Here is a 72,089-nt window from a genome sequence, read left to right on the forward strand (position 1 = left end):
TTCAGCTGCAGGTTCAGCTGTACCTCTACTTCAACGCCCAACAGTTTAATGGCGAGGCCTCTAAGGTCTTGTACGCCGCATCCTTCCTAAGGGGCAGGGCAGCCCGGGGATTCAGACCATACCTCAAAGACTGGCTCAACAACCAGGACGAAGGAGACAACCCGAAGACAGAAACCCGGAAGATATTTGCCGACTACGATGAGTTCGAGATCAAACTGAATGATCTCTACGGGATACCTAACGAGGAGGTTCATGCCGACCGACATATCCGACAACTCCGACAAAACACCTCAGTCGCCGTATACGCCTCTGAGTTCCAAGGATATGCCGCCGACCTCGAGTGGAACGACGCAGCGTTTCGTTCCCAGTTCTACCTAGGCTTGAAGGACAACGTCAAAGCCGAATTATCTCGAAACTCCAGTCTCACCAGCTTGGCCGCGATGGTCAAGGCTGCAAAGGAAATCGACGAGAGACTCCAGGAATTGAAGTACGACCGATTCGTACAGCCTGGATTCCAGAGACCCGCGAGAGGCGGAAGAGGGGGCTTCAAGGCCAGAAGTCACGACCCTGATTATGGAGATCCAATGGAACTCGACGCCACGGAAAGGCGCGGACGAAGCAAGCAGTTAACAAGAGATCTAACTTGCTATGCATGTGGAAAGAAAGGCCACTATGCTAGAGACTGTCCAAAGAAGAATGTTGTCAGCCGCGAGTTCAATGCGATGGATCGGGCGACAGCGACAAAGACGTACCAGGAATGCGAGGATTTCTTCTCGAAATCTGCCTAGCAGAAACGACCTGACGACAAAGGCATCAAACAGCGGCTTCTTGATTTGATGACCTAGGACACAGAAGTCAACAACAGCAACGGATAAAAGACTACTGGAACAATAACTTACGACGATGAGGCCAGAGGAGGCACGACCCAAGGAAAAGAAGGATCGCACAGCTGGTTCCAATCCTGGACCGACATCTGCCAAGGATCGAATTCCTTGTACGACGACGCGGTCTCCACCCCAGCAGACTCCTCCACTTCTTCCTCCTCCGCCGCCTCGAGATCTTCGAGCTCCTTCGCTACGGCGTCGTCGGCCTTGCCGGACGCGAGGCGAAGCTGTTTGCGAAGACGGATCTTCTTCGCCTTTTGGCGAATAATGCGCTGAGCGAGCTCGGCCTGCTGATGGAGAAGCTCCACCTCCTTCTCCTCCGCACGCTCGAGGTCTCGCTGGAGGCCATCACGAACGTCGCGAAACTTCGTCCACTCGGGTGCGGATAAGGTCACGTCGCGATCAGAGTAACCCTTCCTCACACACTCCGAGCATTTTCCCGACCGGGGCGAAACGACACATTTTGGGCGCTGCTCGGTGGCAGCGACTCGAGCGGACCGACAGTGATGGCAGGGGGCCATCTCGATACCGGATCGTTGTATGTCGACAGCAAGGGCTTGTCGACGGAGGGAACTTTTGGAAGAAATGGAAGGAGGAGACATTGCGATGCCCAGGCAAACGATGAAGAACAGCGGGCTTATGTGAGAAGTTCCGGGACGGAACTAAGCTAGAAGGGGGATGGTGTTACGGATCGGTTTGGGGAAGCTCCAGCCAACCAATCGATGCCTAGACACTAGTGGGAGAATCCGAAACTGATCAGCTCAGAGACCTTGGCAACTGAGCGCTCAGTCTGATCAGTATGCTCAGTGATCAGTCTGATCAGTTTGATCAGTTACGCCAAGACACGGCACTATATAGACGACGCTCTTTTGCAAGTAGATAGGAGCCTCGTGCTCAACTCATTTCAAGTATACACCATATACTGTTTGGGACCACTACCTTCTCAACGAGTCAGAGACATCATTGCAAAGATCCAAGCCCGGTTGGGATAACGTACAGCGGTTCCTAACAGCAAGGTACGTAAGGCCGGTTAGAAAATAAGCTAGTTACCGGCACCGGTATTAGTAGTAAGAAAGCCTAGAGGAGGGCTACGAGTATATATTAACTACCGTAGGCTAAACGCTATTACTATTAAGAATTGCTATCCTATTCTATTAATATAGAAAACGCTTAACCGTATATATAGAAAGAAGTACTTTACGAAACTAGATATTATAGTAGCCTTTAATAAGTTACGTATTACGGAAGGGTACGAGTGGCTAATAGCTTTCGTAATACGCTACAGTATATACGAATGCCTTGTATTACCGTTCGGCCTCTATAACGGACCCGTAACCTTGTAGTTATATATTAACAAGGTTCTATAGGAACATCTAGATGACTTTATATTCGTATATCTAGATAACGTCCTTATCTTTAGCGATACTCTAGAGGAACACGTCGAATACGTACGAAAGGTATTAATTAAGCTACGAGATACCGGGCTTACTATTAATATCGATAAGTCCGAGTTCTACTAGGAACGTATAAAATATCTAGGCCTTATTATTATACCCTAGGGCATCGAGATAGACCCGGAGAAATTGGAATGTATATAGACCTAGGAAGCACTAACTAATCTTAAGGATATCTAAGCCTTTCTAGGATTCGCGAACTTCTACTATAGGTTTATCGAGGCCTTCTCTCGTATTATATCCCTATTAACTAACCTAACGAAGTTAGAGAGGCCTAGTAATTATAAGAACTGTAGAATCAACTAGACTAATAATTACTAGAGGGCATTCGAGGCGTTGAAAGTAGCCTTAGTAAGGCGGGTATACTAGTATACTATATACCGGGTAGATAGACCGTCGTCGAGACTAACTCCTTAGACTTGATTAATATAGGTGTGCTCTTATAATACGACGAGTAGGGAGTATTACATCCTATAGCTTTCTATTCGAAGAAGCTAAGCCCCTAGGAGTATAATTATAAGATCTACGATAAGGAACTCCTCGCGATTATTAGAGCATTTAAAGAGTAGCGCCCGGAGCTTACTTACAAAGTAGACGAGGACGGCGATCTAGTCAAAGTGTTTATAGACTATAAGAACCTCGAATATTTTATGACTACGAAGTAGCTAAATCGCCGATAAGCGCGATAGGTAGAATTTCTATTATAATTTAACTTCTAGATTTTATACCGCCTAGGTGTATAAGGAACGAAGCTAGATAGCCTAACGAGACGTAGCTAGGACCTTCCGTAGGGGGTAGACGATCCAAGAAATCAGTACTAGTATTAGACATTGCTTCCGCTAGAGCGATTCCTTAAGATCGACTCTATACGAGCTACTATCAAAGATACGCCCGAAGAAGAAGAGACGACTCCCCTAAATCCTAAAGCAATCGAGTTTATTCTAGAACTAGAACAGGTACTACAAACATAGCTAGTACTAGCTTAGGAAGTATAGACTACGAATAAAGCCGAAGTCGAAGCTAAACTTAAGTACCGTATAACGACTACTTACGCCCTAGACTAAGAACTTAAGGCGGTAATCAAGATACTACGGAAAGATAGTACTATCCCTCTACTCTTATAGAAGGCGAAGATACACCCTACGTACTATAAGGTAGATAGTAATATATTGTATATACGAAACTAGTACGATAGTTAGAGCCTATAGGTACCTAATAACTAGGCCCTACGCACTCGGCTTATTAGAATAAATTATAACGCTCTAGTAGTAGGATATCTAGGACGAGCTCGAACCTATAAACTCGTAGTACGAGAATTCTACTGGCCTAGCTTAGTAAGATTAGTACGTAGATATACCGCGAATTGCCGTATATACCGTACGACGAAATCTCTATACTCCTAGCCACCTAGATTATTATACCTACTTTTAGTACCGGACCGACCTTAGAGGTATATCGCGGTAGACTTCGTAGTCGGACTTCCTAATAGCACCCTCGATAGCATAACCTATAATAACATTATAACCGTAATAGATAGGCTAACGAAGGAAGTCGAGCTAATTCTAATCGGAGCGATAACTATATAGAATACGGTAAGACTTTTCCTTAAGTATATGTTCTCCCGACGGGGATTTCCTAACACTATTACTTTAGACCGCGGTAAATAATAGGTTACTACCTCCTAGAAGAAACTTTATAAGATGCTTCGTATAAGTCGTAAGCTAAGTTCTTTATACTACCTAGAAACTAATAGACAGTCGGAACGTACTAACTAAGGGATAGAATAGTATCTCCGTATATTTACTAACGAGGTATAAGATGACTAGGCAGAATAGCTTAGTCTAGCTTAGTTCGCAATTGATAATCACCTTTCTAAAACTACTAGTATATTGCTATTCTATGCTACTTTAGGCTATAACCCTAAGTTTATAGAGCGCGTAGACCTAAGCGCTAGAAAAGAGGGAGGACTGACTACTCTCTAGCGACTAGATACGCGATCGCCTAAAGCCTTCGTACGCCGGATTTACGACCTTTATAAGCACCTTTAAGAAAATATACGGATATTATAAGCACTCTAAGCTAAAGTAGCAATCCGCTACCGAAGTATCCCGCTAGACTATAAAGTAGGCGACTAGGTATACCTAAGTACTAAGAACATCCGTACGACTCGACTATCTAAGAAGCTCGATAGAAGATACGCTAGCCCGTACTAGATTATAGAAGTTATGCTAGCTAAGCTCTTATATAAACTGAGATTATCGGACGCTATAGTAGGACTCGATAACTACTTTTATACCTCGTTACTTTAGCGAGCCGATCATCCCGACTTCCTACTACTCGAAGGCTAGTATCTAGTACTACTACCGCCGATAACTATCGAACCCGATACTACCGAAGCCGATATAGTCGCTAATATAGTCGTAATACCTATATATATATATATATATAAGGTAGAGAAGATCTTAGATATATATATCCGTAAGCGAGTAGGCAAAGTAAAGAAGGGGTAGAAGCGTAAAGTAGACACCTAGTACAAGGTAAACTAGCTTCGATATCAGAATAAGGAGGATAGTAAGACCTAGTAACCGGCTAAGAATATATTTAAATACGCGGCCGCCGCTATTATAGACTTTTACTATAACCGGCCGGAGTTGTCTACCCCTATAGGCTTCGTAGCTCTATCTAATTACGTCCCCCTAAGTATTTCTCGAAGGGAGCCGGTCGCGGATAGGCTAGTCATAGATAGACTAGATATAGATATGTTACTAGACAATAATAAGGTATTAGAGGATAATTAGACTTTCGTACGGTTATAGAGTAGTACGGGTAAGTGGCCGTATAAGATAGATAACGCTTAGAGGACTAAGATCCGTTTTAAGAGGGGGGGTACTATTACGGGTAGCCCGCGACCCCCGTTTTAAGAGGGGGGGTACTATTACGGGTAGCCCGCGACCCCTTACTATAGCTACGTCGGCTCGGGTGAACCGCGGACCTTCCGTATCGGGTTAGCGCGGCTTAGCTTTACTTTATAACTTCGCCGCGCCTCGCGCCCCTCTTTCGTAGCTTCGTAGAATAACAACTCTCTTATTCGGACCCTACGGTACGCGCGCCCTTATAAACCTCTACCTAATAACTAATACCTTATAGAATACAGCCCTTAAGATACTAGATCTAGGTAGTAACTAACGGCCGCTAGTAGGCACTAGATCTAGTTTAAGGAAGAAGAACCGGCTCTATAGGGGAGTAGGATTATAAACTATAACGAGGTTAAGGTTAAGGCCTACCTAATCTAGAGTAACAAATCTTAAGGCAAAGCTCTAGTAGGGATTATAAAGAACCTAAATCCTCGAACTAGGTCTAGTATATAGGTATTAAGAGTACGAGCCGAGGCCGCTAAAGCTATACGACGAGAACTCGAAGAGGAGATCTAGTAGGAAGAACTCGATTAGTAGGAGGTAGAGATATTTAGAGACGCCGGTTCTAGGGCTAGTAGAAGCTAGTTAACGGTAGCGTTAGGGGAGACTCTTAGAAGAAGGACGCCTAAGCCTCGAGCTAAGTTAAGGTCCACGCCCTCGGAATAGCCGGTAGGGCCTATTAATACCCTATTTGTATAGCGTTAACGGCTATAGAATACGAAGACGATAAGGATTAATAACTACGTCCGATAGTACGGTACTAGAGATAGGCCCGTTACTAAGGAGGAGGGAGTGACCTATTAGATTGATCAAATCCTTTAGACTACGTTTCTAAACGTTAATACCTAGGACTAGTTTCGGTATAGTCGCTAGTTTAAGACTATCTTGTTTAGGAGAGTAGTAAATACCCCTGATCTATAGTCTAAGCTTACTACCGTCCGTAAGTTAGCTAGCTAAGAAGGGACTAAAGTCCGTACGAGTCATATTGCTATCTATAAAGACGAGGAAGAAGAGGCTAATAAAGAAGTCTTTCGGGATAATTATTAAGCTCGCTTTATAGGTGTGTTCTTAACGATATTATATAGTAAGGATACTATCCCTACCGCCGAATTGTATAAGAACATTTAAAAAAATCGGTCTCTCTAGTATACTAGACGATTCTGTAATAGTACCTAGCCCTTAGGTAGTTACCGAGCTTAGGACTAGTAAAGGTCAGACTCGAGCCCTACTTAACGAGGGATTTAAGGAAAACATTATTAGCCCGAGGATAGTATATAAGTTTGGCTTACCTATCGTACCTAGCGCCTACTTATTCTTTCGAGGAGCGGGTAGAAGAGCGAAGTTTAAGGGGGTAATTTCAAAGCTTAATACTTAGGTATTTAGTATTCACTACTAGATCGACATGTTTGTCTCCGCTAATCTAGATTCGCCTACGATCCTTAGCCGCCCTTAGTATAGGAAGGTACGACTAATAGGCCGTAACTATAACGATAGATTATAGGAGGGAACAATCGCTAGTAGGAAAGGTAAAAGTGTAATATTCACGGCTATTATAGGTACTAATAAGTGCAAAACTCTTTAAGAACTTCTATAGTCCTCGAAAAAAGCGAACGCGGGTTGATTTACGGTAGTTAACCCGCTATAAGCATTAGAAGTCCGGTTTTAAAACAAGTCCGCTTTTCGAGTCTAGTCGGGGGGACCTTAGCAAATATATTAGGGGCGGAGTGTTCTAATAATACGGCGTATCGACATCGATAAGAAGGTATAAAGAAGCTAAACCTAAAGCCTATAGATACGACTATCTTCGACTACTTTAAGAACTACCGCGGCCCCGTATTATAATAAAGAGAAAATGTCCTCGACCTTAGCCCGTATTCGAAGAAATTGCTAGGACTACTCGGGAACCGCTAATACTTGAGCGCTAAGGTGACTACTAACGCTCTAGGAGAGTAGGTCATTACAAATATGTACTCCGTATAGGGCGAGTAGTATACGGAGATCCTGAAATAGGGCTAGATTAATAGGTAGGCCTAGAAACGAGACGTAGGGTTATATAGACCCGGTATTAGGATACCGTATATATTTACTATATATAAGCGAAAAGCTAACAAGAAAAGACCTATTAATACGAGCGTTTATAAGAGGCCTTAGTCGAAAGTAGAAAGTGATATAGATTAGAAGCGGAAGGCCCTTTACTAGGAATCTCTAATACTAGTAGGGTAAGGCCCGTTTAATAGGAGGTATCTTATTAAAAAGTTCTCTAGTATCGAGCGCGGCTCGAGGATTATACCTAAAAGGCTCGCTAGTATTAAGGTTAGTACCGCTCTCTCGGCTAAGGAAAGAGAGATGTTTAATAAAATACTCTTTAACTAAGAAGGTGTCCTAGCGTAGGATTTTAGCTATATACGGTAGATTAGATATAATGTTATGCCTCCTTAGAAGATTATAACGATTACGTATAAACTATAGTAGGCGCGGAACATTCGGTTATACCTAAGCTTACGAGCGATTATAGAATAGATAATCCGCGCTCGAATTAAGAACAGAATTCTTAAGTATAGTCAAGGTGCTTAGACGAATACTTAGTTCTTAGTAGCGAAGAAGGTCGAGCTAAATAGCGAAGCTATACTATATAGGTTAATTAACTCTGCTATACTCTTAAACGAGGTAATAATAAGGGATACGAACATTCCCCTAGATACGGACGGGTTCTCGGAAGACTTTACTAGGTATAGAGTAGCCTCTTTAGTAGACTTGTTTTCGGGGTACGACTAGATCACGCTTAACGAAAGTAGCCGAGATTTAACGGCCTTTATAACGCCTCTTAGGCTTATACGGTATATAACGTTACTATAGGGTACGACGAACTTAGTTACTTAGTTCGTACGGGTAGTAACTAAGGTGTTAATAGACTATATTTCTTACTAAGCAAAACTTTTTCTTAACAACATCGGCGTAAAAGGTCCTACTAAGGATTATAGTAACGCTAAGGTAGAGCCTAGCCTTTGACAATAGGTCGTAGAATATATTATATCCCTTAATCTTGTTCTTAAGGACCTAGAGAGGGCCGGAGCGGTAGTCGTAAGGGAGAAGTCGTAGTGGCATTATAAGACCCTAAAGATCGTAGGCTCTATTACTAGCCCGAGCGGCCGCTATCTAGATCCTAAGGTAGTAGCTAAGATCTTGAACTAGCTAACTCTAAAGTACGTAAAGGACGTTCGAGTTGATATTAGGATCTATGTTTACTTCTAAATTTAGATCCCCTAGTTCGTAATTGTCGCTCGGCCAATATATAAGCCTTTAAGGAAGGACGTCGAGTTTGTCTAGACTAAGAATAAGTAGTTCTCGAAAGAGAATCTAGTAAGATTCTTAGTAATAATACCGGCGTTAGTGACTATCTCCTACGCCCTAGGAGCTAGTAGGATCTTCGTTTCTATTAACGTAAGTAGCATTAGGTAGGGTTATATAATATCGTAGGAATTACTAGATAATACTCGATAAAGACACCCGGTAAGGTATAAGAGCGGCACCTAGAACGTAAACGAGACTAAGTACGATATAGGAAAGCGGGAGTACCTCGGAGTACTAAAGGGCCTTAAGAAGGTGTAGCGCTACCTAGTAGGAGTAGACTTTATCCTCGAAGTTGATACTAAAACGCTAGTATAGTAGTTAAATCGGCTAGTATCTAATATTCTAAACTCTATAATAGTAAGGTAGGTTACTTAGATCCGGCTATTTACCTTTAAAGTAAGGCATATCGATAGGAAGAAGTACTCCGGACCGAATATACTGTCTCGTAAACTACCTATAGCTAAGGAGCTTACGGAACCTAACAATAATATTTATAAGATAATTAACGACAAATTCTTCCGTTACGCCGAGCTAGTTAACACTTTCCCCGTTATTCTAGAGCGTGAACGACTCCTCGAACCCTAGTATAGTAATAATTCCGAGCTTATAGCTTATATTCTAGAATATCGAACACGACCGGAAGGGATTACCCGGGCTAAGTATCGAAACCTCGTTAAGAAGAGTCCTCGGTACTACTTAAGAGATAAGCTCTTATTTTATTAGCGGCGAAGAGGTATACCGATATAGCTAGTAGTAGACGATAATAATACTTAGAAAGAGATCGTAATAAACTATTATAAAAAGTATAGTCACCGGAGTACCGAGCTAGTATATAATCTTATTACTAGCCGATATTACTAGGAGGGCTACTTCTCCGACGTATCGAATTAGGTAAGGACTTATACTCCTTATAACTTTCGCGAAGGTAACTAGAGAGTAGGAGAAATGTACTTATCGACTTAGTAGGTTATAGAAGAGAGGTAGTACTACGATCCCGTCTACGTATATAGAAACGGGTACTTACTTATTGCCCGAGAAGCTCTAAGTAGGTAGATTAAGGCGAAGGTCGTACGGAAGCCTCTAAATTCGTAGGCGATTACTAAGTTCTTATACGAGATAGTATTTAGCCGGCATAGATACTACTATAAGATTGTACTTAATAACGCTAGTATTAACGAAGGGGAAGTAGAGAGGATACTTATTAGTATAGGCATTAAGTATTTCTAGATCTTACCCTACTAGCCGTAGTTAAAGATAACTATAAAAGTAGGATAACGACGTATTCTAGCTATATTAGCTAAGCTTACTAAGAACACCTATAAGTCCTAGGAACGATAGATTACTACGGTACTTTAGGCTAATAGAACTACGGTATCTAGAATCACGGGTATAACTCTAGCGGAGGTCCTATATAGCTATCGTACTGTTCTCCCGATCGAGGTAGGATACCTAATATAGGCGAACTATAAATAGGGATCTACTAGATTAACGGAGGAGCTATTAGCTATTCGGGCGCGTTAATTATAGGTACGGGACATAAGTCTTTAGGAGTTATAGTTACGGAGAGTGTTAGGGCGAGAGCCTGGCCTATAAGATATAAGGGTGAAAGCGAGAATATAGGTACGAAGTACAGATATAAAAGGGTATAGTATGATTACTACACAAAACAAAAGACGAAGAAAGTAAGAGAGGCCTAGGGAAGGCCAGATATTTATACGCGACCCTCGCGAGTACGTGTCCCCGTATTAATAGGGCTAACCCGTACGAAGCCGCGCTTAGTAGCTTTGCTCAAAACCTTATTCCAACCTGCCCTACGTTCCGAGTCTTCCACGTGCTTCTTCTAGGGTCTAGCGTAGTCGCGGGTGCTCGCGGGAGTGCCGTGAGTCATATAGTCACGAGCCGAAGTGAATCTATTAAGGTTTAGTAGAGGGGTGAATTTGGAGGGCTAGGTCCCGTAGTGAATGTTACGGGGCATATAATTCTTAGCGCTTATACACTAAGCTAGACTGTTACTTCTTAACGACTTCTGAGCACTCTAAGGCTCTTCTGTCCCTACCTTCTGAACACTCTATAGGGAGACTATAACAGTAGCCCCCCCGAACAAAGCTAAGTTCCTACGAAGCCGTAGTAGTTCTATATATCGAGGATATTCAGCTTTAGTACTAGGCCTAGGCCTAATGTTATAGTCGATACACTATTAGTAAGCCCCGTCGAAAAGCTTAGATTCGAAAAGCCTACCGATGTTAACTTCTAGGCCGTCTACGCGGGCGTAGTATTCTTCGATTGCTTGACGATTAAAGATGATATATTGGATAGGTTCCTATAAGGTATCCTACTTAGGGCAACCTTACTATTCGACTTTATACTTGATCGGCGGTAGTCCTTTAACGTCGTTAGGCTCTACGCGGATTCCCCGGATCTTGCGGACGGCATAGTCGTTAGAAGGTAGGTTAATAGGCTCGTCGACTTCTACTTCATCGGGAGGACCTAGTATGTCTTAGTTTTAGTTCGGGAATAGGTCCTTAGCCGACGGCCGAAGGCGTACGGGATAGAAGACGTCGTGGATCTTTATGTTCGTAGGAAGAGCTAGACGGTAGGCGTGTGAACTAATACGCTCGGTGATCTCAAAAGGACCTAGGTTCTTCTAGTTCAGCTTCTTAGAGGGGCGGTCTATCTTGATATTCTTAGAGTTAAGGTAGACTATATCGCCTACTTAGTAGTCGGGAGCTAGCTAGCGACGACGATTAGCTTGATCCTCGTAGATTGCTTATACGTACACTATCTCGTCGTGAACTTCTTTATAGATCTGTAAGAGTATAGTAGCGAACTCGTCTACTACTTACTCGTTTACGTCTTCGGTAGGCGGGAGAGGTTCTTCTAGTTCTATACCTATACGAGGGTAGTAACCTCTCGTAGTATAGAAGGGAGAGTAGCTAGTAGTCTCCGAGTCCTAGTTACGAGTAGCGAACTCTACCGTAGGGATATACTAAGGCCAATCCTTCTAGTAGTAGTCGACGAAGTAATGAAGGACCTACTCGAGGATAGCGTTCGTAATTTCGGTCTAGCCGTCGGTCTGTAGCTAAAAACTAGTCGAGAGGTTATACTTAATGCCTAGGATAGTATATAGACGCTTCTAGAAGTACGAGATGAACTAGGTGCCTCTGTTAGAGGTAATGCTATCCGGGAGGCCTTAAAAGCGCTAGACGAATTCGTAGAACAAGCGAGCAGTCTCCTTTACGGTCATACTCTAGCACGGGATTATGTACCGGTCCTTAGAGTAACGGTCTACGATCACTAGAAGGGCCTTTACTTTTACGCCGCTAAAGGTCTTACCGTAAGGAAGATCGGTGATAAAGTCTATAGTGATGTGCTTCTACGGACGATTAGGAGCCGGGAGAGGGTATAAGAGACCGTAGGGACGGTAGCGGTTAGCTTTAGCTCTTCGGTAAGTAGCGTAGTTTAGTACGTAGCGGCGGACGTCCTTCTAGGAATACGGCTACTAGTAATACCTAGCGAGGAGCTTATAGGTCTTAGCTACGCCTAGGTGACCCCTAGAGGCGGAGTCGTAGATGATTTGAAGAATCTTAGCTCGGATATTAGAGCCTTCGGGCTACGGTACGTAAAGCTTCTTACGGAAGTAGACGACACCTTCCCGGAGCTCGTACTCGGATAGCGAGAAGCCCGGGAATGTCCTCGCGCCAGATTCAAGGGCCTAAACTAACTCTTAGGCGTCTATGTCGGTATCGTACGCTGTTCGTACTCGTGCTATAATGCCTTCGGGCTGCTCCTTATTATTAAACCCCTTAAAGTCTAATTCGGATAAGCCGTCGGTCGTTACTAAGCCCTCTTTATCGTCGTTCAAGTCCTTAGCGTCCGAGGCGTATTCTTTAGGCTCGGATTCATCGTCACTCTCGTTAAGGTAGGTAGGAGCGAGCACGAGAGTAGTAAAGGAAGCGGCGAGCGTAGGCTAGCTATTCGATAGGTACTCTCGAAGCTCGGAAGAGAGGTTGTGCTCTTTAATAACTTGTTGCCCTACGATTTACCGGCCCCCTCTTCGATTAACTAGAGAGTCACTAGGGCGGCGGGTAAGGGCGTCGGCTATCGAGTTGGCCTTACCGAGCGTATACGAGATCACGAAGTTGAACCGGGAGAGGAACTCGCTCTAGCGGGCCTAGCGACGATTGAGCAGCTTACTCTTTATAAAGTAGACGAGGTTCTTATAGTCGGAGCTTACTTAGACGGGCATAGTAGAGCCTTCGAGCTCGGGGCGCTACTCTTCGAAAGCTTTAACGATAGCGAGAAGCTCCTTATCGTAGATCTCGTAGTTATACTCCGTAGCGGTCATCTTCTTAGAGAGGAAGGCGATAGGTAACTAGGGGGATTCAGGCGAGCGGCGTTATAGTAGGACACCGCCTACTACGCCGTCGGATGCGTCGGTCTCTATACGGGTCTCTAGTTCGAAATCGAAGTGCCGTAGAAGCGGGTTCTTAATAAACTTCGCTTTAAGCAAGTCAAAAGCCTCCTAGTATTCGTCGGTCTAGGCGAACTTCTCACCCTTACGCGTAAGCTTCGTCAAAGGGCGTACTACGCCCGAAAATACGTAGATAAAGCGGCGGTAGAAGTTGGCAAAGCCTAGGAAACCCTAGACCTCTTTGACGTTCGTAGGAGCATCCTATTCGACGATAGCGTCGATCTTCTCTTAGTCTATCTTAATGCCGTCTACGGTAATGATCAAACTAAGGAACTTGACTTCGGTCTTCTCAAACTCGTACTTATCGATGTCGAGCTATAAGCCGGCGTCTACGAGCTTCTAAAGGACCTTATAGACGTGCTCGCGGTGCTCCTCCTTAGTCTCGCTATAGACTAGGATGTCGTCGATGTAGGCAGTATAGAACTGATCGAGGAACTCCTAAAGAATATCGTTAATAAAGTTCTAGAAGGTACTAGGCCCGTTACAAACGCCGAAGGGTATAACGAGCGACTCGAACAGCCCGTAGCGAGTACGGAAGGCTATAAGATACTCGTGTCCTTCTACTATTTGTAACTTGTTAAACGTAGCGATGACATCGAGCTTAGTGAAGTACTTGGCCTTAGAGAGGCGCTCGAGCGTCTCCTAAATCAACGGTATTAGGTAGCGGTTCTTCTTTATAATAGCGTTTAAGCCTCGGTAGTCTACGTAGAAGCGTAGACTACCGCCGGGCTTCTTAACGAACATAACGGGACTGCTAGCGCTAGAACGGCTCGCTCGAATAAACCCCTTCTTTAGGTTCTCTTCGAGGTATCTCTTAAGGACGATAAGCTCTTCTCGGGACATAGAATATAACGGTCCGAACGGTATCTCTATACCTTCTTCTAGCTTAATCTTATAGTCGTAAGGGCGATAAGGAGGCAGCTCGTCTACGGCTTTAGTATCGAATACGTAGAGGATGTAGTGTGCCTAAGGAGGGACCTTCGTAGTAGGGTCGGTAGGTATACGCTTCTTGTCGAGCTTCTCGAGGGCGATATCGATATCGCGGAGAGAGGCGGCGAAGACTTAAGCTTTAGGCTACTTAGTAGTAGTAGTAAAGGTAGCGGCGTTTACCTAGAAGATCTTAGTATACTCAGGACTGCGCTAAGGCGGCGGAGAAGGCGGAGGTACCGGAGGAACTTCTAGAGGGAAGCTAATAGTAAGGGAAGTCTAGTCGATAATAGGTCGGTATCGTCTAAACTAGGGGAGGCTAAGGATAAACTTCTAATACGGTAGGGACGTAAGGAAGCTAGTGATCGATATACGCTTGCCTCCGAGGGTGATTAACGTGTATATAACATAAGTAATCTTACTAGTAGTAGTCTCCGTGCCGTTAAAGAGTTCAAGGGTACGAGGGTACTTTAGTTCCTAGGGTTCGAGGTTGAGAGAGGTCGCGAGTTTATAGTCTATAAAAGACTTACCTAGCGCGCCAGTGTCTATAAGAGTGAGATTAGAAGAAGAGAGTTTCTTTAAGCCGATATTTACATTCGTAACAAACGGTTTATAAGCGTAGTCCTTGCCCGTCTCGTCGTATAGGTCTAGCTATACTATATTGATCCTCAACTTCTTTCCTCTCTTCACTTTCGGTAAACGTTATTCTTAGTCTTCATCGCGTCGATAAGGAAGACCTAGGCTTTTTCCTACTTAGCGGGAGTAGTAGGAGTAGGCTCGATAGCGCCGATAGCGCCGCGAACCGGGTTGCGGGCGTTACGGGTAGCGAGCTACGGACAGTTAGCTACGATATGGCCTAGACCGCCGTAGTAGGTATAGAGTCCGGCCTAGCGACGGCGAAGCTTCTCTTCGGGAGTGAGCTTACCGTTAACGAGGCCCTAGACTCGAGGGACGGCGGTACTAGCGCTAAGATCTATAGCGTCACCTATAGAGACGGGAGGGAGAGCCGTAGGAGCGGCGGCGCCTAGTAGAGTAGCGAAGTAGCTTCCGGGACCACGAGGCTAACGACCTTAAGAACGGGAAGCGAGGAGAGAGGCGGTGTGTTTTATGTTAGAGTCGAGGCGCTAGTAGGTCTCGACGAGCTTACGGAAGCTTATAGCACCGACGTCCTTGTCCTCGAGGGCTCGAAGAAGCTTAGCTAATAAACTACGGCGGAGAGTGCTCTTCTTAGTCTCTTCGTTATAGCCGGTAAACCCGATATCGCGGTTAAAGGCCGCGAGGTACTCGGCGAAGCTCTTGTTCTTCTAGAGGAGGTTATAGATAGCGTTCTAGGCGGTAGCTCTACGGTCTAGATCACTAAAGGCAGCACGGAGGTCCTATATTAAGGTGAGGACGTCCGGGTAGCCGATAGTCTACGTAGCGTTGTCGATATAGTATTATACCTAAGCCGCGGCGTCTCCCCGAAGGAGGGAGAAGACGTACGTAACTTTGTCCTTCTCTTACGGAAAGTGGTCGGCATTAGCTAATAGCTTGATAGTAAGCTATGTCTTAAATGCCTTAAACTTACTCTTATTACCGTCGAACTCGTCTAGGTCGTTAACCTTCTTAGAGAAGTACTAGCGGCGGTTATTATCGGCGTACGGGGCGAGGTTCTAGAAGGTGTTTATAATACCTTAAAGGTATGTTACTTAGTTGTTTGCTTGCTCGACCTACTAGGCGGTCTCGCGGAAAGAGGAGACGGTACGGTTAATAAGAGCGTAGGCGGTGTCGGGGTTAGCGTTTGCCTAGGTACCGAAGGTAGCGGCGTTCGAGAAGGGGATATTAGTCCACTTACTAAAGTGGAATAGAGTGCCTTAGTTGTCGAGGTTAACACTTCTATCGGTAGCGTGGTCACCTATAAGGATAACTCGAGTAGTTGACGGTTTGTTAGTCTTTTATAATGTTAGGGCGAGAGCCTAGCCTATAAGATATAAGGGTAAAAGCGAGAATATAGGTACGAAGTACAGATACAAAAGGGTATAGTATGATTGCTATATAAAACAAAAGACGAAGAAAGCAAGAGAGGCCTAGGGAAGGCCAGATATTTATACGCGACCCTCGCGAGTGCGTGTCCCCGTATTAATAGGGCTAACCCGTACGAAGCCGCGCTTAGTAGCTTTGCTCAAAACCTTATTCTAACCTGCCCTACGTTCCGAGTCTTCTACGTGCTTCTTCTAGGGTCTAGCGTAGTCGCGGGTACTCGCGGGAGTACCGTGAGTTATATAGTCACGAGCCGAAGTGAATCTATTAAGGTTTAGTAGAGGGGTAAATTTGGAGGGCTGGGTCCCGTAGTGAATATTGCGGGGCATGTGATTCTTAGCGCTTATATACTAAGCTAGACTGTCACTTCTTAACGACTTCTAAGTACTCTAAGGCTCTTCTGTCCCTACCTTCTATATACTCTATAGGGAGACTATAACAGGTATTAAGGGCAATTACGTTACTTGCTATCAAGTCGAGTACTTCGTCGGCTCTAGTGTACGGCTATATAAGGCTTTCCTAGGAAGTGTAGTATATATTGAAGTCTCCTACTACGATATAGTACCCTTATCTCTTAAGCGTACTGTCTAGGTATCTATAGACCCTAAGGTCGCGGCTAGACCTCGAGGCTAGCGGTTATATATATAGGTTGTATATCTAGGTACTACCTACGTAGAGGGAGGTAATATCGCCCCCGCCTTCTTCGTCTACGTAGTATACTACCTCCTAGTCGGATTCTAGTATGTCCTTACTAATATAGAAGTACGTACGGGGTCTACCGTCGCCTCGTAGGCATATTATATAGCCTAGTAACTTGTAGGTCGTTAGTCTCTTATAGTACGGGTGAATCTATAGCTCCTAGATTACTAGGACGTAGTAGACGTACGGGTCCGCCTCGTATAGGAAATGGTTCTAGACTATATCCTTGCTATAGTTGACGTTATACTAGATAATACTAAGCGTGTCGAGGCTAGTTATCGTTATCGACAATTATTTCCTCTATAATATCCTATATCCTACTACCTTATACGTCCTAGTCTACGCCTATCGGCTATATACTAAAGGGGAGCCGGGTCTAGTTAAATTCCCTCGCCGTAGCTAGTAGAGTACGTAGCCTCCCGTACGCCCTAGGTTACGTATCCTTTATATTATTCTCGGCCCTAGGGCGCTTATACCCGACCGCCGCTAGGTAGTTCCGGTATAGGCTAGCCTTACGGTCGCCGTAGAATCTTAGGGCGACGGTTCTATTTGTCACTGCCTTGTTTTTCGCTAGTTTCCGCTATAGGCATTCCGCGCTATACGATAGGTAGTGCCCCGGATAGTTCGCGTACCGTCTCGTAGCCAATATATAGTCCCTAGATATATAGTCTCCTATATAGTTCGAGTAGGCCTACTTGTCTATATACGTATAGGTTTGGTGTCTATACTATTAGTATTTGAAGTATTAGAGGACACGGAAGGATAAGGAGTACTTTTCTACTATCCTAAGGCTATATTACTAGATAAGGCCTTGTTCTATCGCTAGATCCGCCGCTTTCGCGTCTTATAGCTATACTATTAGCGCCGAGGCCTTCTCGCCCTCTAGCCATTTCCTATAGAGCCAAGTCGCCTTCTAGATTAGAGAGTTTAGGGTGACCGGGTTGTCCTCTTAGAGAGTACGTAGGTGACCTTAGTTAGTTAGGTCGAACTCCTTAGGCATGTCGTAGACTAGGATCGTATATTGCTTCGTTAAGACCTTCGCTAATGCCGTAACCTTAGATGCCTACTATAGCTATGCCTCTAGGTACCTCCTAGTAGTAGTAGAGCTAGTATAGATCTATAGAGTGCCGTTAGACTATTAGTTCACTACGACTACCCCTAGTTAGTTAATTCGTTAGGCGAGCTCCTTGTTCGATAGCTTCGTAACTTCGGCCTAGTCTTCCTTTACTATAATACGGATCGTAACTATATCGTACGTCGGTCGGGGGCCTAGTATCGATACCGCGACCGATACCTAGCTATAGGGGTGTTAATTCCGGGTAGCCTTACTAATCGCCTAGGACGTCGTCCTTATTTCTTATTACCCTCGGTAATACGATAGTATTAGCGCCGTACGTAGCTAAGTGATCATTACCTATAGAGACCGGTATAGGAGCTAATTATTAGTTTCTATACTTTTTGCGTCCTCTATAAGTTGCTACTAGTTGTCTTAGGGGAGCTTCGCCTATAGAGCCGTAGGCGTCGTTAGTACCGTAGCCTAGGCTACTATTGCCTAGGAGTTGCCTAATGTAGCTAGGTACCTCCGCGGCGTTTAGAGCTAAAGAAATAGGGTGAAGAGAACTTTAAGCTATCTAAATTAAATAAGGTAGAACTCCCTTAATTCTAGGGGTAGTGGCCCACTTTATAGATCGTTAGAATAGCCTTAATAAGAGCTTTCGAATGTGTCGTGTTTAGCTAGGTCCTTCCGTAGGTATATATCTTCCGCGTAGGTATATATACCGTAGTATATATATCTAGTCTCCTTTCTTAGGCATTCCCTTCCCTAGTATAGGCCTACGTAGTAAGGACACCTTAGGGTCTTCTCCCCGTATTATAGGGCTATATCACCGTACTGTTAGTATTAGAAGTACTATAGTACCCTATAGCTACTCTAATAGATCTCTATATCTATTCTCTCGTAGTTCTAGAATAGCCTATTATCTAGTATCTAGTTAGCTTGTTCCGCTATCTCTACCTAGATAATAAGCAATAAATACGTCTTCTCTTAGACTACTATCTTATATAACTATACTGCCTTCGTTAGTTGTACTCCTAGGGATATATTCTAGTTCTATACTTATAGTTAGGGAAGGTCTTCGACCTTAAATATCCTAGGGACCCCGTAGGCGATAACGGTATACTATTAGTAGGAGACTCGTACCGACTTCGCGACTTTAGTAGTCTACTCCTTATAGGTCTCTAGTTTTCGTCTATTAGACTCTTATACGGTAAAGAGTCTTACTACGCCTATTACCTCTACCTTCGCTCTAACTACCTCCTTTTGGCCGATTCTATCGATAATCTCCTTACTTATTAGGGCTACGATTTCTTGTTTCTCCGCCGGATTAGTAATATATAGGCGTACCGTATTACTTACCTTTATAGGGGGTTAATTCTTATTTACTACTACTATTACCTATATAGTTAGTCTCTAGGCTACCTTCTATATTACTGATTAGATTATCTTCGGGATTTAGTATAATAGCGCTTTTAGCGCTCCTAGTAGCTATACTATAGTGTTCTTATATACCGGGCTAGGTATTCGTTATCCCCTAGTAAGTTTTCCGCCTCCGTATATAGGGTCGTCTACGCTATATTATTTATCGTTAGCCTCTACTTTCTATATAAAAGGCCTTAATTTATGTCCTAGGTTTTTCCTTAGTTTGTTCCTTAGTTTAGCTCTTAGTATAGAATGTTCGTAAGGCTATAGCTCTCGTTACTTACTATCCTTCGCTACTATTCGGAGTAAGGTCGCGCTTCCTAATTACGTAGTTGTCCTCCGTAACTCTATAACTCTAGGGTCTACCGTTAGGGGAACGGAACCTTAGTTTAAGGGTTCTTTATACTACGATTACGCCGCCGCTAGCGTAGGCGGGTCGCTACTACTTCAGTAGATTACTCGTCTTAATAAGAGCTGTCAAATAGATAGTCCTCGTCGATCTTCCGCTTCTATACGAGTAAATTAAGTATCTAAATAGTTATTATATACCTAGTAATCCCTTAAGTTAAGACTTGATCTACTAACAAAACTTAATAGAATAGTAAGGCTAATAAATCCCTTATTGCTTAGTAATAACTTCTTTGTATTAGTAATAGCCTTATTACGTTCCTAGTCCTTACGATTATTACGATTTAATACGCTAAGTAGCCGCTCGCTATCGTCGCTTAAGTAGTAGTTAATAAAGCTTTTCTAGTACTTCTTCTACTACTCTAAGCGCTAATCCTTTACTAGACGCTTATTAGAGTTAATTATATTATATAAGAATAGGCCCTTAGAGTAGGTATCTTTAGGTTCGCCGGTAATATTTTAGTATCCGCTCGGCCTATTATTATTCTTATTTTTAATCTTATCGCCGCGGCTACTACTACGGTTATTATAACCCTCCTTTTGACTAGTACCCCCTACTATAGTAGGTACCGTTTTCTCCTCTACTAAGGGTTCTCTAGACAAGGTTACGAAGACTAATCGACCGTTAGTTATTACTAGTATAGTATCGCGTATCTACTCGACGTAACGCTTAGTAAGCTTTTATAGTAATATCTTATTACGCTTCTACTCGTTATATAGAGAAGTACCGTAGGCTAGAGCCTACTTCTACTAAATAGTAAGTAAGAAGTATCTACTAAGGTCGTCGTACTCGGCGTAATTATACTTAAGTATCTTAGTCTATAAAACTAACTAGTCTAAGTACTAATTATCGATTCTACGTACGCTAGCCTTCTATAGCCTTAATAGCTTAAGTATAAGCTACCGCTTACGTAGTATATCGTCTAGGCTATACTAATCCTTAAGAGCCTAGTATTTTGCTCTAGGGGTAGTCCGGCTATATATAAGCTCTTATCCTAACTCGATCGTTATATAGATAAGGTAGGTACTAAGCTTAGACCGTATAACTATAAAGATATTATATATCCGTTACTTACGGTCTACGTCTATTTATCGTAGCTTAATAAGGTCTCTCGCTATAGCGTCTCCTACTATATACGCTTATTAGATTTTCTTAAACGTTAAGTAAGTAGGCTCTATTAGCTCGTTACTTAATTAGTAAGAATTTATATACTTCTAGATATTTAAAGACTCTACGTAGAGCTCTAGCTAACGGTTAAACTTGTCCTATTAGTTATAGCTCTTTAGAACTACGGTACCCTAAGGTAGAGTACCGGTAGTTACCGCGGTCTCGGTAGTATCTATAACTACGGATAGGTTAGAGGCTAGTAAAAGTTCTACGCGGGTTTACTAGGCCTAGAGGTACTACTATACCGATTATAATAGTATTTTCAACAATATAAAATCTACTTTAGGGCTTCCTTATTATAGTAAATATTAGTAAGCGCTAGCCGGGCTTATAACTATTACGTTATTTATATAGGAAAATATTATACGGGCTTATATAGGGTTTTTCAAAAGTAGAGCAACGTGCTTTACTACCGAGCGGGCTATACTACCGAGCGGGCTACTTTTACTAAGAACTATACTACTTCTACTTTAATTACGACGGTATCTTAACATAACGACATCCTATAGAATCGTTACTAGGAGGACAATTCCTCTTTAGATTCTTCGCTATCTAGCGAGTCCACTTAATAGGTACGTACGTTATACCCCGACTCGCTATATCGCTTATAGCGTCGTAGCCTTAGTACTAGCTAAACACTATCTAGCGACTCTCTACTCACTTCCTACCTCCTAGTATCACCTAGAGGTATTAATTGCGACGCCTTATCGAAGGTTAGAGATCTCTAGACTAAATATACTTACGCTTTCGTGCTTTCCGCTATATAAGGGCCTCGTTAGACTTACGTAGCTTACTAATCTCGCTTTGTATAAGAGCTATCTAATACGCTATCTCTCTACTCCCTCTCTATTACCCTATTAAACGACCTTCCGCTTTCTACTACGCCTTTCTAAACCCGTAACGACGCTCTAAGACGTAATAATACCTATTATAAACCCTGTCTTATAGAAGTTATAGGTGTCCTAGTTAAGGATGCTATACTTCTCCTTTTTATTATATATAAGTAGGAACTACTTCTCGATAACGTCTAGATCTTCTATTAGGGCTCGCTAACAATCGTATCTACGTGTTATATAAACCTTTAGCTTACGACACTACCTAATAAACCTATCTATCTAATTAAGACTAGCGGGCTTAAGACCCTTCTCTTATAGTAATAAATCGGCCATTACTTACATACTAGCCTTTAATAGCGAGAAACCTCTAAGATCTAGCTCGAGTATGTACTTAAGTATTACCCTCTCTTCTAGCTCTATAAGCTTCTTCGAATTAGGCTCGTAGTCACCCCGAGGAGGTCGTCTATTTAATCGATACCCTAGTATAGTTCGAGACGCGTCGTATACCTTTATAGTAAGTCGATTCGTAATTGTCGCGTCGCGTTTCGTGGCCTGGACAGCTAAGGTCAGTTTGGCCTCGTTTGAAGACAATACACGCTATAATAGTGGTTATATAGCTGTATCTGTCGAAGTGGTACAGTTCTTAGCAAAAGTAGCCCGCTCGGTAGTGAAGCACGTTAGTTATTATATTATTTAATATGCGGTGTTTCAATGTAGTGTGAAAGATAATACGTTCAAACCCGGCTGCTTCAGGCGCTCCGCTAAGAAGCTTACGCCGGGGTCACGTGTGGACCAGGCACGTGAGCTTCTAATTTGGAGAGTCTCATCGCTAGTTCCAACGCGCGTGTCGCAAGTTCATAGACGAGACGCTGTCCGCTCACGCTCTCGAATGGGAGAGCAAGGAGATCGTTCCGCCTGAAGTCTGGCAACGCTTCGCCGAGGCGAACATGCTGATTCCCAACCTAGCCGCCCTTGCCAGTAGAATGGTTGGAGAGATTGGGATTGGGAACGCTTTCTGGAGGCTTAGCGTTCAAGGACTTCGATGACATGCACTCGTACATCTATTTTGATGAGATGGGTCGGTGTGGATTGCTGGCGATCGCTGGATCCTTAACAGCAGGCATGCCATATGATGTTCCACCTATACTGCACAGGAATTGTACGAATGTCATTTCAAAGATACAACACAGTCCTATGGAAATCGTGTCGACCCCGGCCGCCCACGAATCGACTTACGACGAACCGACTACACTAGAAGCGTCATGCTCTCCCTGCTGGCTCTCTTAATCTTTACAGCCACACTTCATCACACTGTCGCCAGAACTTTTGACTGGAAGACATCCAAAGCCAACGGCGTCAACCTCGGAGGCTGGCTGGTCCAAGAGTCGACCATCGATAACACCTGGTGGACTGCCAGTTGCGGGAACGCCACCGACGAATGGACCTGCTGCGCATCTCTGGGCCCTAGATGTGGCACTGTCCTTGCCCAACGCTACGAGGCTTGGATCACACCCAGCGACATCGATGAGTTGGCGTCGGCCAACATAACACCACTCCGCATACCGACGACGTACGCAGCCTGGGTCAAAGTTCCAGGCTCACAGATGTGTATAGCGGCGATCAGGCCTCCTATTTGCAGAACATAGCCTCCTATGCTATCAACGCGTACGACATGCACATCATTATCGACATACACACGCTACCCGGGGGCGTCAATGGACAGCCCTTCGGAGAGCGTCAAGGCGCCTACGGCTGGTTCAGTAACGCGACTGCGCTGGGATACTCGTATCGAGCAGTTTCAGCTGCCATTGAGTTCACCAAGATGTCCGGCTTCGCATCGCAATTCACCCTTGAACCTCTGTACGAGCCCATAGACAATCGAGATACCAGCAAGTCCGACACCACACTGGCACTCTCTGATACAGGAGCTGCGTGGGTGACCGAGTACATTAAAGGAGTGTTGGCACTTGTGCAAGCTGCTGGAGCCGACATCCCTGTCATGATATCTGATGGCTTCAAGGGTGAAGCCTACTTCTCGCCATTATTTCCATCCACAGCAAACATTGTCTTCGATGTCCACATTGATTACTTTGCTGGCCGAAGTGCGGACTCCGGGACGGCTCAGAACCTGATTTGCGAAGATGCGAAGGACTCAGTCGGTGATGGCAAATTTCCAGTTTTTATGGGCGAGTAGTCCATCGAGACGGAGCTAAACAATCAACTCGCCAACCGCCAGAAGTTGCTGAATACAGGCTTGTACTCCTTCAACAAGTACGAGCATGGCAATGCGTATTGGACGGCAAAGTTTTCTGGGATGGCGGCAGTTGATGGAGAGGGCACCTAAGCTGATTATTGGAACTATGCGGCCTTCATCGCGCTCGGCTTGATAGATCCGGCAGATGGTTAGCCGTGTCGGTCCCCATGCACCCGCTTCGCGGGTGTTGGACAACCCAGTGATATTGGACACCTCAATAAAACCACGCTTTCCAACACGCGTATCTTCCATTCAGCACGCGTTATCTCATCAATATGGTTGCCTCCATCTATCGTGAAGAAGAGGAGCTCATCAGTGAGGCCGTGCAGTGGTACTGCGACGCGTCAAATCCAGGTCCTGTCAAGCAGGTAGCCGCCAACTGGGGTGTCGATTACCAACGCTTCAGAAGACGACTTCTCGGTCACAACTCACGCAGCACACGGCCGCGTACGCACACGGTGTTGACAGACGATCAAGAAGCTGTTCTTGCAACCTACTTGAGGAGGTGTGACAAGATAGGCGTATCCGCTCGACTCCGGATGGTCCAGATCAGCGCAAATTCGATCCTCAAGCGATACCATACTGGACCTAGATCACCTCCAATTGTGAGCTCGAAGTGGCCACAACGATGGCTCAATCGACATCCAGAATGGAAGAAGGTGAAGCAACAACCATTGGAAGCAGCAAGAGCAGCGGCATGGGATATTGGTGACCTTGAATGGTGGTACAGCAAGCTGTGGGAGACCTGTCAAGAGCATGGCATATTGCCTGAGGACATGTGGAATATGGACGAGACTGGCTTCCAACAACAGTGAGGACCTTCTGTCGATACACTGCTGCGCTTATAGCTGATCCATTGATAGATGAGTCTATTAAGCAGCGACTGGAGCCACTCTTCCGTGGAGCCCAGATTGCTATCGTTGAGGGCGCCGAAGCAGTAGCTGAATTGAACAACACCACGGTCCGTCAGAACGCTCGCAATGCTCGCAACACTCAGAAGAGACAACACCTTCAGCGTGGAGGTGTCATGAAGGCTATCAACGCAAGAGCTGCTATACAAGAACGTGAAGAGAACACAGTAAAGCAGCTTGAAGCCCAGCTAGCACGTGCAAGAACAGGTGAATTGAGACACCGGATAAGCAAGATTATGAGCTATATCAAGGGGACATACAACAGACCTGCTTATCCAGTGGAGAGACGGAAGATTATGCCAATATGGCTTGCCTGTATGGACGATATAGCCAATAGATAGTTGAATACACCTCATTGATATCGTTGAGGTGTCCAATATCACTGGGTTGTCCAACACCCGCTTCGCGGGTGCATGGGGACCGACACGGCTAGCCGTATTGTGAATGAGCCGGTGCTTTTCAACAATGCTCGGAAAGCCCAAGGTAGCAGAAGCAATCGCCGCAATAAGCGATCACAAGGATACGCTTGCAGACGACCATGTGGATCATGAGGAATTGTGGGCTGACAGAAACTTGGAGTCGCACAGTCGTGGGTTGTTGAGGCTGGTTTGAAAGACACTGAAGCCACTTGCACCATCCATAGATATCTCAGCTCGCTCTGGTAGCGTGGAGTATCTCACGGAGTGTCCACAGAATCGGATTCGATGGCAAGTTCCGATCGCAATATCGATCTCAACGCTTCCAGTCGCATTATCTCTCAAGGATCACTTGCAACGCGAGCCATTGTACCAGATAGGACAGTGTCATACTCCCTCAAGAACTCTTCGCCCGTGGTTCATGACTGAGAGCCAATACAGGCTATGCTCGACCATGCTCATAACAACGATTTCCCGCAATGGGATCATCAACATAAGGCTTCTGCTTCGGCGCATGTAGCGGGGCGAAAGTCCAAGTCTTTCCTCCATCCGCCGTGTCCATTTCTCCTCCAGCGGTATTATGATTCCATGGTCCGACATGTCTGAAATCCAGATTGGGTTTGCTTGGTATGATCTCGATGTCTTGCCATGCTGGGCTTGGGATCAGTATGTGGGAAAGGTTGGGGAAGGGTGGCTCACTGTGAGCAGGGACTGCATCACATGCACCGCCTGGATAAAGTCCGGTTGCGCATTCGATGGCGATTTGGAAGGTGTGACCTCGTTGGTGTTGATCTGGGATTGAGTCAGGATGTGGGCAGTCGGTGCCTTAGGGCGATGAGGAGAAGATGGTGATGCGAACTGGAGCTGAGGAATGACACCTGCACGTCGTCGATGTAGACGATCCGAACCCACAAATCTTTCATGTCGTTGAACTAATCTGCCACTCTTCATCAGTATAACGACAGTTCTACTCCAGGACAGGTATATGACTTACAATGCGTCCTGATGCGGCTCCCAGGCTTCGTACTCACAGCCTCGCCCTCACTTACATAATATCCAAAACTGTCGTTACCTACACAATTAGCATCACCTCACCCGCCCCTTTCTGTGGTGTTCAACATATCAATAAATCATACGCATGGTTACACCACTTTGTGTCCGTATCCGGACAAGATTCTGGCCACGACTTCGGGTCCGAATTATGGCTTATGCCCTGCAAGGCACCCAGGGTGCCCTCCATCATAATCGCACTCCAAAGGTCCATACTGCCATTCACATGAGCGGGCAGTTCTGGTAGAACGAGAGTCGCGCTCGCTTCGATGATCCACGTGCCATTTTCGAAAGAGAAGGGGTCTGGACTGGAATCCAGACTTATGAACTTGTTGTTGGCGAGGGTAAGTGTGAGAGTGGCGAGGAGGAGGGAGAGGGTGTGCTGGTTCATGGTAGGCTTGGTAAGTAAGTAAGGGATGGTAGCTAGAGGGCTTGGTGTAGCGATTGGCGCATGGGGGGAGAAAGGGACTACGTCTCCAGCTGAGGTTAGCCGTGATCGTGCTTTTATATCATGTAGTGGACTATTCTGGACTGGAGATGATGTGCGCGTCTTGCAACGGTCGATGTGAAGTCGGTTGAGATGCCGTGGTGAAGCCAACAAGACTGCTAGGGATCTAAAGTTGAATCGTGGTCAAATAGGATATGAACCTAGCCAGGCTTCTGTGAGTACGACTCGGTGCTAGCGACGTCGTCGCAAGGCTGCCCATGGAGGAACGTGGCAAGGCCGGCTCTCACACGTGGCAAGACGCTGCAACCCGTCCTTTTGATATGGTTGTTGACGGCCGGGATGGTCTTGGACCGTGTCGCGACGAAGGCGGTCGAAGTCGTTGAGCAGGAGGTGGTTGGTTAGATGTGTCGTAGAAAACGAAGAGAGAGTTCGAGAACCTGGCCGCCTTGAGACGCATATCCACGTGACAGCGCACTCGGGCCCGACTGCCGATAAGAGAGTCCATCCCAGTAGCGAAAGTTGCAGTGGATAGAGACGTCCACGGGTGTCTCGATTTGACAATTGCCGCGGCTTCCTTGCATCGGTACATTGCCTCATCCCTACTGTACAAGCCAATCATTAGCATTGTTATACTCCACACCCTGGTCCATGAAAATCTGATACTCCGGCACAGTCCCTTCGCCATTGCCATTGACACCATTACCTCCTCCGCCCTCGCCATTAGCCTGGAAAGGCAAGCGCGGCATATTGAAGAAGTCAAACACATCAAGATACTCCAACTCATTTGGGGCAGGAGTCCTCGCTGGTGTGACCGAGTTCACCTGCTTGCTCCCTAAGTACTGTCTCGGCTGCCTGCTGATCAAAAAGTCCAGATCGTAGGCGCAGCGACGCATATCCGCAAGGATCCTCACAGTCGAAGGAGTCTCGCGTACCCCGTTCGCACCCACAGGGGCACGTTCGCTTTCGCTATACTCATCCATGACCCTTTGCAAAAGAGTCGCGTAGCGCTCCGCGACCTTCCAGTAGTAGCCCAGTTCACGGAGAGTTTCGACAAGAGGTGCGATGGCTGGGTTGACTTGGTGGTCGATTGTGGAGCCGTGGACAAGGAGCAGACGTGCAGCGACCCACAAGCTGAAAGCAAAGGGTGGCCCGAGCTTAGTGAGCATGTTATTGTTCTTGACGTATTGGCACAAGGCGCAGATGTCTTCAACTGCGGTGTGACATCGTTGTGATGCGCTGAAGGAGGGCGTGAAGATAGGCGATCGAGTCGTGGGATATGCGGCTGAGGAGTGGAGTCGGATCACAGTGCTGTGCTTACGTTAGCTTGGCTCATGACCGGTGAAGAGATGCAGATTCGCTCTTCGGGTTGCTTGGCTTACGTGTGGTAGGTGATATGCAGCATGATCCAGATGCAATTGACAATCTTGTTGCCTCCATTAGGGTTGAACAGCCGCGACATGTTGCCGTACTCGCTTGGAAGGCTGAACTTCCACGCGTTGAGTTTGCTGTCCAGCTGTCTGTATTCTTGCTGCCATTGCTCCACATCAGACAGGGCACTGATGTCGACTGGCTTCTTCAAGAAGCGGTGTATCTGCGACAGGATGCCTACTATCTCGATGTAGTAGCTGAAAGAGCCAAGGTTCTCGGGATGGTTCATCTCGCCGAGGGAGTGCTGTTCGCCATCTGTCGTCTGGAACCATCGTGTGTCAACAGGCTGATTGCGAGAGAAGAGGTCATCTCGGCATGGCAGCTTCCTGTCGATCTCCTTGTCGTCAAGCGCGAATTCGAAGGCTGTTGCTATAGTGCCATACCTGTCCAGAAGATACACCATCCAGAACAGCCGACGCCGACTTTCATCCTCAATGAATGACTTTGGCTCGGGCAGTACCATTGCACGAAGAGTGTATATCGATGGGAAGAGCGGGGCCACGGAAGCTGATGTCGTCTCCACTGCAAGCCCCAGCTGCACCACACTTCTGGTGATCAATGCCAAAAGATTCCAGCCAGGTGGTCCGTTCGAGCTGCCGACTATGTCCAGCGCCAGAATGACCAATGCTTGCAGCGCCTTGACAGAACTGTTCTCGAGGCCGTATAGTAAGACCTTCTGCTTCGATGTGGCATGGTATCGTTCTCGCGCCTGATCGCTAAGCCGAGGATCCGTCGAGAAACGCAGTGTGGTGGCAACGATAGCATGAAGCAAGATCCGATCTGCTTCTTCGAGAGTGTTTGGACCAAACAAAGAGTCCAGTGTGCTCCGTCGATGCAGTATTGGACACCACGTGTTGATGTGCTTGAAGAACAGGTCTGTCAGAGCGTACAGAAGATCATACGGTGGAAAGTCATGATCTTGTGACACGGCCTTCATGGCACCATCTTGAGACGCAGCACCGGTGATGTTCAGACTCGGCGATTCTAAAGGCGGATTCGATGGAGCATACAGTTCGCCACTCGTTATGGGTGGCAGATGTATCGAAGGTTGAGATGCATGGTGATGATGTTGTGGTTGGTTTTGGTGAGACTGATGATGCTGGCTCATGTCGCGGTTCTGTGCTTGCTGCTGCTGTTGTTGCTGCTGAATGCGGTTGTATTGAATGGCCGTAGCTGTAGGATACCTATCCGGAGTCTGCATGAATAGAGCCGCTTGCGTTTGATGGCCTCCATGCTGGGAAGCAGGCGACACGGTCGACTGAGCACCAGTGGTGAGATGCACAGCGAGCTGCTGGAGGACGTGTTGCTGGCTACTCAGCACACCTTCGAGCTTGTCTTTGCATGCATATTAGCCTGGGACTCTGCGGAGCATGCGAATGGACTGTTTCAGGCATTGTCGTGATAAAGTGCGCTCGGTATCGAAGCGAAGCACAGTTCTTCCTGGGACGCGCGGGCGATGATCGATGGAAGCTCGATCGAGAGCAGGTAGATAAGCAGGCGATGCAGTATGTCCTTACCTAGACGTGCTTCGAGCTCCTTGCCATAGCCGGCGCGAAGACCGGGTTTCTTGCGCTCTCTGTACTCGCAGACCTGGCCGTTGCGCAGACACCAGCCACACGACGGCTGTCCACGATCGCACTTGACCTGTGGGAGGTGTTGTCAGCACGTGGTATGTGTGTAGCATGTGCAGGAACGTGGCAGTACTATGATGGATGGAAGAGAGAAGGGATGGGAATGGGTGGTGACACGCCTTTCTCTGCTTGCACAACTCGCACGAAACGCTCATTGGCCGCTTGCGCTTGCGGGAGCCATCCGCGCCGACATGGTCGTCGTCGTCCTCGGCGCTCCACCCGTCGTCGTCGTCGTCACGCTGGTCCCCAACGCCATTGCTGTTGCTGGTCGGCGAGGTGCCGGCGTCCTTCGGTGAGACCAAGGTTCTAGGCGTCAAGGTGCTCATGCTTCAGCTCGGGAGGAAATGATACGAAAGAAGGCGCCTCGGGCCTGTTTAAGAGGAAGCGAACGGTGGCTCTTTCCCCGCACCGAGGGCTTGAGAGAGGCGAGAGCGAATCCAGTTCTGATCCACCATCGCCAACCTTTCCCGGATGCCATTGTCCGGCATATTTTCCCTGCGCGCGTCGTACCACATCATCCACTGGCACTGCACAGAGACGGGATGGCTCTCGCCATATCAAGAGGTAGGTATTAGCCGGCATTGCTGTAGCTCGTCGTTCCTCATCATTTCTCCTGCTATAACACTACCTTCTCACAGCGTTGTGCTGAGCTGTCAGATCGTAGCACGAAGCATTCACTCTTCCAAGTTCCGAGACTCACTAACGGCAGCCTGAACACCAAGCACTGAGAAGTCACCGCTTGCCATCAGCCAACATGGCGGTAAAGAGCAGCGTCAGGTCGTTCCCCAAGATCAAGGAGGTCAAGACATACATCATCCAGGGAGTCGGTTCTGGAGGCGACTACCACAATGTCAAAGGCGGACATTGGTTGATCGACTCCAAGATCTCGACGCCCATGTCTGGGTACGAGGCTTACAGGACGTCGCGTACACAATGGGGAATCAACGTCCTTGGCTCCTTCTGCGTTGAGCTCGAGGCAGAAGACGGCACAAAAGGCTTCGCGACTGGCTTCGGTGGGCCTCCAGCTTGCTGGCTGGTCGCAGAGCACTTTACGCGGTTCTTGATTGGAGCCGGTGAGTGAATGACAGGTCGTTGAAGACGGTGTGGGTGCCGAGCTGACCACGACTAGATTGCCGCGACACCAACAACCTCTTCGAGCAAATGTACCGCGCATCGATGTTCTACGGTCGCAAAGGCCTCCCGGTCGCTGTCATCTCCGTCATCGACCTCGCGCTGTGGGATCTGCAAGGCAAGATTAGGAATGAGCCAGTATACAAGTTGATCGGCGGTGCAACGCGTGAGAAACTGCATTTCTACTGCACTGGTCCGCAGCCAGGTGTTGCAAAGGCAGCAGGCTTCACCGGTGCAAAGGTCGCCTTACCATACAGTCCGGGAGAAGGTCCAGAAGGCATGAGAAAGAACATCGAATATCTTCGACAGATGCGAGCAGAAGTCGGTCCTGACTTTCCCCTTCGAGTGGACTGCTACATGAGTCTGAATGTGCCATACACAATCGAGCTGGCAGAGAAGTGCAAGGACTTGGACATTGACTGGTGGGAAGAGTGTCTCTCACCCGACGACTTCGATGGTCAGGCTCTGATCAAGCGCGCCCACCCAACAATCAAGTTCACTACTGGCGAGCACGAGTTCTCAAGATACGGCTTCCGAAAGCTCATCGAGGGCCGCAATGTCGACATCCTGCAACCAGACGTAATGTGGGTCGGAGGCCTGACTGAGTTGCTGAAGGTGTCAGCAATGGCTGCAGCATACGATATCCCAGTCGTCCCGCATGCCAGTGGTCCGTACTCGTACCATTTCGTCGTCTCGCAAGCGAACAGTCCTTTCCAAGAGTACTTGGCGAACTCGCCGGACGGAAAGAGTGTGTTGCCAGTTTTCGGCAACCTTTTTATCAACGAGCCGATCCCGGTCAATGGATACTTGGATGTCTCGGTCCTTGACAAGCCAGGCTTTGGGCTTGAGATCAATCCACAGGCACCACTCATCGATGCCGCTGGTATTCTAAACCCCGCGCCAGCCAAGTCTCTACCTGCACCTTCACAATCGCAGGAAGCAGACGGCGGCGAGACCAAGGCCAATGGCGTGGCATGAAATCACATTTGATTGAATGCCGGGCGATCAATGCTTGGAATGTCGAAGCAGGGCTGGACGTGTAGCAGGTGAAGATACCACGGCCTGTCCGAGAGTATGCCCTACAGGGGTGGTGGATCGCGGCCGTGCTTACATATACCTAGACGCAGGTTGTTAGAGATGACAGCTGCGAAGTAAGCATCAGGTGCGAATACGTTCTTGAATGGCCTCCACGACGATGGCTTCGAAACCTCGGAGTTTCGTAGGAGCCGTGAGAGGCAGTGGCGAGTTGGCTATTGTGCATCCTGCCATCAAGTCTTGACACGCGTCTGTATCGCTAGTCTCCAGTCATGAATGCGTCGCAGCCATGAACCGTGATGGTTTGGAATCCGAGTTATTCGTATGTCGTGTGAATAGATGTGAGTCGTTCCGTACTGCGGTTGGTCTGCTCATCCGCCGGACCAGCCGCTCCCACGGCCACCGTCCGGGTGTTGATCCTGAAGGAGCGAAGGAATGGCGTCAGTAGCGAGATGGCAGAGCCGCATACACGTGCTTGGTCGAAGGTGGTAATTGTTAGCAGAGCGTCGCGAGTGGTGGAAGGGAATCGCCACGCTCGATGTATCGACATCGACACCGACATGGCCGCGGACATTACTGATGAGCGATGCTGCTTTGATATGCAGGCTAAGACGCTGGCAGAGGATGTTTTGATGAGGTTGTCCCATCATTTGGCCCCCACGCATGTTGCTGCCTGGTGCATGCATGCTCGGCATCAGGCAGAAAGATGGCTAATCTTAGCAGTATCTTGACGGAAGCACCCCCCTGGCGCCGCCTCTTCGCTTCTGGCCTCGGAACAAGCCAAGCCCACGGGTTGCGAATGTTACACGAGAACGCGAGCTCGAGGACACCACCTGCTGATTCCACAGAGCGCAGCCGCATCCTCGCCTTGTCACCCAACGTCAAAGCTCGGGTCAGGAAATCGTTCGCCGACCGCTTCTTCACGCTTCTCTCCACTGCTGGACCTGCGTATGGACTGGCCCTCCGTACACTAATTGCTGACCTGGTCGTCGGCAGCTATGCATGACGACGAACGCTTTCCACACCTCCCGGCCCAAAGCTGCGGTCGTTGATCGTCAACGTCGTGGACTGACAGGGAATCGTGCATTAGGTTGGCCGCATGGTCGGCCGCGGCTGGCTGCTGCAGACACTCACATCGAGTCGTCTGCCTTGCACTCGTATATCGAGCATGACCAACGCCAGGCTACTGTTGGTCAGGCCCGTGTGGCCCTCCCCATCCTTTAGCAGTGCATGTTCCTCCAACCCTTTAGTCTCCCGGGTCACGGGCGACGCGGTCCTCCCCTGCTTGTCTACTGCCCGATCGTAATGCTAATCAGCCTCTCACAGATGCGAGAGCCGTCCCCGGGAAAACTGTGTCTCCTTTCGCACAGCTCAGACCGAGTCCGACTTTCATGCCGTCTGCCATCCGGCTCGGATGCGTCCGCTTCGATTGCACCAAGCCAGGCGAGCAAATGCGCCTCAACCTATCGCAGGCTACGACTTGGAGGTCTGCCAAAGCGGTATGGCTGTCTGTGGAGCCTATGCAAGTGTGGTCTACTGACTTACAGTACCCTCTTCCTCCTGCTCATTCCTGCCGCATGAACATTTAATATAAAACAAGGTTGCCACTACCTGAAATGCGCTTGTACCCATACTCTACCTCACCTCACTTGTTTGCATATCGGTTTTTGCTTCAAGCTCCTTATTCTTCAGTACAGCTCAAGCGTTGGTGGCGCATTTGCTAGCTCTGCTTAATACTTGCTTCTACTATCAGCAACAAGATGTGTCTTCAGATCGTTGAGCGGTACTCGGTTTGCAAATGCTTGTATCACAAGCATGCCGTCGATCCATGCGCAGCACGAGCACAGCGTGGTCATGCTGTGCAAGAGAAAACAGTCCTAGTTGGCTACGCATGCGAACGACATGCGAAGTACAGATCGCAACAACCAGATACACACACGAGGCGAACCACATTCCCGGATTCTGGCTACTCCAGTGGAGGTTGGAGCCCTCAAGTCGAATGACGGTTGCAAGGACCCGCCACTGAGCCTCATCCGTGGCTAGGTAATTGTCATGAATAGAATCATCTCAGGGGAACACATTCGTTCAGCACCACAGCCCATCAGCCAAATCTCACACTCGCTGTTGCAACAACAATCGCAACACCTTGGTCTCGTTGAGAGAGATGCAACCTGAGATCTCAGTCATCACCAACGGCACGGATCAACAAATACTCCCGTACACCGGACACCAAACACACTGCGCCATGGTGTTGAGCAAGCAGTCGATCCTATCTCCAGCACCTACTCGTTCCGGCGCCGGAGCTAGGGCTCAGCAATCCTATTGCCCGGGCAGATGTTCGATCGACACTGCAGCATGCAATGCGAAAGACGCGCATACGACGTGCATCACCCTGCGATCAAATGACTGCAAACCTCGTAAACCTCCACGAAGACGACAGACATTCTTCTCCTGGCTTTAGCGTGGCATTCCACTGGCGTTCTGCAGCGTACTCGCAATCGTTGGCTTGCCCGATTCCTTCTCGCACTATTCCCCACGCTTCTTGGTTTCAGGAGGTGCGCGTCGCGGGTTCGACACGAGACGGACCTCACCTCTCGAGCAACGCGGCGATCGCGAACTCATTTGGCCTTTCGTTGCAATGTATTGGAAGTTAGATAGAGACTTGTTACCCTCTTTGAGGCATACTTTGAGCGATCGGAGTGCTTCTTTTCACTTGTCTTTTCTCTTGGCGTAGATATCGGCATGTCGTGCTTTTGGTTTTACGGATTGTACTGCAAAGTAGCGACAATGCTTGGTCAGCTTTCACTCTTCTTCACAACCAGGAGCTTTGGCCACACCGACTGCAAGAGTGTCGATTGGAGTATACCACCGGCGTGCGTTGAACGTTCTGACTGGAGCGGCGAGAACTCCGTGGTGGGAAGGATTCGCTTGATTATCATCTTACTCGTAGAGGGATAGCGGACACCCGAGGATATGGACTTGAGCAGAGTTTCTTTGCGTCACAGGCCGACTTACCTGAAGAAAGCGAAGTGGCATACCGTCGTCAAGCCTCCGAACCTCGCCTCGAAGAAGGATGACTGGGCATGAACTACTTACTTTCATCGTGATGCTAATACCGAAGAGACGATTCCTGCCCGAGCTGAAGGATAGAAGATGACAGTACATCGAAAGTCCGAGATAACCTCCGGCTTAGCCGTAAGAGGCAGGTGCTGAAGACAGTATGCATAGAGCAGACGACCTCGGCGATTTTCAGGAACCACCAAACGACATCAGCATGCGGTTCTGACGAGTGGACGGTTCTCGTAGCAGTCATGACCTGATTATTCCCGGCTTACGCCCGCGAGTGTCCACGAGACCAAAGACCAATTTCGATTATGGATGAGTTCAAGAGCATACGCCTCGCTCAAGTCTACTGCCGTACAGCCAGATGTGCAGTCCATTGATCAGGTGAATTGGTTATGACAGTACTTTTTGCACTCAGACTTCAGTACTGCTAAGGCTCTGTGCTTGCACGTCGTGTTTGTAGATCTGCATTACTACTCAACAATGTTCGTTGGTATCAATGACCAAGAATCGCCAGTTTCGATAAGTGAATCGGGTCCAGATCGTGGAAGGCGGACAACTTTCTCTAGATTCACTCGACAAATTTACGCTCGTGCCGAGCACGTGCCACCGACTTTTGCCACACATTAGCATCTCACTTGATGTCAACAACATTCCTCGCTCTACAACCATTCAGCAAAGATGTCGCGTGTTATCGCAGGCTACACGTTGAAGTTTGCAGCAGAGTGAGTGATTTCCTCCTCTCTGCAATATCAGATGACTGACCATATATCGCAGCGCATCGTCCCAAGCCCACAAATATAGTGCCAACGCGACAGGTGGCTCTTTCTTGGCCCCGAACAACCAATACACTCCTACCACTCGGTGCTTCCTCCTGGAACTCCCTGCAGAACTCCGCAATCGCATCTACGAGTTCGTTCTTACCGTCGAGCCCGCTGCCGACGGCCGCGTCTACCTGAAAAAGCGACCGACATCAAAGACTGACAGCACGGGCTCCATGGTCGCACGGCACTGGCACGATCCACTCGAGGGACGCACCCGCTTCTCAGGCAAATGGGTCGAGGAAACGATCAACTTCGCTCCGAGCAACCTGAGTATCCTGCAGACCTGCTCACAGATCAACGACGAGTCATGCGCACTGTTCTACAGCGTCAACAACATCGCTGTCCCAATTAGAGGCCTGGTACAAGGGTCGTACGATCGCACGATCCTTCCGCCCTCCAAGCAATTCTTCCGCCACACTAGCGACGTCCGCCTTACTGGCATTACGAGATTGACTATCCTCCTCTAGGATCTCGAAGAGGTGTGCATCTTCTGTAAGAGCGCTAAGGCCCTTACGAACCTCCAGCATCTTACCATCGTCCTCGATGCATTAGATGGGCACTATAACGACGCAGCTTCGCGTGAGGTAGGCTTGGTGGAGGTGGCGCTGCGCAAGCTGGAGGCGGAGGTGAAGGTGATGTGAGAGTCGCGCGCGAAGCAGAGGTGGGTGTAGCTGGAAAATCTTGTGGCAGCGCTGGAGAAGTGTAAGCTCAAGGTCGAGAAGGCAAAGCAAAAGAGGTTGATGAGGAAGACGTAGGTGGATGGAGAGACATATTGTTATAACAAAGAAGCTTTGGTTGGGTAAGCTTGGTCGAGGGAAGTGTTGAGTGCACAAAGAAGAGGCTGGCGAGTGTGGGACAAAGCCAATATGTGCAATGCAGCCAATGCAGTGTAGTCAGCATGTCTAAAGACAACATGCGACACATAGCAAACACGATCATGCTATATCGGCCTTCGCATTTCTTTTCCTTGGCTCTCCAATCGTTCCAGAGGTTTTCCTTACTATCCCCTCTTTTGCCGTATAGATCTTCTGTCTGCGAATGTAGCACCAGGTAGTCGGAATACATGTGACTGAGCATGATGCTTGGCGTCTGCTTTCGGTTTCGATGCCCTGTATGAGTATACTCTGCTGAGGTGCGAGCAAAGATCCAGCACAGCACACTGGCTTGTTCAAGCCACAGATTCTGATGTTCGTGGGCGTGGGTCAAGCCGTGGCAGGCGTGGACGCTGCTTCGCCTGTGATACAAATTGAGCAGGGTCCGCTTTCGATGATAAATTGCGATTTTGCTCTCCCATCAACTTCAACCCGCGACAACACAACAACACGCAGGCAAAATGGTTCCTGAGGATTCTCAAGCCCTTGCTGCCTCTCTGGAGCAGCTGAGTCTACAGGACCGACCGCGCTCAACTTCACCATCCGCAAACCAGCCCTCAACAGAAGGTCGAGCCCGTATTACACGCGACGCTCGCGTAAGTGATCTCTGATGCCATCTTGATCAGCACTGACCGTGTTTGACTAGTCTTCCGCATCAACACTGAAGGCGTCAGCTTCTCCAAACGCCTACGATGCGCAGCAGAACCCAGGCTCACCTTCGGCATCCAACGCGAGTACTGCGCCTTCAAATGAGCCCGTACAGTTCAGCGCTCTCCAGCGCCACTACCTCGTGAGTCAGCATGTCTCGATGTGATGCATCCTCGAAGCTAACCTTAGCGATAGACCATTGGCGCGAGCGGTGTCAACGGCGCTGCGAGGCAAGCTGTAACCACTCAGCCTCCAATCAGAACATCACGCACTTGCATCTTGCCGGAGGTGCTTCCTGGCGAGATGCGCAACGGCATCTACGAGGAAGCTCTTACCATCAGCCCCGGCACCGACGGTACAGTGGAGTTGGTGAAGTGGGGACAGGTTCGTACCAGCAGCAGCAGTACCCTCCGTCGCTGGGATAGCGCTGCTGGCCGCGAGGTCCGCAAGCAGCCTGTCGCCGCTCTCCTCGCAACATGCAAGCAGGTGTTCAATGAAGCCTGCAGCATCTACTACTACCAGAACCACTTCAAGATCTCAGGCGACGACAAGGGCCTGAACACAGCATCACTGGGACACTTCATGCTGTCGATGCGCCCAGCTCGCTCGCGCCATCTAAAGTCTCTGACCATCACTGTCAACGACTTCGAACAGACTGTGCTGGCGATGAACACAATGCAGCAGCTCATGGGCCTGGAAGAGCTGTGTATCATCGTTGAGGCGGACGGACCGGTCGATCGGTTCGAGGAGAACAAGGAGGCGTTCGCTAAGGCTTTCGGAGAGATGTTAGGGCTGAAGACCTTCTCTATCCAGTCGTCTTCCATCGACGAGGGCATGGAATGGGTCGCAGATGCCCTCGGTATCGAGCTGGGTTAGGAGGACAGGCAAGTAAGGGCGTATGCGGTCGACTCACAGAGACATGTAACGACTGCCTAGTCACAGGTATTGTGCTGCATGAAAGTGGTGCAAACACTACGACTACTGCATAACACAGTCGCAGCTTAGCTCAAGAAGATCGAAAGAAGCTCCTTCTACTCGGGATTTCAGTCCGTGTTTCCATCTTCTTCGTCAGGAAATATAGTGTTCGGTTCGGGGTCGCTAATAGTAAGTGGGTGCTTCACTGATCTCGTAGAGAGCGTCGTGCAGTGCCGTACTATATGTTCCAGTGCCCTTTCCTGCTGATGCAGCTTGCGGAAAGCAGCCTAGTCACATTGGATTGTTGAAAGACGGGAGCACCGTGGCCTGAAGACGATCGGTGGTATGACAGAAAATATTCTGTACAATTACCGTCTAGTAGTCAATGAGGCTTTCAGAGTCGTCGGGGTAGCCTGTATAGTCAGCATTCCTGAGACACAATGGAATGTAACACATAGCAATCATACCGTGACCTCATAAACTCCATCGCCGTCTCCTCTCTTGGCCTTCTCACCGCTATAACCCTCCTCTTGTGTCTGTCTACACTCGCACTCAGCAGTATACAAGACATGCCTGTCAGTCTTGCCTAGAATCTCAGAACGTCCATACATTCTGGTTCCTTCCTATCTCAGGAGGGAGATCTACAATCACATACGATGCTCGTCGTACGAGCTGTCGTTGAAAACAGGCCTTTTAGTGAACCACGGGCGCCCAGCAGCGGCCACAGCCAACGATGTTCGTGCTCGTGGTCCCGGTTGTGGTTCTTGTGGCCGATTAGGTTAGCTTGCCTGAGGCGCGAAGTTCTTCCGCACAGACATAAAGTCGAGTTTCATGCTTGCCATCCACTTGATCTCAACAGCAGAACACAACGCCCATGATGGATCCGATCCAGTCATCGGACATGTCGCAGAAGTCTGCTGATATACCCGAAGACGTTCCTGCTGATGCTCGCAATATGCCCGCCATGCTGTTGCCGTCCGCAGAAGAGTGGGTAGACGAAGAGGCAGGACAGCCAGCAGTCGCACAGTCCAATGCGCCACTTCCAATCACTGTAAGTATATGGCATCCTGGCGCTCGCCGTCTCTGAAGAATGATGCTGACGGGCATGAACAGCCATCTGCTGCTGTCGCCAGCGCGCAGCCATACTTATTCAGCCCTCGACTACAGACCACCAGCCACGACCAGCAGCCAGCAGCGCCGACACCGCATAACCTACCGGCAATGTTTGGCGCTGGCGCCACATCACAGTCGTTCACATTCATCCTTATATCGCGGCCCGATGGCCACGGTTATGGCCAGTACCTGGCCGTGCCGACGCCGTCCAGCCTTGCGACAGTGTCTGGTCCTGCAGGTAGCGCTGCCTCACAACCACTCTCATCTGTCCCTGCTGCGACACCAGCCTCTAGCCATCGTCCGCGGTTCCTAGTACCAGGCGATCCCATGTACTCGGACGAGGAGGAAATCGTCGACGAAACAGATATTGTAAGCCTTACCTCCCCTTCCAACACTGTTGCTAGCCTCTCTAACCCAAAGACAGGCTCCAAAGCCCTCGCGCTATGATCTGCGGCATGCGCGCGATTACGTCCCGCCACCATCAGCGCCACCTCCACCACCGGTTCCTGCTCCAGCGCTCCCACAAGCAGCTCGGCATCCGCACCAGTAGGACAGACCCCTGTTCTTCCAACAGCCACGCGGCATCCGCGAACGCATCTACGAGGAACTCTTGACACTGGACCAGGAGTTTCCAGAAGATGAGACCTGGAAGCTGAGTTTTGACGACGAATGGAGACGAGAAGCCTTGCGCAATGACCGCGGCAGGATGGCCTGGACCATGACCTGTCGCGGTGCCAACAATGAAGACGGACCGGTCTTCTATCATCGGAACCATCTTCGCATTAGCAGCAGCGCAGACCTGGTGCTTCGCTCGCCACCGCTCGCAACCAACTTGGCCACTTTCCCGGGTCCTCCACCATGCGGGCTCAATACTATGCCTGAGTGGTTTGTCAAGGAGACTAGTCGCGATCGTCTGGAGGCCATACGCACGCTGACGGAATATATAGGCTGAGCATACCTGCCAGGCTACCCTCAGGTTGTATCCTTGGTCAGTGGGTTCCAAATCACGTCTGCCTCAACTCTTGCTCTCCTGGCATCCGATGTCCTTGCTCTTACGCTTACCTCTGTTGCTCGAACTAGACTCTGCGAGGATGACATGCAGCGATTTGCGAATGCTAGGCCTGCGCGACATTGTATACGGTGTTGGTGATGGTATACGAGCAGCTCAGGGTGTGCTAGAGACGTTGGTGAGGTCCGCGATGGTGACTCGGAAGCATGGACCAGCCAAGACCGGAAGGTGTGGCCCACTCCTTCCGTGCACTTCGATAGCATTGTTAGGGCCTGTCCATTTCATCCTGCAGCCGCGCTGCCTTTGCAATATGCACCTCAAGCAGCTCGAAATGGACAGGCTACATCAATATGCACCTATTGCATAATTAAATAGACACTATTGACACCCTGTCGTCACTGCAGCTTGCCTACATCGCATTTTGAAGCGGCACTCGCGGCATATTAAGATGCAGAGCCTACAGGTGGATCGGATTGCCCCAACAGGCTATCCGGACCCATAATGCACTGCTTCTATAACCTGCTGCCTATAAGGTGCTTTCTGCTTAATTTTGGATACTACGTAACGTTGCCGTAGTGTCACGGGCAGCCCGCGACCCCTCACTGTAGCTGCGTCGGCCAGGCTGAACCGCGGACCTTCTGCATCGGGTTAGCGCGGCTTGGCTTTGCTTTATAACTTCGCCGCGCCTCGCGCTCCTCTTTCGTAGCTTCGTAGAACAACAACTATCTCATTCGGACCCTATAGTACGCGCGCCCTTACAGTTTGTTCTACCTTACTACCTAGATCGCAGATCTAGGTAAGGGACGCGTAATAATAGGAACAGACAGAACCGTAGAACTTAAGAACGCGTAGAGTCGTATTAGAATATAGTATACGGTAAGGCGTATAGCGCGTAGATACCTAGAGAACGTAACGCGGCGACATTATTAGTAGGTAGTCGCGCGCTCGTAGACAGTTAGGATATAGGCACCGTTACGCCTCCCCCGAACCTAGATAATATAACTTTATAAATAGCGAACGGCGGTATACTACCGCTACCTAAGCCTAAGGGCAAAAGTAAGTAGCGTACATCTCTTTTCCCCGACCTCTCCTCTTTTCCTTAGAGTTAGATATAGGACGATAACCGGCGGGTTATAGTAGACACCGGTATCGCGCTATAATAAGAGATTAATAAAGCTTACTAGAAGGCCTTCGAGCGAGAAGAAGGTAGTAAGATTAACTTTATAGAACTATTCGAGTTTAAGCTCGAAGAGAACCTAGGCGGCGACCTAGACGAGGTATATCTATTACTCGACGAGGTAGAACATATTCTCGTATCCGAATACTAGAATGTTACTCTAGATAACCTTACGACCCTTATATCCTAATACCCGAAGACTACCTACGACTTCGTACTATAAGTAGTTAATACGGCGATTACTAAGGGCAGACAACTCGATATAATAGAGCGAGCTAACGACCTCTAGAACACCTAGTATACTACGCTATATACCGAATACGACCGTATCTATAAGATGCTACGAAGTGAAGAGCTTATTATATAGAAAATGGTAGTAGATCTTAAGAGTAAGAAGAATTACGACCTAGCTAAGTTATAAGAGCTAGGGAAGAAATATAAGGAAGCTAATAACCTATATAAGTAGATTAGCGAGATCTACGAGAAGGAGAAGAAGAAGGCATAAGATGCTAAGGCAAAGAACTAGGCCCTATAACAAGAAGTCGATAATCTAAAGGCTCGGCTTAAGGTAGGAGATACTATATAGAACGGAGGTAGGGGCCGCTTAGGCCGCCGACCCTCTCGTTCCCGCCTACGCGAGACCTTACTCGAGTAGCTATTACGTAGGTATCGCGAAGCTACTAGTAGAGGGGGCGGTAGCGGTAGTAGTAATAACGATAGAGACGACGATAACCGTAGTAATAATGGCCGAGGACGTAATAACGACCGTCCGCGACTAGGACCTAATAATAGTCGTAACTCGAGAATACGTAATACCCGTACCTCGACACTACTAGTTAACCTTCTAGAACGTCTCTTTACTATTGACCGTACTCTTACTCGCGGTATAGAGATCGGTAAGGGTGTGCCTAACCCTAAGCACTTTAAGAACGATAACGACCCTAATTTCGATAGCTAGTATAGTAGTGTTCTCCTAAAGCTAACTATAGTAACCTTCCGTACTAAGGTAGATAGTCTACGCTTTGTATATAGGTAGATATAAGGCGATCCTTAGCGAAGTATTAAGCCGAGGATCCCTATGCCTAGATAGTAGTCCTTTAACGAGTTTAAGACTAGAGAAGAGTTATTAGACTAGATAACACGCTAATATAGTATACGTAATAAGGGAACTAAGGCTATAGTTAATATTGCTACCTATAAGTAAGAATAAGGCGAAACCTTTATAGCCTTCTATGCCCGCTACTCGAAGTTACGCGCCTAGATATTATAGACCGATAAGACCGAGCTTATACTGTTCCGTAACCGACTAAACCGTAAGTACTTTATTAAGACCTTCGGCGACCGCGAAGTCGACCGCCGCCTAGATAGTATATAAGACGTTATCGAGGAGTATACCGTACTAGACGAGAGTTTCTACGAGACAGATCGACTATACCCGTAGGAGGAGCGGCCCCGGGGTAATAGTAACTCGAATAGTAATAGCGGCTAGAATAACTAGAATAACGGTAACGTAGTTACTAGTACCGCTACCGGTGTAGTAGGTGCCTTAGTATAGCGCCTACTATAGTACGCTAGTACTAAGAAGAAGGAGGATCTACCGATATATCTATAGAACCTACCTACGCTTAACCGTAAGTAGCGCAAAGACCTTAAGAAGTAGGGTAAGTACTACCGCTACCGTATAGGTTCTTACGTATCGACTAACCCTAAATGCCTAATATATAGGTACGATAGCGACTATCGCACACCGCGTCTACGTAATACTACGCCGAATCCGAACGCGAACCTTAGTTCCCTAGCCGCCGATCCGTAGTAGGGAAATAGTACGACCGCTACCTAAGCGTAGTAGATAGCGGTCACCCGAACTTCCTAGGATAGAAAGAGTATAAGATTGAGAGACACGGTATGTAAGAGACGGTAATAGACTATAGTAAGGAGCTTAAGATATCGGTATACGTACTAGATAAGCAATAGCTAGCTATATACCCTTATATAGTATTACCCGTAATAATATAATATAGAAAGGCTCGAGGCCTTATAGATTCTACTTCTACCTCTCTCTTTCTTAACTAGAAATTTATACGTAAATATATAATACCCCTGATCCCTTTAACGTAAAGCCGATGACTAACACTAGGAGATAGAACGGCTACTACGCGGCAGATTATACACGCGGCCCTTATAGACGTAGTTATCGGCAATTATTACGAGCAAATGTTATACTACGTCACCGACCTCGAAGACGACATCGTCTTTAGCCTACCGTAGCTTATAGCGTATAACCTAAACATCTTCTAGGAGACAGGCGAGGTGGCATTTAGGTCGGATTACTACTTTAGTCACTATCTATAGAATAAGACACCGATAATAGTATAATCCCTAAACTACCGCGAGAAGAAGAAGTAGGCACTAGTACGGTACGGACTAGAGCCCTTTACTAGAGAAGTAGCGAGCTTTATAGTAGGAGGGGCAGAGCTAAACGTCTTATTATATAACCTAGAAGACATAGACGATAAAGAAGTAGACTACTAGGGCGTTTCTTAACGCGCGTAGGGGATGTACGCGTACCGGCCTAGGGCTAAGTACTTCTATATTATGCCTACTAGGCGTAAGAGCGACGGCGGAGAGCTTAAGCTAAGTGTAATAGCTACTAATAGTCTAGACTAATTCTTGAACAAGCAGTTCAATTATAACCCGAAGGAGAAGTTGCCGCCGATATACTACGATATTACGGACGCTTTCTTAGCTAAGGATTATAAAGGACTCCTACCTTACCGACTAGGCGTAGATCATAAGATTTATATTAAGCCTAATAGTCTATAAGAGCCACTATACCGTAAGCCCTACGGCCTAGCTAAGAAGGAGAACGAGGCAGTTAAGAAATAGCTAGACGAGTAAATATCTAAAGGGAAGGTACGGAAAGTAGGGCAAAAGACGAGCTAGTCTCCTATACTAGTACTAGTAGTACGTAAGCCTAGAGGTAGGCTACGTGTTTATATCGACTATAGAGGATTAAATACGATCACTATTAAGAACCGGTATCCGATTCCCTTAATATAAGAGACGCTTAACCGTATATACGGTAAGAAGTACTTTACGAAGCTAGACATTATAGTAGCCTTTAACAAGTTACGGATAGCTAAAGGGCACGAGTAGTTAACGGCGTTTACGACACGATACGGCATCTACGAGTATCTAGTGTTGCCATTCGGCTTATATTACGGACTAGCATTGTTCTAATTATATATTAATAAGGTCTTATAAGAACACCTAGACGACTTTGTATCGGCCTACCTAGATAACGTACTTATCTTTAGTAACACCTTAGAGGAGTACATTAAACACGTGCGGAAGGTTCTTACTAAGCTACGCGATATAGGACTTATAGTAGATATCGATAAAAGCGAATTCTACTAATAGAAGGTAAAGTATCTTAGGCTAATTATAACCCCTAACGTCATCGAGATAGACCCCGAGAAACTCGAATGTATTCAGATATAGGAAGCTCCTAAGAACCTAAAGGATGTCTAGGCCTTCCTTAGATTTACTAACTTCTATAGGCGGTTTATCGAAGTATCTTCGCGTATAGCTACTCCTCTTACAAACCTAATCAAGTCGGACGGACTAAGCAATTATAAGAACAGAAGGATTCAATAGTCACTAGATTGCTAACAAGCCTTTAACAATTTGAAAGCTACGTTTAGTAAAGCCGGCATACTCGTACATTACGTACTAGGTAGGGAAATAGTAGTAGAGACAGATTCTTTAGATTTTATAAACGCCGGCGTACTTTCGTAGTATAACGAGAATGGTATACTACATCCTATAGCCTTCTACTCGAAGAAGTTAAGTCTATAGGAGTGTAATTATAAAATCTATAACAAGGAACTATTAGCTATTATTAAGGCTTTTGAGGAATAGAGACCTAAGCTCGCCTACGAGACAGATAATAAGGACTTATAGCTAGTCAAGATTTACACCGACTATAAGAACCTAGAATACTTTATAAAGACAAAGTAGCTAAATCGGCGATAAGCGCGTTAGGCTAAGTTCTTATTATAGTTTAACTTTAAGATAATATACCGTCTAGGACTTTAAGGTATAAAGCTAGACAGCCTAATAAGACGTAGCTAGGACCTTCCGTAGGAGGTAGACGACCCTCGGAACTAGTATTAGCATCAGACATTGCTACCTCCTAAGCGATTCCTTAAGATCGCCTTACTATAGGCAATAGTAGAAGATACGCCGGAAGAAGAGGAACTAGTATAGCTAAACCCTAAAGCTAAAGAGTTTATGCCTATAGAACGAGATACGCCTACTAAATAACCGGCGACGCGTAAAAGTTAGCGGGAAGCCGAACTCGAGTATCGAATGTCGACGGCGTACGTAACTAATAACGAGCTTAAGACCGCAATTAAGGACCTATAGAAAGACCGCACTCCTACACTACTATAGAGAGCGAAGATTCACCTAGTACACTATAAAGTAGATAGCGACCTACTATATATTCGAAATCAATACGACGGCTAGAGCTTATAGGTACTAAATGACTAAGCTTTATAGACTAGGACAATTAAGATAAACTATAACGCTCTAGTAGTAGGCTATCTAGGACGAGCTCGTACTTATAAACTCGTAGTACGTGAATTCTACTAGCCTAGATTAGCGAGATCCGTATATAGATATACCGCGAATTACCGTACCTACCGTATAACAAAATCTCTATACTCCTAGCCACTAGGATTACTATAGCCACTTCCTATTCTAGATCGGCCTTAGAAACACATTATAGTCGACTTCGTTATCGGACTCCTAGATAGTACTCTTAATAGTATAGTCTATAACAACATTATGACCGTTACTAATAGGCTTACTAAGGAAGTCGAGCTGATCCCTATTAGCGTAATAATAGTATAGAATGCGGTAAGGCTTTTCCTTAAACATATGTTCTGTCGGCGCGAGTTTCCTAATACTATTATATTAGACCGTAGCAAGTAGTAGGTTACTACCTTCTAGAAGAAATTCTATAAGATGCTCCGTACAAATCGTAAGCTAAGTTCTTCGTATTACCTAGAAACTAATAGACAGTCAGAACGTACTAACTAGGCAATAGAATAGTATCTCCGTATGTTTACTAATAAGGTATAGGATGACTAGGTAGAATAGCTATGCCTTACTTAGTTCGCGATCAATAATCACCTGTCTAATACTACTAGTATGTCGCCGTTCTACGCTACCTTAGGCTACAACCCTAAGTTTATAGAGCGAGTTGACCTGAACGCTAGAAAGGAGGGAGGACTAACTACTCTCTAGCGACTAGATACGCGATCAGTAGAAACCTTTATACGTCGAATTTACGAGCTTTATAAGCACCTTTAAGAGAATATACGAATATTATAAGCTCTCTAAGTAGAGGTAGCAAACCGCTACCGAAGTATTCCTCTAGACTATAAGGTAGGTAATTAGGTATATCTTAGTACTAAGAACATCCGTACGACTCGACTATCTAAGAAGCTAGATAGGAGATATACCGGCCCTTACTAGATTACGGAAGTTATGCCGGCTAGACTCTCTTATCGACTGAAACTATTAGACGCTCTAGTAGGACTTAATAGATAGATAGATTTGTCATTCCCCTGTTCTAGGACCCTATCCGGCCTATGCAGGTATATATCTATTGTTATGTACAAAGGGAAACCCGAATAGGTGAAAACCCTTCCCGCCCCCGACTACTCCTTGTCTAGATTAGCTTTCCCTCTGAACGTACGTAGTCCATGTCACTACCCCGTTAGCCCCCGCTCCTAGCCGGTCTCGTCGCGCTGCGTCGTGTCCTCTCTTCCTGCACTGCTCCTACTAGGCGGTACTGTTCTAGCCAGCCCTTCTCTAGTATCCAGTTCGTAATGCGCCGTAGGTCTTCAGCGTTGTTAAGAAGTGCCCCAATCGTCCGGTTCCTCGCCTTTGCCATCCACTCCCCCCTTCCTAGCGACCACCTCGGACAGACGAGGAGTGCGTGCCGTACGTTCTGGGAGCGATAGCCGCAGGGGCAGCTAGTATTCGTGTATCCTGGGACCTTCCTCCATGATAGGTACCCCTGGAGGCCGATGTGTTCGCTTCGCAGTTGGGTTGCTATGCTACTCTGTGCCCTCGTAAGGCGGTAGTGGATGAGCTTCGGGGGGTGCTTGACCGCGGATTTTGTAGCTGACCATTCCTTAGGTTGTCCCGCTGGCTGAGGGCGTCCACTATGCCCTACAACCTGGTTGTTCCACCTCTCTTTCCATAGTTGCTCTACAAACGATTTCTCACCTTCCCATTGTGTTGCTAGCTGTTCGTCCCTTGCCCGGTAGTTCGGCTCGTTTCCGGGTCGAATGCCCTTATGCGCTGGTACTGATTCGCGGGCCCTTGCGACTGCACTGGCGATGACCTTCTGTACTGGGTACTGTGCCGACTTGCCTAAGTAGGAGGTCCGTAGTCCCTGGATGTATAGGTCGATCGGCGGTATAGCGGTCTCGTGCTCAAGCATCCTCGTTGGTGTCGACTTATATGCCCCGGTGACCTTCCTTAGGCATTGGTTTTGGATCTTCGCTAGCGGCGCGACGAGTCCCTTCGATGGGCAGGCCCTCTCGCCTAAGGACCACACTTGGCTGCCATAGGTAAGGACTGGCCGTACAATAGCCGTATATAGAAGTCGTGACTGCCGGAAGTCCGCCCCCCATGTGGCAAGGAAGGAATCGTATTTAGCAAGCTAGCTACGAGATAAGGTGACAAGTCTTAACCGCGCTTTCCCACTCATCTAGCACCACCGTGTAGCCTCGTTTCGAGAGGTTAGCCCGGAGCAAAAGCTTCCCTCTACGCCCTCCCTCCCTGTTTGCTCCTTAAGCCAATATCCACCTCCATAGGCCTAAGCCCTTTAGTGCTCTCTATTGACCGACATGCGCATCCGTCCTCTCGGGCTGTACAGACAGTGTCAGCCGTCGCTGCCAGTGTACACCACGCCCCAGGTTTTGACGCCCTTCGCGTTACCGCAGCCTATCTCTAGAAAGCGGCCGTCCATGCCTCGCAGGTTTGCTCGGGGCACACACCACGCCGGGCAGCGTACTCCTTGCGTTTCCACCTACTAACCAATATGAAGTTCCTTATCACCCTGCCCTCGATCCTCCCCGATCACAGAACTAATCCACTTGCATTGTACGTCTTTTCCCCGTCCTAACAGCCGTCTTTTCCTTGCTTAGGCTATCGTCTTTTCCTCGTCGCAATCTACTATGTCAGACTAGGTGCGTTGTGTAGCGGGACAGGCAGTGCCTCAGGCAAAACCCTCGTTCCCATACCGGGTGTTCAACAGGCCCTTACAGGCTTCGTCGCGTGTCCACCTACCCACCGCATTGCCCGCTGGCAAACACCAGATTGTTTCGTAGTCCGCTCGACGCCGTTGCATAGTCCGCTCAGTTGTTGTTCTGTAGTCCGCTCGTCCAATGTTCGTCGCTTAGCCCGCTCGGTTTGCGGTCTCCGGAGGTGAAAATTCTGCACTCATACCAGAGGTGTCCTGTCGAGCGTATAGGCCACGGTTCCGCGCCCTTCTTACACGTAGAAAGAAGAGGGACTCGCTCCCGACACGAGTACACGCTCGTCGGATGGTTTTCATACCCGTTTTGCTGGTAGTCCTCTGTTCGCCGCGGCTTCGCCTACGCTACGCGCCCGTCGCGCCCACGACGCTCCAGCGTGAGAATACTTGGCTCTCTCGTAGCTAGACGAGAGGTTCGTAGCCGACACCACGTACAGGTGATTCTCGTCGTCGACCAGTAGGACTTAATAACTACTTCTATACCTTACTACTATAACGAGCCGACCACCCCGATTTCCTACTACTTAAAGGGTAGTATCTAGCGCCGCTACTACCGATAACTATCGAACCTAATACTACCGAGGCTAATATAGTAGCCGATATAGTAGTAGTACCTACGTATATAGAGATAGATTTGTTATTCCCCTATTCTAGGACCCTATCCGGCCTATATAGGTATATATCTATTGTTATATATAAAGGGAAACCCAAATAGGTGAAAACCCTTCCCGCCCCCGACTTCTCCTTATCTAGATTAGCTTTCCCTCTAAACGTACGTAGTCTATATCACTACCCCGTTAGCCCCCGCTCCTAGCCGGTCTCGTCGCGCTACGTCATGTCCTCTCTTCCTATACTACTCCTACTAGGCGGTACTGTTCTAGCTAGCCCTTCTCTAGTATCTAGTTCGTAATACGCCGTAGGTCCTTAGCGTTATTAAGAAGTGCCCTAATCGTCCGGTTCCTCGCCTTTACTATCTACTCCTACCTTCCTAGCGACCACCTCGGACAGACGAGGAGTGCGTGCCGTACGTTCTAGGAGCGATAGCTATAGGGGTAGCTAGTATTTGTGTATCCTAGAACCTTCCTCTATAATAGGTACCCCTAGAGGCCGATATGTTCGCTTCGTAGTTAGGTTACTATACTACTCTATACCCTCGTAAGGCGGTAGTAGATAAGCTTCGGGGGGTGCTTAACCGCGGATTTCGTAGCTAACTATTCCTTAGGTTGTCCCGCTAGCTAAGGGCGTCTACTATACCCTATAACCTAGTTGTTCTACCTCTCTTTCTATAGTTACTTTATAAACGATTTCTTACCTTCCTATTATATTACTAGCTATTCGTCCCTTACCCGGTAGTTCGGCTCGTTTCCGGGTCGAATGCCCTTATACGCTAGTACTAATTCGCGGGCCCTTACGACTATACTAGCGATGACCTTCTATACTAGGTACTGTACCGACTTGGCTAAGTAGGAGGTCCGTAGTCCCTAGATATATAGGTCGATCGGCGGTATAGCGATCTCGTACTTAAGTATCCTCGTTAGTATCGACTTATAGACCCCGGTGACCTTCCTTAGGCATTAGTTTTCGATCTTCGCTAGCGGCGCGACGAGTCCCTTCGATAGGTAGGCCCTCTCGCCTAAGGACTATACTTAGCTACTATAGGTAAGGACTGGCCGTATAATAGCCGTATATAGAAGTCGTGACTACCGGAAGTCCGCCCCCTATATAGACGTAGTGAGCCTCTAGTATAATACTATATTCTGTTTAGCTTTCCGTAATATTACCTATACGTACTTCCTCTACCGTAGCGCCGGGTCTACCTATAGTCTAAGGATCCTAAGCTAATTTACCGGGCTAGTCGTATACCCCTATATCTAGATAGAAGCTTATATATTATAGAACCGTAGCCGGCGCGTAAAGTGTATTAGATTGTACTTTTCTAGGGTAAACCGAGCCCTATACCTCCTAGCCTAGTCCTCGTAGATCTTATACTTCTTTTCTAGTAGCCTATAGTTCTCCTTAGTCGAGGAAGACTACGCTAGGATGTTTATGTCGTCTACGAAGCCGCTCGTAGCGGTGTTCTAGGATTCTAGGGCTAGGAGCAGCGTCGCTATAAAGAAGAGGAACAGAATAGGTGCTAGCGTTAAGCCTTACGGGATTCTAGTATAGACTACTTAAAATAGGCCTCTATACTAGCCGACTAGGATCGACGTACTACGGTTTTAGAGGTAGGACCGTACGAAGTTAATAAGCTACTTAGGGAGTCCTTTCGACCTTAGGATATAGAGTAGCCGCGGGTATAACACGTAGTCGAAGGCTCCCGATATGTCTAGGCTAAGTAAGGAAGCCACCTTGTCCCTACCCTTATACTAGATAGCCTTTACCTAAGAGGTGACAAGTTCTATTATAGATAGCGTCGATCGCTATAGGCGCGTACCTATCTAGGTGTCCGGGAGTAGGGAGTATTCCTCTACTACCTCGGAGAGTCTCGTTATAACTAGCTTCTTAAGCGCCTTCCTAAGAGTATTAAGGAGCGTAATTAGGCGGTACGACTTTGCCTACGAATAGTCTTCCTTTTACGGCTTACGTAGAACTACTATCGTCGATTGTTTAAATGCTATCGGGTAGTATCCGGTCTATAGGCAGGCGTTAAAGATCGCTACGACTACTAGGGCTAGTTGATCTCTATAGTTCTTTAGTAGCTCGTTTAGGATCCTATCCGGCCCCGGGGCTTTCTTCGCCGGTAACTTCCTAAGTATAGCGGCAACTTCTCCCTCGGACACCTCCTATTAGACCGCGATACTAGGGGCTAGGGGAGTAGAGCTATTTATATCGCTTAGATTAGCCTCGACTAGGGGCGGGAAGAACTTACTAGCTAGTAGACGCGCCTTAGCCTCGGGGTCGCTAACCGGGCTACTAGGCAATTATAGCGCTAGGATAGAGAAGGAGGGGCCCTATATAGGGTCCTATCGGGCCTATTTTACTAGCTTCTACATCCTCGCTAGCTTGCCGGCGATTTCTTCTACTATAGCCCTCTAGCCGACTACTTTCTCCCTCCGTATTATAGCTTTCTTCTATTAGTATACCTCCCTATATACGTTCTAGGCCTCCTCGCTATAGCTGCTCGTCTATACCCGGCGGGCTCTCCTTACTTCTCTTACTACCGTAGTATACTTTAGCGTCTAGTATAGTTTAGACTATATCGTTAGTTAGGTAAGCGGAACGTAAAGTAAGGTCGCTTTTCTTATTTCGTCTATTAACCCCTAGACTACTTCGTCTATCTCGTCTTTACTATTATATTGCTACTACGCGATCTAGACTAGGCTCTTAGAGTCATCGAGGTACGCCTAGATGTTGGCCTAGTAGGCCTTTCCCTAGTTTAGCTTAGGGGTTCTCGCTAGTATACGTTATATCTATATCGTAATAGAGGTCCTAACTAGTATATAGTCTAACGACGCCTCGAGTTTATGTTCGATCCTATAGTAGGTTACTATATAGTAGTAGCTATCTAAGATCTAGGAGAGGTCGATCGTGCCTTAGAGTCCCCCTCTCTTCTAGGTGCCTAGGTCCTTCGGGGTATTAAGGGCAATTACGTTGCTCGCTATCAAGTCGAGTACTTCGTCGGCTATAGGGTACGGCTATATAAGGCTTTCCTAGGAAGGGTAGTATATGTTGAAGTCTCCTACTACGATGTGGCACCCTTGTCTCTTAAGCGTACTATCTAGGTGTCTATAGACTCCTAGGTCGCGGCTAGACCTCGAGGCTAGCGGTTATATATATAGGTTGTGTATCTAGGTGCTACCTACGTAGAGGGAGGTAATATCGCCCCCGCCTTCTTCGTCTACGTAGTTCACTACCTCCCAGTCGGATTCTAGTATGTCCTTACTAATATAGAAGCACGTACGGAGTCTGCCGTCGCCTCGTAGGTATGTCGTATAGCCTAGTAACTTATAGGTCGTTAGTCTCTTATAGTACGGGTTAATCTATAGCTCCTAGATTATAAGGACGTAGTAGACGCGCGGGTCCGCCTCGTATAGGAAATGGTTCTAGACTATATCCTTACTATAGTTGACGTTATACTAGATAATACTAAGCGTATCGAGGCTAGTTATTAGTATCGACAATTATTTCCTCTATATCGTCCTATGTCCTACTACCCTATACGTCCTAGTCTACGCCTATCGGCTATATACAAAAGGGGAGCCGGGCCTAGTTAGATTCCCTCGCCGTAGCTAGTAGAGCACGTGGCCTCCCGTACGCCCTAGGTTATATATCCTTTATATCATTCTCGGCCCTAGGGCGCTTATACCCGACCGCCGCTAGTTAGTTCCGGTATAGGCTAGCCTTACGGTCGCCGTAGAATCTTAGGGCGACGGTTCTGTTTATAATTACCTTGTTTTTCGCTAGTTTCCGCTATAGGCATTCCGTACTATACGATAGGTAGTGCCCCGGACAGTTCGCGTACCGTCTCGTAGTCGATATATAGTCCCTAGACATATAGTCTTCTATATAGTTTAAGTAGGCCTACTTGTTTATATACGTATAGGTTTAGTGTCTATACTGTTAGTATTTAAAGCATTAGAGGATACGGAAGGATAAGGAGTACTTTTCTACTATCTTAAGGCTATATTACTAGATTAGGCCTTGTTCTATTACTAGATCCGCCGCTTTCGCGTCTTATAGCTATACTGTTAGCGCCGAGGCCTTCTTGCCTTCTAGCTATTTCCTATAGAGCTAAGTCGCCTTCTAGATTAGAGAGTTAAGAGTGACCGGGTTGTCCTCTTAGAGAGCGCGTAGGTGACCCTCGTTAGTTAGGTCAAACTCCTTAGGTATATCGTAGACTAGGATCGTGAATTGTTTCGTTAAGACCTTCGCTAATGCCGTAACCTTAGATACCTACTATAGCTATACCTCTAGGTGCCTCCTAGTAGTAGTAGAGCTAGTATAGATCTATAGAGTGCCGTTAGACTATTAGTTCACTACGACCACCCCTAGTTAGTTAATTCGTTAGGCGAGCTCCTTATTTAATAGCTTCGTAACTTCGGCCTAGTCTTCCTTTACTATAATACGGATCGTAACTATATCGTACGTTCGGCGGGGGCCTAGTATCGATGCCGCGACCGATGCCTAGCTATAGGGGTGTTGATTCCGGGTGGTCTTACTAATCGCCTAGGACGTCGTCCTTATTTCTTATTACCCTCGGTAATACGATAGTATAAGCGCCGTACGTAGCTAAGTGATTATTACCTATAGAGACCGGTAAGGGAGCTAATCGTTAGTTTCTATACTTTTTGCGTCCTCTATAAGTTGCTACTAGTTGTCTTAGGGGGGCTTTGCCTATAGGGCCGTAGGCGCCGTTAGTACCGTAGCCTAGGCTACTATTACCTAGGAGTTGCCTAATATAGCTAGGCAGCTCCGCGGCGTTTAGAGCTGAAGAAATAGGGTGAAGAGAGCTTTAAGCTATCTAGATTAAATGAGGTAGAACTCCCTTAGTCCTAGGGGTAGTAGCCTACTTTATATATCGTTAGAATAGCCTTAATAAGAGCTTTCGAATGTGTCGTGTTTTGGCGCGAAAGGAGCGGTTATATATATAGGTTATATTTACCTACGTATATATACGAGGTAGAAAAGATCCTTAATATATATACCCGTAAGCGGGTAGGCAAGGTGAAGAAGGGGCATAAGCGTAAGGTAGATATATAGTATAAGGTGAAATAGGCTAGATATTAGAACGAGGAGGATAGTAAGACCTAGTAACCTATAGAGGATATACTTAAACACGTAGCCGCCGCTATTATAGACTTTTACTATAACCGGCCGGAGTTGTCTACGCCTATAGGCTTCGTAGCTCTATCTAACTAGTCCCTACTAGCTACTAAGATGCTCGGGCTCAACTCGATTAGGGTCATTCCGAAAGACACCGTTACGAATAAGTCGCCTCGAGCCTTGCCTCTAATAGAATCTACTCCGTACATATTCGATACTCGAGTAGAGCCTATAGAGCCTATAATAATACCTAACTTTAGTCATAAGGATTATACGCGAGTACTAGCTAAAGACAGACTTAGATCTAGGGCAAGCTAGCTAACTAGGCAATATGTTTCTCGAAGGAAGCCGGTCGAGGATAGTCTTAATAGAGCGAATACGATGTTATCGGATAACGACAGGGTACTAGAGGACGATTAGGTATTCGCGCGATTATAGAGCTCGATAGGCAAGTGGCCTTATAAGGTAGATAACGCTTAGAGGACTAAGGCGTGTTTTAGGAGGGGGGGTACTATTATAGGTAGCCCGCGACGCCTTACTATAGCTACGTCGGCCCGGCTGAACCGCGGACCTTCTATATCGAGTTAGCGCGGCTTAGCTTTACTTTATAACTTCGCCGCGCCTCGCGCTCCTCTTTCGTAGCTTTGTAGAATAACAACTATCTCATTCGGACTCTATAGTACGCGCGCCTTTATACATAGCCTTATTAAGTCGTAGTAGGTCCGTATTATCGCTATTCGTATATAAGGCCTTAGGAACGATATCCCTTTAAGCCTATTATATATAGATTTAGACAACGCTACTACCGTAGTCGTAGTAACGGCTATTACTACTACTACTTAATATATTAACGAGAACCTATTACGAGAGGGCTAGATAATAGATAACTATAGTACCGAAGAGATACGCCGTATACTAGAAGATAGCGAGCTACTTATAAGGGCGCGTATACTATAGGGTCCGAATAAGAGAGTTATTATTCTACGAAGCTACGAAAGAGGAGCGCGAGGCGCGGCGAAGTTATAAAGTAAAGCTAAGCCGCGCTAACCCGATATAGAAGGTCCGCGGTTTAGCCGGGCCGACGTAGCTATAGTAAGGCGTCGCGGGCTACCTATAATAGTACCCCCCCTCCTAAAACACGCCTTAGTCCTCTAAGCGTTATCTATCTTATACGGCCACTTGCCCGTACTACTCTATAACCGTACGAAAGTCTAATTATCCTCTAATACCTTATTATTGTTTAGTGATGCACCTTCAATATATATATCGACCTTGCTAAAACACGACACATTCGAAAGCTCTTATTAAGGCTATTCAAACGATATATAAAGCAGGCTACTACCCCTAGGACTAAGGGAGTTCTACCTTATTTAATCTAGATAGCTTAAAGCTCTCTTCACCCTGTTTCTTCAGCTCCAAACGCCGCGGAGGTGCCTAGCTATATTAGGCAACTCCTAGGTAATAGTAGCCTAGGCTACGGTACTAACGGCGCCTACGGCCCTATAGGCGAAGCCCCCCTAAGACAACTAGTAGCAACTTATAGAGGACGTAAAAAGTATAGAAACTAACGATTAGCTCCCTTACCGGTCTCTATAGGTAATGATTACTTAGCTACGTACGGCGCTTGTACTATCGTATCACCGAGGGTAATAAGAAATAAGGACGACGTCCTAGGCGATTAGTAAGGCCACCCGGAATTAACACCCCTATAGCTAGGCATCGGTCGCGGCATCGATACTAGGCCCCCGCCGAACGCACGATATAGTTACGATCCGTATTATAGTAAAGGAAGACTAGGCCGAAGTTACGAAGCTATTAAATAAGGAGCTCGCCTAACGAATTAACTAACTAGGGGTGGTCGTAGTGAACTAATAGTCTAACGGCACTCTATAGATCTATACTAGCTCTACTACTACTAGGAGGCACCTAGAGGTATAGCTATAGTAGGCATCTAAGGTTACGGTATTAGCGAAGGTCTTAACGAAACAATTCACGATCCTAGTCTACGATATACCTAAGGAGTTTGACCTAACTAACGAGGGTCACCTACGCGCTCTCTAAGAGGACAACCCGGTCACTCTTAACTCTCTAATCTAGAAGGCGACTTAGCTCTATAGGAAATAGCTAGAAGGCAAGAAGGCCTCGGCGCTAACAGTATAGCTATAAGACGCGAAAGCGGCGGATCTAGTAATAGAACAAGGCCTAATCTAGTAATATAGCCTTAAGATAGTAGAAAAGTACTCCTTATCCTTCCGTATCCTCTAATGCTTTAAATACTAACAGTATAGACACTAAACCTATACGTATATAAACAAGTAGGCCTACTTAAACTATATAGAAGACTATATGTCTAGGGACTATATATCGACTACGAGACGGTACGCGAACTGTCCGGGGCACTACCTATCGTATAGTACGGAATGCCTATAGCGGAAACTAGCGAAAAACAAGGTAATTATAAACAGAACCGTCGCCCTAAGATTCTACGGCGACCGTAAGGCTAGCCTATACCGGAACTAACTAGCGGCGGTCGGGTATAAGCGCCCTAGGGCCGAGAATGATATAAAGGATATATAACCTAGGGCGTACGGGAGGCCACGTGCTCTACTAGCTACGGCGAGGGAATCTAACTAGGCCCGGCTCCCCTTTTGTATATAGCCGATAGGCGTAGACTAGGACGTATAGGGTAGTAGGACATAGGACGATATAGAGGAAATAATTGTCGATACTAATAACTAGCCTCGATACGCTTAGTATTATCTAGTATAACGTCAACTATAGTAAGGATATAGTCTAGAACCATTTCCTATACGAGGCGGACCCGCGCGTCTACTACGTCCTTATAATCTAGGAGCTATAGATTAACCCGTACTATAAGAGACTAACGACCTACAAGTTACTAGGCTATACGACATACCTACGAGGCGACGGCAGACTCCGTACGTGCTTCTATATTAGTAAGGACATACTAGAATCCGACTGGGAGGTAGTGTACTACGTAGACGAAGAAGGCGGGGGCAATATTACCTCCCTCTACGTAGGTAGTACCTAGATATATAACCTATATATATAACCGCTAGCCTCGAGGTCTAGCCGCGACCTAGGGGTCTATAGACACCTAGACAGTACGCTTAAGAGACAAGGGTGCCACATCGTAGTAGGAGACTTCAACATATACTACCCTTCCTAGGAAAGCCTTATATAGCCGCACCCTATAGCCGACGAACTCGAAGAGGAGATCTAGTAGGAAGAACTCGGTTAGTAGGAGGTAGAGATAATTAGAGACGCTAATTCTAGGGCTAGTAGAAGCTAGTTAACGGTAGCGTTAGGGGAGACTCTTAGAAGAAGGACGCCTAAGCCTCGAGCTAAGTTAAGGTCCACGCCCTCGGAATAGCCGGTAGGGCCTATTAATACCCTATTCGTATAGCGTTAACGGCTATAGAATACGAAGACGATAAGGATTAATAACTACGTCCGATAGTACGGTACTAGAGATAGGCCCGTTACTTAGGAGGAGGGAGTGACCTATTAGATTGATCAAATCCTTTAGACTACGTTTCTAAACGTTAATACCCGGGACTAGTTTCGGTATAGTCGCTAGTTTAAGACTGCCTTGTTTAGGAGAGTAGTAAATACCCCTAATCTATAGTCTAAGCTTACTACCGTCCGTAAGTTAGCTAGCTAAGAAGGGACTCAAGTCCGTACGAGTCATGTCGCTACCTATAAAGACGAGGGAAAAGAGGCTAATAAAGAAGTCTTTCGGGATGATTATTAAGCTCGCTTTATAGGTGTGTTCCTAACGATATTATATAGTAAGAATACTGTTCCTACCGCCGAGTTATACGAGAACATTAAAAAGATCGGTCTCTCTAGTATACTACACGATTTTGTAATAGTACCTAGCCCTTAGGTAGTTACCGAGCTTAGGACTAGTAAAGGTTAGACTCGAGCCCATATTAACGAGGGATCTAAAGTCAATATTATTAGCCCGAGGATAGTATATAAGTTTAACTTGCCTATCGTACCTAGCGCCTACCTATCCTTTCGAGGAGCGGGTAGAAGAGCGAAGTTCAAGGGGGTAATTTCAAAGCTTAATACTTAGGTGTTTAGTATATACTACTAGATCGATATGTTTGTCTCCGCTAATCTAGATTCGCCTACGATCCTTAGCCGCCCTTAGTATAGAAAGGTACGACTAATAGGCCGTAACTATAACGATAGATTATAGGAGGGAACAATCGCTAGTAGGAAAGGCGAAAGTATATTATTCTGTCACGGGCAGCCCGCGACCCCTCACTGTAGCTGCGTCGGCCCGGCTGAACCGCGGACCTTCTGCATCGGGTTAGCGCGGCTTGGCTTTGCTTTATAACTTCGCCGCGCCTCGCGCTCCTCTTTCGTAGCTTCGTAGAACAACAACTATCTCATTCGGACCCTATGGTACGCGCGCCCTTACAGTTTGTTCTACCTTACTACCCAGATCGCGGATCTAGGTAAGGGACGCGTAACAACAGGAACAGACAGAACCGCAGAACTCGAGAACGCGCAGAGCCGCATCAGAACACAGAACACGGTAAGGCGCACAGCGCGCAGATGCCTAGAGAACGCAACGCGGCGACACCATCAGCAGGTGGTCGCGCGCTCGTAGACAGTCAGGATACAGGCACCGTCACGCCTCCCCCGAACCCAGACAACATGACTTCACAAACAGCGAACGGCGGCATGCCACCGCCACCTAAGCCTAAGGGCAAAAGCAAGCAGCGCACATCTCTTTTCCCCGACCTCTCCTCTTTTCCTCAGAGTCAGACACAGGACGACAACCGGCGGGTCACAGTAGACACCGGTGTCGCGCTACAACAAGAGATTGATAAAGCTTACCAGAAGGCCTTCGAGCGAGAAGAAGGTGGTGAGATTGACTTTACAGAACTGTTCGAGTTCAAGCTCGAAGAGAACCCAGGCGGCGACCCAGACGAGGTGTATCTATCACTCGACGAGGCAGAACACATTCTCGCATCCGAATACCAGAATGTCACCCCAGACAACCTCACGACCCTTGCATCCCAACACCCGAAGACCACCCACGACTTCGTGCTACAAGCAGTCAACACGGCGATTACTAAGGGCAGACAACTCGATGTAATGGAGCGAGCCAACGACCTCCAGAACACCCAGTACACCACGCTGTACACCGAATACGACCGCATCTACAAGATGCTGCGAAGTGAAGAGCTTGTCACACAGAAAATGGCAGCAGATCTCAAGAGCAAGAAGGATTGCGACCCAGCTAAGTTGCAAGAGCTGGGGAAGAAATACAAGGAAGCCAACAACCTGTGCAAGCAGTTCAGCGAGATCTGCGAGAAGGAGAAGAAGAAGGCACAAGATGCTGAGGCGAAGAACCAGGCCCTGCAACAAGAAGTCGATGACCTGAAGGCTCGGCTTGAGGCAGGAGACACCACACAGAACGGAGGCAGGGGCCGCTCAGGCCGCCGACCCTCTCGTTCCCGCCCACGCGAGACCTCACTCGAGCAGCTGTTGCGTAGGTATCGCGAAGCTGCTGGTGGAGGGGGCGGTGGCGGTGGTGGTGATAACGATAACGATGGAGACGACGATGACCGTGGCGACAATGGCCGAGGACGTGACAACGACCGTCCGCGACCAGGACCCAACAACAGTCGTGACTCGAGAATGCGCAACACCCGCACCCAGACACCACTGGTTGACCTTCCAGAACGTCTCTTCACCATTGACCGCACCCTCACTCGCGGCATGGAGATCGGCAAGGGTGTGCCCGACCCTAAGCACTTCAAGAACGATGACGACACCAATTTCGACAGCTGGTACAGCAGTGTTCTCCTAAAGCTGACTGTAGCAACCTTCCGCACTGAGGCAGATGGTCTGCGCTTCGTGTATGGGTGGACACAAGGTGATCCTCAGCGAAGCATCAAGCCGAGGATCCCTGTGCCTGGACAGCAGTCCTTCAACGAGTTCAAGACTGGAGAAGAGTTGTTAGACTGGATGACACGCCAATATGGCACACGCAATGAGGGAACCAAGGCTATGGTTGACATTGCTACCTGCAAGCAAGAACAAGGCGAAACCTTTGTAGCCTTCCATGCCCGCTACTCGAAGTTGCGCGCCTGGATGTCATGGACCGATGAGACCGAGCTCATGCTGTTCCGCAACCGACTGAACCGCAAGTACTTCATCAAGACCTTCGGCGACCGCGAAGTCGACCGCCGCCTGGACAGCATGCAAGACGTTATCGAGGAGTGCACCGCACTGGACGAGAGTTTCTACGAGACAGATCGACTAAACCCGCAGAAGGAGCGCCCCCGGGGCAATGGCAACTCGAACAGCAATGGCGGCCAGAACAACCAGAACAACGGCAACGCAGTTGCTAGTGCCGCTGCCGGTGTAGCAGGTGCCTTGGTACAGCGCCCACTACAGTACGCTGGTACCAAGAAGAAGGAGGATCTGCCGACACATCTACAGAACCTGCCTGCGCTCAACCGTGAGCAGCGCGAAGACCTTAAGAAGCAGGGTAAGTGCTACCGCTGCCGTACAGGTTCTCACGTGTCGACCAACCCTGAATGCCCAATGTATGGGTACGATGGCGACTATCGCCCACCGCGTCCACGCAATACCACGCCGAATCCGAACGCGAACCTCAGTTCCCTAGCCGCCGATCCGCGGCAGGGAAATGGCACGACCGCTGCCTAAGCGTGGCAGACAGCGGTCACCCGAACTTCCTAGGACAGAAAGAGCATGAGATTGAGAGACACGGAACGCAAGAGACGGTAACAGACTATAGTGAGGAGCTTAAGATATCGGCATGCGCACTGGATAAGCAACAGCCAGCTGTGCACCCTCACATAGTGTTACCCGTAATGATACAACAGAGAAAGGCTCGAGGCCTTGTAGATTCTGCTTCCACCTCTCTCTTTCTTGACTGGAAATTCACACGCAAATACACAATACCCCTGATCCCTTTGACGCAAAGCCGACGACTAACACTGGGAGATGGAACGGCCACTGCGCGGCAGATTACACACGCGGCCCCTGTAGACGTAGTCATAGGCGATCATCACGAGCAAATGTTATGCTACGTCACCGACCTCGAATACGACATCGTCTTTGGCCTGCCGTGGCTTACAGCGCACAACCCAAACATCTTCTGGGAGACAGGCGAGGTGGCATTCAGGTCGGATTACTGCTTTGGTCACTGTCTACAGAATAAGACACCGACAACAGTGCAATCCCTGAACCACCGCGAGAAGAAGAAGCAGGCACCAGTACTGTACGGACCAGAGCCCTTCACTGGAGATGCAGCGAGCTTCACAGCAGGAGGGGCAGAGCTGAATGTCTCATCATATGACCTGGAAGACATAGAAGATGAAGAAGTGGACTGCCAGGGCGTTTCTCAACGCGCGTGGGGGATGTACGCGCACCGGCCTGGGGCTGAGTGCTTCTACATCATGCCGACTAGGCGTGAGAGCGACGGCGGAGAGCTTAAGCTGAGTGCAATGGCTGCTGATGATCTGGACCAATTCTTGAACAAGCAGTTCAATCACAACCCGAAGGAGAAGTTGCCGCCAATGTACCACGATATTGCGGACGCTTTCTCAGCTAAGGATCATGAAGGACTCCCACCTCACCGACTAGGCGTAGATCATGAGATTCACATTAAGCCTGATGGTCCACAAGAGCCACCATACCGCAAGCCCTACGGCCTAGCTGAGAAGGAGAACGAGGCAGTTAAGAAATGGCTAGACGAGCAAACATCTGAAGGGAAGGTGCGGAAAGCAGGGCAAAAGACGAACCAGTCTCCTGCACCAGTGCTAGTGGTACGTAAGCCTGGAGGTGGGCTGCGTGTTTGCATCGACTACAGAGGATTGAATGCGATCACTATCAAGAACCGGTATCCGATTCCCTTGATACAAGAGACGCTCAACCGCATGCACGGCAAGAAGTACTTCACAAAGCTGGACATTGTAGCAGCCTTCAACAAGTTACGGATAGCTGAAGGGCACGAGTGGTTGACAGCGTTTGCGACACGATACGGCATCTACGAGTGTCTAGTGTTGCCATTCGGCTTGTGCAACGGACCAGCATCGTTCCAATCATACATCAACAAGGTCTTGCAAGAACACCTAGACGACTTTGTGTCGGCCTACCTGGATGACGTACTTATCTTCAGTGACACCTTGGAGGAGCACATTGAACACGTGCGGAAGGTTCTCACCAAGCTACGCGATGCAGGCCTTACAGTGGACATCGACAAAAGCGAATTCCACCAACAGAAGGTGAAGTATCTTGGGCTAATCATAACCCCTGACGGCATCGAGATGGACCCCGAGAAACTCGAATGTATTCAGACATGGGAAGCTCCTGAGAACCTGAAGGATGTCCAGGCCTTCCTTGGATTTGCCAACTTCTACAGGCGATTCATCGAAGCATTTTCGCGCATAGCTGCTCCTCTCACAAACCTGACCAAGTCGGACGGACCAAGCAATCACAAGAACAGAAGGATTCAATGGTCACTAGATTGCCAACGAGCCTTTGACAATTTGAAAGCTGCGTTCAGCAAAGCCGGCATGCTCGCACATTACGTGCCAGGCAGGGAAACAGTAATAGAGACAGATTCTTCAGATTTTGTGAACGCCGGCGTGCTTTCGCAGTATGACGAGAATGGTGTGCTACATCCTGTGGCCTTCTACTCGAAGAAGTTGAGTCCACAGGAGTGCAATTATGAAATCTATGATAAGGAACTGTTAGCCATCATCAAGGCTTTTGAGGAATGGAGACCCGAGCTCGCCTGCGAGGCAGATGATGAGGACTCACAGCCAGTCAAGATTTACACCGACCACAAGAACCTGGAATACTTCATGACGACAAAGCAGCTAAATCGGCGACAAGCGCGTTGGGCTGAGTTCTTGTCACAGTTCAACTTCAAGATAATATACCGTCCAGGACTTCAAGGTACAAAGCCAGACAGCCTGACGAGACGCAGCCAGGACCTTCCGCAGGGGGTGGACGACCCTCGGAACCAGCATCAGCATCAGACATTGCTGCCTCCTAAGCGATTCCTTAAGATCGCCTCACTACAGGCAACAGTAGAAGATGCGCCGGAAGAAGAGGAACCAGTACCGCTAAACCCTGAAGCTGAAGAGTTTATGCCTACAGAACGAGATGCGCCTACTGAACAACCGGCGACGCGTGAAAGTCAGCGGGAAGCCGAACTCGAGTATCGAATGTCGACGGCGTACGTAACCGATAACGAGCTCAAGACCGCGATTAAGGACCTGCAGAAAGACCGCACTCCTACACTGCTACAGAGAGCGAAGATTCACCCAGCACACTGCAAAGTGGATGGCGACCTGCTATATGTTCGAAACCAATACGACGGCTGGAGCTTATGGGTACCAAATGACCAAGCTTTACAGACCAGGATAATCAAGATAAACCATGACGCTCCAGCAGCAGGCCATCCAGGACGAGCTCGCACTTATGAACTCGTAGCACGTGAATTCTACTGGCCTGGATTAGCGAGATCCGTGCGCAGATACACCGCGAATTGCCGCACCTGCCGTACAACAAAATCTCTGCACTCCCAGCCACTAGGATTACTACAGCCACTTCCTGTTCCAGATCGGCCTTGGAAACACATTGCAGTCGACTTCGTTGTCGGACTCCCAGACAGCACTCTTGACGGCATGGTCTACAACAACATTATGACCGTCACTGACAGGCTCACTAAGGAAGTCGAGCTGATCCCTATTGGCGCAATGACAGCACAGAATGCGGCAAGGCTTTTCCTCAAACATGTGTTCTGTCGGCGCGGGTTTCCTGACACCATTACATCAGACCGTGGCAAGCAGTGGGTTGCTACCTTCTGGAAGAAACTCTGCAAGATGCTCCGCACAAATCGCAAGCTGAGTTCTTCGTATCACCCAGAAACTGATGGACAGTCAGAACGCACTAACCAGGCGATGGAACAGTATCTCCGCATGTTCACTAACGAGGCACAGGATGACTGGGCAGAATGGCTGTGCCTTGCTCAGTTCGCGATCAACAATCACCTGTCTGAGACTACTGGTGTGTCGCCGTTCTACGCCACCTTAGGATACAACCCTGAGTTCATAGAGCGAGTTGACCTGAACGCTGGAAAGGAGGGAGGACTGACCACTCTCCAGCGACTGGATGCGCGATCAGCAGAAACCTTTGTGCGTCGAATTTGCGAGCTTCACAAACACCTTCAAGAGAATATGCGAATGTCACAAGCTCTCCAAGCAGAGGCAGCAAACCGCCACCGAAGCATTCCTCCAGACTACAAGGTGGGTGATTGGGTGTATCTTAGCACCAAGAACATCCGCACGACTCGACCATCTAAGAAGCTGGACAGGAGATATGCCGGCCCTTACCAGATCACGGAAGTTATGCCGGCCAGACTCTCTTATCGACTGAAACTATCAGACGCTCTAGTAGGACTTGATAACTGCTTCCACACCTCACTACTACAACGAGCCGACCACCCCGATTTCCCACCACTTGAAGGGCAGCATCTGGCGCCGCCACCACCGATAACTATCGAACCTGACACCACCGAGGCTGATGCAGCAGCCGATGTAGTGGCAGCACCCACGCACATGTACGAGGTGGAAAAGATCCTTGACATGTACACCCGTAAGCGGGCAGGCAAGATGAAGAAGGGGCACAAGCGCAAAGTAGATACATGGTACAAGGTGAAATGGGCTGGATATCAGAACGAGGAGGATGGTGAGACCTGGCAACCTGCAGAGGACATGCTTGAACACGCAGCCGCCGCTGTTGCAGACTTTCACCATAACCGGCCGGAGTTGTCTACGCCTGTAGGCTTCGCAGCTCCATCTGACTGGTCCCTACCAGCCACTGAGATACTCGGGCTCAACTCGATCAGGGTCATTCCGAAAGACACCGTCACGAATGAGTCGCCTCGAGCCTTGCCTCTAATAGAATCTGCTCCGCACATATTCGATACTCGAGTGGAGCCTACAGAGCCTGCAATGATACCCAACTTTGGTCATAAGGATCATACGCGAGTGCGAGCCGAAGACAGACTTAGATCTGGGGCAAGCCAGCTAACTAGGCAACATGTTTCTCGAAGGAAGCCGGTCGAGGATGGTCTTAATAGAGCGAATGCGATGTTATCGGATGACGACAGGGCACTAGAGGATGATTCGGCGTTCGCGCGATTATGGAGCTCGACAGGCAAGTGGCTTCACAAGGTGAACAACGCTCAGAGGACTGAGGCGTGTTTTGGGAGGGGGGGTACTGTCACGGGCAGCCCGCGACCCCTCACTGTAGCTGCGTCGGCCAGGCTGAACCGCGGACCTTCTGCATCGGGTTAGCGCGGCTTGGCTTTGCTTTATAACTTCGCCGCGCCTCGCGCTCCTCTTTCGTAGCTTCGTAGAACAACAACTATCTCATTCGGACCCTATGGTACGCGCGCCCTTACATATTCACGGCTATTATAGGTACTAATAAGTACAAAACTCTTTAAGAACTTCTATAGTCCTCGAAAAATACAAACGCGGGTTGATTAACGGTAGTCAACCCGCTATAAGCATTAGAAGTCCGGTTTTGAAACAAGTCCGCTTTTCGAGTCTAGTCGGGGAGACCTTAGTAAATATATTAGGGGCGGAGTGTTCTAACAATACGGCGAGTCGACATCGATAAGAAGGCATAACGAAGCTAAAACCTAAGCCTATAGACACGACTGTCTTCGACTACTTTAAGAACTACCGCGGCCCCGTATTATAACAAAGAGAAAATGTCCTCGACCTTAGCCCGTATTCGAAGAAATTGCTAGGACTACTCGGGAACCGCTAATACTTAAGCGCTAAGGTGACTACTAACGCTCTAGGAGAGTAGGTCATTACAAATTTATACTCCGTATAGGGCGACTAGTGTACGGAGATCCTAAAATAGGGCCAGATTAATAGGTAGGCTTAGAAACGAGACGTAGGGTTATATAGACCCGGTATTAGGATACCGTATATATTTACTATATATAAGCGTAAAGCTAATAAGAAAAGACCTACTAACGCGAGCGTTTACGAGAGGCCTTAGTCGAAAGTAGATAGTGATATAGATTAGAAGCGGAAGGCCCTTTACTAGGAATCTCTAATACTAGTAGGGCAAGGCCCGTTCGATAGGAGGTATCTTATCAAAAAGTTCTCTAGTATCGAGCGCGGCTCGAGGATCATACCTAAAAGGCTCGCTAGTATTAAGGTTAGTATCGCTCTCTCGGCTAAGGAAAGACAAATGTTTAAAGAAATGCTCTTTAACCGAGCAGGTGTCCTAGCGTAGGATTTTAGCTATATACGGCAGATTAGATATAATGTTATACCTCCTTAGAAGATTATAACGATTGCGTACAAACCGTAGTAGGCGCGGAACATTCGGTTACACCTAAGCTTACGAGCGATTATAGAACAGATAATCCGCGCTCGAATTAAGAATAGAATTCTTAAGTATAGTCAAGGTGCTTATACGAATACTTAGTTCTTAGTAGTGAAGAAGGTCGAGCTAAATAGTAAAGCTATACTATATAGGTTGATCAACTCCGCTATACTCTTAAACGAGGTAACGATAAGGGATACGAACATTCCCCTAGATACGGACGGGTTCTCGGAAGACTTTACTAGGTATAGAGTAGCCTCTTTAGTAGACTTGTTTTCGGGGTACGACTAGATCACGCTTAACGAAAGTAGCCGAGACTTAACGGCCTTTATAACGCCTCTTAGGCTTATACGGTATATAACGTTACTATAGGGTACGACGAACTTAGTTACTTAGTTCGTACGGGTAGTAACTAAGGTGTTAATAGACTACATTTCTTACTAAGCAAAACTATTTCTTAACGATATCGGCGTAAAAGGTCCTACTAAGGACTATAGTAACGCTAAGGTAGAGCCTAGCCTTTAACGATAGGTCGTAGAACATATTATATCCCTTAATCCTATTCTTACGGACCTAGAGAGGGCCGGAGCGGTAGTCGTAGGGGAGAGGTCGTAGTGGCATTATAAGACCCTAAAGATCGTAGGCTATATTACTAGCCCGAGCGGCCGCTATCTAGATCCTAAGGTAGTGGCCAAGATCTTAAACTAGCTAACCCTAAAGTACGTAAAGGACGTTCGAGCTTATATTAGGATCTATGTTTACTTCCGGATTTAGGTCCCCTAGTTCGTGATCGTCGCTCGGCTAATATATAAGCTTTTAAGGAAGGACGTCGAGTTTGTCTAGACTAAGAATAGGTAGTTCTCGAAAGAGAACCTAGTAAGATTCTTAGTAATAGTACTAGCGTTAGTAACTATCTCCTACGCCCTAGGAGCTAGCAGGATCTTCGTTTCTATTAATACGAGTAGCATTAGGTAGGGTTATATAATATCGTAGGAATCACTAGATAATACTCGACGAAGACACCCGGTAAGGTATAAGAGCGGTACCTAGAACGTAAACGAGGCTAAGTACGATATAGGAAAGTAGGAGTGCCTCGGAGTACTAAAGGGCCTTAAGAAGGTGTAGTACTACCTCGTAGGAGTAGACTTTATCCTCGAAGTTGATACTAAAACGCTAGTTTAGTAGTTAAATCGGCTAGTATCCGACATTCTAAACTCTATAATAGTAAGGTAGGTTACTTAGATCCGGCTATTTACCTTTAAAGTAAGGCATGTCGATAGGAAGAAACACTCCGGACCGGATATACTATCTCGTAAACTACCTATTGCTAAGGAGCTTACGGAACCTAACGATAATATTAATAAGATAATTAACGACAAATCCTTCCGTTACGCCGAGCTAGTTAACACTTTCCCCGTTATTCTAGAGCGTAAACGACTCCTCGAACCCTAGTATAGTAATAATTCCGAGCTTATAGCTTATATTCTAGTATATTAAACACGACCGGAAGGGGTCACCCGGGCTAAGTATCAAAACCTCGTTAAGAAGAGTCCTCGGTACTACTTAAGAGACAAGCTCTTATTTTATTAGCGGCGAAGGGGTGTACCGATATAGCTAGTAGTAGACGATAACAATGCTTAGAAAGAGATCGTAATATACTGTTACGAAAAGTATAGTCACCGGGGTATAGAGCTAGTATATAATCTTATTACTAGCCGGTATTACTAGGAGGGCTACTTCTCCGACGTATCGAATTAGGTAAGGACTTATACTCCTTATAACTTTCGCGAAGGTAACTAGAGAGTAGGAGAAATATACTTATCGACTTAGTAGGTTATAGGAGAGAGGTAGTACTACGATCCCGTCTACGTAGATAGAAACGGGTACTTACTTATCGCCCGAGAAGCTCTAAGTAGGTAGATTAAGGCGAAGGTCGTACGGAAGCCTCTAAATTCGCGGGCGATTACCAAGTTCCTATACGAGATAGTATTTAGCCGGTATAGATACTACTATTAGATTGTGCTTAATAATACTAGTATTAACAAAGGGGAGGTAGAGAGGATACTTATTAGTATAGGCATTAAGTACATCCGGATCTTACCCTACTATCCGTAGTTAAATATAACTATAGAAGTAGGATATCGACCTATTCTAGCTATATTAGCTAAGCTTACTAAGAACACCTATAAGTCCTAGGAACGATAGATTACTACGGTACTTTAGGCTAATAGAACTACGGTATCTAGAATTACGGGTATAACGCCGGCGGAGGTTCTATATAGCTATCGTACTATTCTCCCGATCGAGGTAGAATACCCGATATAGGCGAACTATAAATAGGGATCTATTAGATTATCGGAGGAGCTATTAGCTATTCGAGCGCGTTAGTTATAGGTACGGGATATAAGTCTTTAGGAGTTATAGTTACGAAGAGTAAGGCTTCGTGCCCTAAGTAAGAAATACTTCGATACTAAACGTAGTGTTAATATCTAAGGGTTCTAGGTCGGAGATCTTATAGTCAAGTTCGACAAGCCGTATAAGGATGACCTATCTAGAAAGATTAGTTACCGCTAGCTTAGGCCGTATCGTATAGCTAAGGTGTACTCGGGGTTTAGTATATACGTCCTCGAGGAGCTTAATAGTACGAGGTTGAAGGGTATATAAGCCCGAGAGAACCTAAAGCTGATCCTATAGTTAAGACCGGACCCGGAGCTTAATCTTCCTAAAGCTAAAGATATTATAGAAAAAGGCGATCTCCCGAATAAGAACAGACCTACTACGTCCGAATCTAACGACGAAGAGGATAACGATATACTTCTAATAGGCATTAATAGAGCTACTATACTTCCGGAACTAGAATCTAAGCCGACGAGACTATAGGTACGGCCTTATAACCTTACTACGGAGGAAATGGCCAAATTCACTAGGATTTAGGTCAAAGGAGGGATAGGACTCTATTATTTCTTTTTTTCTTAGGCGTAAGGAGTTCACTTAGTAGTTTTGGTTTCTGACCTTAGTTTAACTAGCTTCTAGTTCTAGTACCTAGTTTCTAGCGTACTTGACTAATTTCTAGGCTATATCCTTAATTTGAGAGTAGGCTTACTATAAAGACTAGACTTTAACTTAGCCTCCTTAGCCCCTTATAGAATGAACTTGCGATCTCCTTAATATCTCTAGACTAACTACTTAACTAGACGCCGGATCCGCCTTCTTTACGTATAACGTATAGGTATAATTTCTTAGTCTATATTAGCGTAGCGGAGGTGAAACTAGGGACAGTTTCGTAATAGGGGAGGATATATTAACGAGCTAAGAGCCCCTTTAGACCCTAAAATTTGCGCGTCAAATCTTGTTAACCTTTAACGGTTAATTACGTAGTAGGGGTGTATAGGGGTGGTACTAAGATATATATAGTTAGGAGGCGACCTTAGTAGGAAGCTAAGGATTTACGAGGAATCTCTCTATAAGGCGAAGATATAGAAATCTAAAAATTTTAGATTTATTATCTTTTTTTCAAGATCGCTATATATACTTTACGGCCCGTAGACTAGCAAGTATAAACACCTACGCGTAAGCTATCTTAAGGTCACTAGGCGCGCCCTTGCTTACTAGGGTGGTTAGTCGTCTATACTAGTCGGTAAGGTAGGAGTCCCTCGTAGTCCTTTACTAAGAAAGTATCTATAATGTCGTAGTATATAGGCGGGAGCTTCTCTTTAGGATTGTAGTTAAACTGCTTGTTTAAGAACTGATCTAGGTCATTAGCTACTATCGCGCTTAGTTTAAGGCTATTATCGTTATTATCGTTATCCTCGCGCCCCGTAGGCATAATATAGAAGTACTCGGCCCTAGGCCGGTACGCGTACATCTCCTATCCGCGCTACGAGACTTCCTAGTAATCTACCTCTTTATCTACCTCTAGAGCGGACATATTTAGCTCCGCTCCTCCGGCTATAAATCCTACTAATTCGCTAGTAAAGGGCTTTAGTCTATATTTTGTTTACTAGGTTCTACTGATATAGTTTAGAGATTGTACTATTATTAATGTCTTATTATATAGATAGTGACCGAAGTAGTAGTTAGATCTGAACGCCACCTCGCTAGTTTCCTAGAAGATGTTTAGGTTATACGCGGAGAGCTACGGTAGTCTAAAGACGATGTCGTATTCGAGGTCGGTAACGTAGTATAGTATTTACTCGTAATAACCGCCGATGACTACGTCTATAAGGGCTATATATAGAATCTAACGCGCTATAGCCGATCTATCTCCTAGTATTAATCGTCTGTTCTTCGTCAAAGGGATTAAGGGGGTTATATATTTACGTATAAATTTCTAATTAAGAAAGAGAGAGGTAGAGGCAGAATCTATAAGGCCGCGAGCCTTTTTATATTGTATTATTACGAGTAATACTATATGAGGGTATATAGCTAGTTGTTATTTATCTAGTATATATACCGATATCTTAAGCTCCTTACTATAGTCCGTCTCTTATATTCTATATCTCTTAATCTTATACTCTTTCTATCTTAGAAAGTTCGGTTACTAACCGCTATCTACTACGCTTAGGTAGCGGTCGTGCTATTTCCCTATTACTATAGGTCGGTAGTAAGGGAGCTAAGGTTCGGGTTAGCGTTCGCGTTATTTCGTAGGCGTAGAGGGCGGTAGTCGCCGTCGTAACTATATATCGGGTATTCGGGGTTCGTTAATACGTAAGAGCCTATACGGTAGCGGTAGTACTTACCCTACTTCTTAAGGTCCTCCCGCTACTTACGGTCTAATAAAGGTAGGTTCTATAAGTAAACTAGTAGGTCCTCCTTCTTCTTCGTACCTACGTATTATAGTAGTCGCTAGACGATTATAGCGGTCGTACTAGTAGCTACGGCGCCTACGGTATTACTACCGCCCTATACGCCGTTATTATTCGAATTAGGGTTACTACGTAGGCGCTCCTTCTATAGATATAGTCGGTCGGTCTCGTAGAAGCTCTTATCTAATACCGTATATTCCTTCGTTAC

General features: G+C 47.2%; 6 protein-coding genes across 6 annotated transcripts; 5 read left to right on the top strand and 1 right to left on the bottom strand.

The window, feature by feature from the left end:
• Positions 1 to 22,873: 22,873 nt before the first annotated feature.
• On the top strand, positions 22,874 to 23,805 carry CLAFUR5_12138 (putative glucan 1,3-beta-glucosidase A; the record flags this gene model as incomplete). Its single annotated transcript, XM_047911286.1, has 2 exons — positions 22,874 to 23,181; positions 23,208 to 23,805. 2 exons carry the CDS (start codon positions 22,874 to 22,876, stop codon positions 23,803 to 23,805), a joined length of 906 nt encoding a protein of 301 aa, XP_047767089.1.
• A 3,484-nt stretch (positions 23,806 to 27,289) lies between these two features.
• CLAFUR5_12139 (uncharacterized protein) lies at positions 27,290 to 29,319 on the bottom strand (the record flags this gene model as incomplete). The annotated part of the gene is made up of 2 exons (XM_047911287.1): positions 27,290 to 27,998; positions 28,070 to 29,319. 2 exons carry the CDS (start codon positions 29,317 to 29,319, stop codon positions 27,290 to 27,292), a joined length of 1,959 nt encoding a protein of 652 aa, XP_047767088.1.
• A 1,184-nt stretch (positions 29,320 to 30,503) lies between these two features.
• CLAFUR5_12140 (L-rhamnonate dehydratase) lies at positions 30,504 to 31,858 on the top strand (the record flags this gene model as incomplete). Its single annotated transcript, XM_047911288.1, has 2 exons — positions 30,504 to 30,822; positions 30,879 to 31,858. 2 exons carry the CDS (start codon positions 30,504 to 30,506, stop codon positions 31,856 to 31,858), a joined length of 1,299 nt encoding a protein of 432 aa, XP_047767626.1.
• A 3,801-nt stretch (positions 31,859 to 35,659) lies between these two features.
• Positions 35,660 to 36,269, top strand: CLAFUR5_12141 (uncharacterized protein; the record flags this gene model as incomplete). Its single annotated transcript, XM_047911289.1, has 2 exons — positions 35,660 to 35,703; positions 35,756 to 36,269. 2 exons carry the CDS (start codon positions 35,660 to 35,662, stop codon positions 36,267 to 36,269), a joined length of 558 nt encoding a protein of 185 aa, XP_047767627.1.
• Positions 36,270 to 37,135: 866 nt separating this feature from the next.
• Positions 37,136 to 38,198, top strand: CLAFUR5_12142 (uncharacterized protein; the record flags this gene model as incomplete). Its single annotated transcript, XM_047911290.1, has 3 exons — positions 37,136 to 37,270; positions 37,321 to 37,464; positions 37,518 to 38,198. The coding sequence occupies 3 exons, from the start codon at positions 37,136 to 37,138 to the stop codon at positions 38,196 to 38,198; spliced, it is 960 nt and encodes a 319-aa protein (XP_047767484.1).
• Positions 38,199 to 39,111: 913 nt separating this feature from the next.
• Positions 39,112 to 39,900, top strand: CLAFUR5_12143 (uncharacterized protein; the record flags this gene model as incomplete). Its single annotated transcript, XM_047911291.1, has 3 exons — positions 39,112 to 39,288; positions 39,351 to 39,719; positions 39,775 to 39,900. 3 exons carry the CDS (start codon positions 39,112 to 39,114, stop codon positions 39,898 to 39,900), a joined length of 672 nt encoding a protein of 223 aa, XP_047767485.1.
• Positions 39,901 to 72,089: the final 32,189 nt, after the last annotated feature.

This window comes from Fulvia fulva, chromosome 10, assembly GCF_020509005.1.
Source record: "Fulvia fulva chromosome 10, complete sequence".
Taxonomy (NCBI): Eukaryota; Fungi; Ascomycota; class Dothideomycetes; order Mycosphaerellales; family Mycosphaerellaceae; genus Fulvia; species Fulvia fulva.